This window comes from Salvelinus namaycush, chromosome 30 (genome assembly GCF_016432855.1).
Source record: "Salvelinus namaycush isolate Seneca chromosome 30, SaNama_1.0, whole genome shotgun sequence".
Classification (NCBI taxonomy): Eukaryota; Metazoa; Chordata; class Actinopteri; order Salmoniformes; family Salmonidae; genus Salvelinus; species Salvelinus namaycush.
The window spans coordinates 28,386,635-28,458,723 of NC_052336.1; the positions used below are offsets into that span (position 1 = coordinate 28,386,635).

Sequence of the window (72,089 nt, forward strand, 5' to 3'; positions counted from 1 at the left end):
AGAAGTTACTTTTGAAGTTTATCATTTATTTAGATTTGGATAGAATTCTGATTAATCACATGACAATGACTGAGATATGAAGACGTTATTAAAAATGAAATGAAACTGTTTGTCACGTCGGTATGAAGGATCAGGAGGCAGGCGCAAGAATGCGTAATAGTTTTATTTTAATTACCCAAATTTATCAAGGCACAAGGTGGGACCCAGATGCAGACACAGGAGGCAGATGGTTGGAGTCGTACAATGTTTATTAATCCAAAAAGGGGTAGGCAAGAGAATGGTCGTGTACAGGCAAAAGGTCAAAACAAGTTCAGAGTCCAATAGGTACCGACGGCCAGGCAGATTCAAGGTCAGGGCAGCCAGGATGATCAGGCAGGCAGGAAAGTAGTCCAGAGTCAGGCAGTGGTCAAAACCGGGAAGACAAGCAAAATAGAATAGAAAAGGAGTACGGGGAAAAACACTTGACTAAACATACAAGACGAACTGGCACAGAGAGACAGGAAACAGGTATAAATACACTGGGGAAAATAAGTGACACCTGGAGGGGGTGGGGATAAAACACAGGGTTGAAACCCAAACAAAAGGAGCGAGGAGTACCTCGAATAAATAACACAAGCGCACAATGATGCCACACGGGACGAGACGCGTAATCATCTGCACAATACAAGTGTCACGAAAGCCAAAACAACACAGCACAGGTACTCACACGACCAATAGACATTGGAACAATAATCGACAGCCCAATGGGGAAACAAAGGGCACATTTATGCAAATACAATCAGTGGGAATGAGGACCAGGTGTGCGTAATGACACAGTTCTGGAGGGATCCGTGACACTGTTCCATGAAAATATGCATATGAAAACCATAACTGGCATGCAGATCGGTAGAAATTGTCAAATAAATTGGTATTCCACATGAGAAAGGTTGCCGACTCCTCGTGTAGCCTATTACCAGCAACTTCAGGAGAGTAATGGCAGAATCTGCAAAAGCCAGCAGGAGCAGGAGGAGAATGGTTGGGTCAGGTTAAGTTTTTAAAAATTCTGGTTATCTACATCTCTGGCTCCCCCTTGAGTAATTTGTGTCTTATTTCATCAAAGAGTAACCTCAATGCACATCGTTGATTTTATTAAAAACACATAGGGTGTGTCTATATATGGAAAAATGCACATTTGAAAATTTCGATTGGTTAAAGGAACAGAGGACTTTATTTGAAATGGTATCTGCATTCTTTAAAGTAAGATGTGACAGATGCTTATGGTGCATTCTCAGAATGATCCACAAGCTGACAATGGAGGGTGGTCTATCTTGTGCATCTGGAAAGATGCCAAGATGAGACTGTGGAGAGTAAAATGAAAACATAGAGGGAAATATAAGAACATACAAACATGTTGATCACTTGGAAAGGCAAGCTAATCTTTGGGGGGGACAAGACCATACAACTACCTTTTTTATCCTTGTCTCATTGCGCATTAGCGACTCCTGTGGCGGGCGCAGTGCACGCTGACACAGGTCACCAGGTGTACGGTGTTTCCTCCGACACATTGGTGCGGCTGGCTTCCGGGTTGAATGGGCATTGTGCCAAGAAGCAGTGCGGCTTGGTTGGGTTGTGTTTCAGAGGATGCATGGCTCTCGACCTTCGCCTCTCCTGAGTCCGTACGGGAGTTGCAGCGATGAGACTGTAACTACTACCAATTGGGGAGAAAAAAGGGGTGAAAATACCCAAAAAATATATAGACATCTGTGGCATTGTGTTGTGTCACAAAACTGCATATTTTAGAGTGGCCTTTTATTGTCCCCAGCACAATGATCATGCTGTTTAATCAGTTTCTTGATATGCCACACCTGTCAAGTGGATGGATTATCTCGGCAAAGGAGAAATGCTCACTAACAGGGATGCAAACAAATTTGGCCATAAAAATACACTTTTTGTGCGTATGGAACATTTCTGGGATCTTTTCTTTCAGCTCATGAAACATGGGACCAACACTTTACATGTTGCGTTTATATTTTAGTTCAGTGTATATGTATTTATACTCTGGACTCCGACATTGCTCGTCCTAACATTTCTATATTTCTTATTTCCCTTTTTTTACTTTTAGATTTGTGCGTATTGTTAAATATTACTGCACTGTTGGAGCTAGGAACACAAGCATTTCGCTACACCCGCAATAACATCTGCTAAATATTTGTGTGCGAACAATAAAATGGGATAGTTGGTGCCAGTTGCACCAGTTTGAGTTTATCAAGAACTGCAACGCTGCTGGGTTTTTCAAGCTCAACTGTTTCTCGTGTATATCAAGAATGGTCAACCACCCAAAGGACATCCAGCCAACTTGACACAACTGTGGGAAGCATTATAGTCAACATGGGCCAGCATCCCTGTGGAATGCTTTCGACACCATGTAGAGTCCATGCCCCGACAAACTCAGGCTGTTCTGAGGGCAAAAGCGGGTGAGAAACTCAATATTAGGAAAATGTTCCTAATGTTATGTACACTCAGTGTATACCCATTGATTCTTGGAGAATGTAACTTATAAATACCTCATAAGCTTATTTCAACTGTCATACCCCATTAGAACCCAAAATAAACTTTTTTTACTCCATTGTTTGTAAATGAAATCAAACACTACAGTGTAATATGAGTAATTATAATAATATATATAATAATATATAATAATATAATATGTACAATTTGGTACAGTAAAGTAGAGTTCAGTACAGTATGGTTTAATACAGTACAATAGAATACAGTAAATGATACTGTACTCTACTTAAGTGTGTGCCACTGTACTAAGCTCTACAGTACAGAACTATATTGTACTGACTTATACTCTACTTTGTGTACTTCTGTGCTGTCCAAACTTCTGAAACAGACTTGGCCATGCGGTAACGGAGACCCATTTCCAAAAAAAGGCTTTTGAGGTAGGTTTTTCTCCCATTTGATGGGTGTGGCGACGTGTGGCCTGATTAATATGGGTGTGGTCATTCGAAATCGCAAAACATGTTCAGCACACCATACACAATCGCCCTGTGGTTGTTCAGTACAGTACAGTTTCCATTGAATTAAACTCTCTACACTATTCAGTTGTACTGAATGCACACCTGGTCTACTCAGAATTCACCCATCAAGAGTATTTCCTTGAATATCCCATGCCTTGCATTTGGCATACACCGATATATAGATGACCTCTCGGACACGACACATCCATCGTCTCTTGCCCGTCCATCGTCTCTCAGCCTGAAGACAAAATTGACAACCATTAGGAAATTCTGAAGTATCTGTGGATGTGTAGGGGTTCACGCTGTTGCAACATGGTAGATATGGGATCAAAACAGAGAAGTTTAGGTTAAATGGTTTCCAGATCTATGGACGGCCAGGTGAGGTATGTGTGCGCATACGCGCATCACCACATACCTTCAGAAACAGGTCTGGATGACCAACGGTTGGAGTCAGAGTGATGTTGGTCGCTTCTTGAAGGAATGGAGGGAAGAGAGAGAGAAACACATGAATACATATAGAAAAAAAATACTTATTGGAAGCAAGCATATATCCTGACAGAGGTTGAATGATTTTAGTTTCATGGAAAGCATGATATGATATAGAGGACACAGTGAAAGTCCATGGAGTGGCAGGCAGGGCTAGTTTTGAATACCCCTTCTGCACGTGCACTACTCCCACTTACATCAGAAGAATACATGAATAGAGGTTACATCCCAAATGATACCCTATTCCCTACATAGTAAACTACTTTAGACCAGCAACCTATGGGCCCTGGTCAAAAAGAGTCTACTATACGGATAATAGGGTAACAACATAATAAGGATCATCAGTAATGTTTCCCTTGTCGCACCGATGGATAACGTTGGTTGAGCAGCAGACTCGTCGTCTCATCTGCTTGGGGTTTCCCCCCAAACAAAAACATTTCGATCGATCTCGCCGGAACCTAATGTGGCTACTGTAAATTAGCTATTCAATGGAATGAACGATTACAAAATATGAGCTTGTCATACGGTCGGACCTGCATGGTGAGTAAAATTCAATAAGTAGCAATGAGTGAGTGTTCTCCAGTCCAAAGTTTTAGATAGCTACAGTAGCTAGCTAGCAACCGTCCTTAAATTAACGTTACAATTACAACGTAATTGCATTTTAATCTAATCTGTGCGATAGTTTTCTAGCTAGCTACCGTTAGCTAACGTTAAATTAATTTGCTGCTATAGCTAACGTTACTGTTAGCTATAGGCGACCGGCAGTATAGTAGCTAGCTAGTAGATGATATAACGTTTGCTATATTTTAACGTTAACGTTAGTTAGCATTTACAAACGTTTAGCTAGTTCAATTGTGACAATTAACTTAGATGTAATAATAAGATAGATAATTACTCAGTTTGACAGTTAACGTTAGCTTCTTCAGCTTCAACAAGTAAATACTGGCAAACCAACAGTCCCCAAAAATCTGAGCCTTGCTAGTGTGTGCGCTAGGTATAATTAAGATTTTGCTTGCATGCTATGACCCATGTCACGTCGCTAGTCTCTCGCACTAGTTTTGATCATGGCTGTACTGCTATTTTTCTCATAGTTTTCTATTTACCTGTAGATAACAACACTCAATTATTTCATTAATGTATTTTATTGGAATTATATGACTGGATAATTTGAAGTGGTGGCTGCATGCATGCTATACTGGGTCAGTTTGTAATTCAAGCCTATTTCGTAAAATTGCTTCATTAATCCTAGTCCAGATCTCCCCATTTATTGATTACATTCATTTCTTCGTCTATCAAATCCCCTCATGTAGGCCTATACCCTAATCACTTTATATATTATAGAGAACAACATAATATTTCATATCTGAATGTAGCCTACTCGTTTATCGATTTGTTCGATTTATTTTAAGCATTTTGGCATCACAGCATCTTTTAATAATGTTAAGATTTGCATGATTACTTTTTTTTAAATTTATGAGTAAAATGTGCAACTGGTGGATGTCAACTGTGGTCTCTCGCTTGAGAATCCAGTTTGAGAACCCCTGGACTTCACCAAAGTGTTAAGCATTGTTAGGAGACGCAATGTGGATGGATGATTCAGTGATTGCCAACTCATCTCTTTGGATTTCTCATCTTCTACACCGCGCAGAAGAGGTGGCCACTTGGGTTATGATTTGCCGAATTGACACCTGCGTTTTTATGCATATATTTATACATATTTTCTGATAAAACGATTGCCAACCATGACCCGAAAATGTTTGACTGTCCATGGGTAGGCTATGCCTAAAATATGGGAAACTTGTCCCCGCAGGTGAAGAATTATGCATTGAGAGGATGCAGCTATTAAAGCATTGTGACACTCTTCCCAATGTCGATGTCTACGCGATCTACGGCCGACTGTGATGCTGAGCGGCCGTGTGCCTGTGCAGCGCGCAATGCATTTCGATATACAGTACCACAATCACAGCCGCCCTCCTGCCGACGTTAAATGGAACACGATCTACCGCTGTCAGGCGGACGTCGGCGAGATGTATGTGTGCTGTGTGGGATGTAAATATAGCCCCTTTTTTTTGCTGGCGTTCTATAAGAACTCCCCTTGTTCTGCCGCCAATTTGCGCGCATCGCCCTTGTGCCGCAATGTTTGCAAACACAGAAAGGGGTCTATATTCCGATTTAATAAAATACAATTGTAGGCGGGACGTATACTGTGGCTCATATATACAGGAAATTGAGGCCGAAGGAAGTTCGCGAGCAAAATAAAACGTTTGCGTTGTCCTCTCTTCACATTTCTGTCTGTACAATGGATTGGAAGGGAGATACTGGCGTAAGTTGAACTTTACAGTGATTCTTGATTGAAGAGGAAGGGAATCATTGTTTTCTATTTAGAGCGGTGCTAAAATAGCCAGCATATGTAGCTACTGATAGTTAGCTGCTTCGTGAACTGGCAGCAAGTTTGGGGAAATGCCATTGACAAGAGACAGTAGACATGCACGCCAAGGCGAGCTAACGTTAGCTAACTAATAACGTTAAAATAACTAAACTGGCACTGATCAGTAGGTATGTAATGTCAGATTACCCACGACGTTTCAGACAACTGTCATCGTCTATGCATCTGGCGTTATTCAGTATAGCTAGCTAGGTTGGTTAGGTAGCTGTATCACAACCAGCCGTGATTGGGAGTCCCATAGGGCGGCGCACAATTGGCCCAGCGTCGTCCAGGTTTTACCGGTGAGGCCGTCATTGTATATACAAATGTGTTCTTAATTGACTTGCCAAGTTAATTATTTTATTTGTTTTAATATCTGGATATGTGTCGTAGAACTGGGAAACTGTATTAGGTAGCTAGTTAGCTAACTTCCTAACAAAACTGCAGTAACCAGTTTAGCTAGGTCTGATAACTGGTGGGATCAAGTCACTATTGTTCGAGTCACTAGGTCCGTGTCCCAGGAAGAACGGGTCGAGTCAAGGCCAAATCGTGTATTGTGAGAGTAGAGTCCAGTCACAAGTTTAAAAAAAATCTCAAATCAAGGAAAAAAAACGTATATATTTATTGAAACTACCACACAGCCCTTTTCATTATTTTGTCTACAACATATTTTGATTATGTAAGAATGATTTTTTTTTTACAAGAAATTTCAAATGCACGTTTCATAAGTAAATTATTTTAAAGAAATTACATACCGAAAGGCCATTAGGCCAATGCTAGTAATTATTGCTTGATGCCAGACAGAGTATGTGAGAGCCCAATTTGACTGGAGCGCAGAGCAAGTTTCCCTAAAGCTGGAGCGCTCACGTCACCATCCCCAGTGGCTCTGCAAACAGTGAGAGGGAATTCTCCGCTGCTGGCCTGCTCTCCAGGCACCTGAATCTACAGACTGGCCAAACTCATGTTTCTAAAAGTGAATTCAAAGGCACTGTTGACTGAGCCTAATAATTTTAAGTTTCATTTTTATGTAATTCTAACAAGTCAGTCTACATGCACAATTTATAGACCAATCATGATTTCATACAACAAAATGTTTAAATGCTGAGCGCTTAATGTTCCTGCCAGCCTAGTGTGTCGCACTCGCAAATGCTTCACAATGTATTTATTTGTAGGCTATAGCCTTGAAATAATATAGCCAAAATAATTCATATTCGTTCCTTCGCTGGCTACCTGTCTGGCTCCTGACCTATTTAGTGTTTATATGCTGTTTAATACTACATGTAGCCTATTTGAAATGATGAGTGCTTCTTAGTCACCTTTTCATGTTTATTAAAATACTTTTTATTAAAATCATATGGTTTGGTTTCAATACTTTAAAACCAAATGGTAGGTCCGGTTAGTCACAAAAATAGATGGGTGTTGGTTAAATGGTGATTTTTTAAAAATATATTTTTTTAATGAATGAAGCAGATGTTTTTAGCAGATTTGGAGTGAGTGGTTTTAAGACGAGCGGTTGGAATGGAGTTTTGAGTGGGATTTCCGACTGCTTAACTCTACTCACATACTCTGCTTGATCCCTCATTGCTGGTGAGTTTGCAAAGTAAACCGTTTATATTTAGATTTACCAAACCATTTTTGGAGCTGAATATTTAATTATGGTAATCCTCTCCCTACAATTTGACACCCAATCCAATAACTGTACAGCAAGTCATTGTTAGCATTCAATATCAAGTAGGGATACCATGTCACTTCTCTGGAGTCCAGAGCAAGCAGAGTCATACGGCCCATCTACTTGTATGCAGCGAGAAAGCATGGTCTGTCTGCACCACACTCTATCACTTTGGAAGGCTGCCTGCCTGTAGAATGCTCATTGCCAACTGGGGAGGTCTTTTCTTCCTCACAAATACTGTAATTAATATGCCAGATTATGTTGCTTCTTCATCCCATAATATTGAAGGCAGTGCAATGTTACAGCCAGTGGTTTAGTGGTGCCTGGAGAAGTGGGTATACTCAACATTTTCTATTATTATTATTATTATTAAAATAGATAAATGAGACTGAAATTCACAGGTTTCAGATTTTTCCAAAACATTTTCAGTCACACTTTTTTAATAGAACATTCCATTTTTTTTTTTTTTTTTTAAGTCCACAACAATGCATAAACCACATCAGGAGAACACTTTTGAGGTCTGGAAAAAATCTAAGAAATTCATTTTTGAGTGTAGTTAACCTTTAATTCAACTGCAGGCACCTAGCACTGTTTGGTTAAGTGTTTCTGTAGCACACATGAGAGAGAGTTTGCAAAACAAATGGCCACTGGATTGACGCAAATAATCATGATATCATTCTGCAAGGTGGGCATGGGCTACTTTTGTAGCTAAACCCAGCAAACAGACGGTAGGCAATTAAGGTCATAGTTAAGGAAACTAGTGACACTAAAGAGGCCTTTCTACTGATTCTGAAAAACACCAAAAGAAAGATTCCCAGGGTCCCTGCTCATCTGCATGAACGTGCCTTAGGCATGCTGCAAGGAGGCATGAGGACTGCAGATGTGGCCAGGGCAATAAATTGCAATATCTGTACTGTGAGACACCTAAGACAGCGCTACAGGGAGACAGGACAGACAGCTGATCATCCTCGCAGTGGCAGACCACGTGTAACACTTGCACAGGATTGGTACATCCGAACATCACACCTGCGGGACAGGTACAGGATGGCAACAACAACTGCCCGAGTTACACCAGGAACGCACAATCCCTCCATCAGTGCTCAGACTGTCCGCAATAGGCTGAGAGAGGCTGGACTGAGGGCTTGTAGGCCTGTTGTCTGGTGAGGACCTGCCTTACATCACCGGCAACAACGTCACCTATGGGCACAAACCCATCGTCGCTGGCACCAGACAGGGCTGGCAAAAAGTGCTCTTCACTGATGAGTCGCGGTTTTGTCTCACCAGGTGTGATGGTCGGATTCGCGTTTATTGTCGAAGGAATGAGCGTTACACCGAGGACTGTACTCTGGAGCGGGATTGATTTGGAGGTGAAGGGTCCATCATGGTCTGGGGCGGTGTGTCACAGCATCATCGGACTGAGCTTGTTGTCATTGCAGGCAATCTCAATGCTGTACGTTACAGGGAAGACATCCTCCTCCCTCATGTGGTACCCTTCCTGCAGGCTCATCCTGACATGACCCTCCAGCATGACAATGTCACCAGCCATACTGCTCGTTCTGTGCGTGATTTCCTGCAAGACAGGAATGTCAGTGTTCTGCCATGGCCAGCGAAGAGCCCGGATCTCAATCCCATTGAGCACGTCTGAGACCTGTTGGATCGGAGGGTGAGCCCTAGGGCCATTCCCCCCCAGAAATGTCCGGGAAGAGTGGGGTAACATCTCACAGCAAAAATTGGTGCAGTCGATGAGGGGGAGATGCACTGCAGTACTTAATGCAGCTGGTGGCCACACCAGATACTGACTGTTACTTTTGATTTTTACCCCCCCCCCCCTTTGTTCAGGGACACATTATTCAATTTCTGTTAGTCACATGTCTGTGGAACTTGTTCAGTTTGTCTCAGTTGTTGAATCTTGTTATGTTCATACAAATATTTACACATGTTTAAGTTTGCTGAAAATAAACGCAGTTGACAGATGACGTATCTTTTTTTTGTTGCTGAGTTTAGTTAACATTTAATTGAAGGGTTTTGGGATAGCCTTTCCATCTACCAGAAGACTGTTAGGCCTATCAATAGCATCGCTATATTTTTCCTGTTCCTTAATTGTTTTAAACCTGGATGTTTTTAATTCATATTATCAGTCATGTCTTACCGTGTGCACGTTCCTGCTCTTGCGAAGAAATAATACTTTCTCAACATTTTAAGCTACATATTCTGATATGTTCCATCAGCCTTATTAATTGATATGGTGTTTACTTCCGCTACACTAGCCTACTTAGATACGCATTGTGGGTATTAAGAAGTGAGTATACGCAATGCCTACCAAAAAAAGTGCGTCTACGGAGTATACCTGCGTATTAGTGCTTTCTGAGGTCGGTTCCGTTTCTGTTCGTTATTAAAAAATAATCACAGTTTTCGGTTTTCGATAATTTTTTGCCATTATGTGAGTTGAATGTATTAACGACACAGAATAATACATTTAGTAAGTCTCATGATGGTAGTGACGGTCTATTACTGCTTATCACTTATTCACATTACTTTAATAAAATATTTGTTTTAAAACATTTATTTCATTCCAAGTCATCTCATCTCTATAGAGCTGCTGTCTAACAAAATCACAATTTTAGTAGTTCTTTCCAAAGGTAATAAGGAATGCTTTTATGACTGCTGAATACCAACTATCAATCACTTAGATCATGTATTTTAAGGCTTGCGAAGCAACTGCTTTCTATTCCCCTCGATTTGCACATTCTCTTTGATTTTTTTTTTTTTTTTCTTAGGGGATAAAGCGTGATTCATCATTTCATAGAACACGTTTCCACTGCTCCAGAGTCCAATGGCGGCGAGCTTTACACCATTCCAGCCGACGCTTGGCATTGCACATGGTGATCTTAGGCTTGTGTTCGGCTGCTCGGCCATGGAAACCCATTTCATGAAGCTCCCGACCAAACAGTTTTGTGCTGACGTTGCTTCCAGAAGCAGTTTGGAACTCTGTAGTAGTGTTGAAACCAAGGACAATGATTTTTACGCGCTTCAGCACGCGGTGGTCCCGTTCTGTGAGCTTATGGCCTACCACTTCGCGGCTGAGCCGTTGTTGCTCCTAGACGTTTCCACTTCACAATAACAGCATTTACAGTTGACCGGGGCAGCTCTAGCAGGGCAGACATTTGACAAACTGACTTTTTGGAAAGGTGGCATCCTATGACGGTGCCACGTTGAAAGTCACTGAGCTCTTCAGTAAGACCTTTCTGCTGCCAATGTTTGTCTATGGCGATTGCATGGCTGTGTGCTCAATTTTATACACCTGTCAGCAACGGGTGTGGCTGAAATAGCCGAATCCACTAATTTGAAGGGGTGCCCACATACGTGTGTATGTATATAAAAATACAGATGGTAGGCTTTATGTAGCCTATTAAAATGTGTATTTTTTCCCCACTTGCGACTCCCCAAAACCTCCTCAATTTGAGAACCTCTGCGCTAGCTCACCCGACCTGAGCGTGTTTGCTGGTCCTATCAGAGAGCTGTATGAGTTTCACTAGCCAATCCATGGAGAGACTGTTAAAAAACTTGGCCAGATAATTTCAAGTCATCAGTGTCAAGTCGAGTCTTGAGGCTCCAAGTTCAAGTCGAGTCTCCAGTTATTTTATATCACGTCGACTCTCAAGTCAGCAAATTTGTGACTTGAGTCCAAGTCATCCGACTCGAGTCCACACTGCTGTTTGTGGTCCAACTCCGTACAGTAACTGAGGATATTTGTCTTTGTGCTTTATTTTATAGATATTGCACCAAAGTTTGGGGTAGTTTGTACAGTATTCCATTATGCCAAGAGGTCCAGTTAGAAACATGTCTCGAATGATGACCAATTCATCAGTGATGTTAGGTTCAAGCCCAGTTTGGTTTATAACCCATGTTAGTATATTGGCTTGGTATTGTAGCTACTAAGAGATCAGTAACCCTTGTTTTGGTGACTTGGAGGATGGTACATTGTGCATACCAGGGATTGACATTAAAGTCTGAAAGGCACTTGCCATCGGGCATGTCAGTATTTTTTGGGTTGCCCGAAGATTATCACTTGCCCGAAAATCTAAGTGAGCTATTTACACTCAGTGTCATAATGCCTGCCTTTCACCAGTTCACTCACACAGGGGAGGAATCAGAAAAATCACTAATGGAATTATTTTATTTTGGTTCTCAGTAAAAAAAAATCAAGCAAACTCAACTTGCCTGATTGCCATAAATTTTAATTTCCATGTAAAAGGACCCATGAGACCAACATGTGAAGTTCATAGTAGCATGTCCAATGAAAGCTAGGTCTATATGTTTGAGAAATTAAGGTATTTATACAAGTTTCTACCATTTTCCATCCTAAAAATGTGGAATAAGCTGGTCAAACAGTCAGAAAATGGGTCTTTTAGGAAACATCTACCAGAAAGTCTTAAGGTATTAGAAATACACCACAATAATGTTGAAGTAAAGACCCCTGGCAACTAATATCAACACTTATACACTGCTCAAAAAAATAAAGGGAACACTTAAACAACACAATGTAACTCCAAGTCAATCACACTTCTGTGAAATCAAACTGTCCACTTAGGAAGCAACACTGATTGACAATACATTTCACATGCTGTTGTGCAAATTGAATAGACAAAAGGTGGAAATTATAGGCAATTAGTAAGACACCCCCAAAAAAGGAATGGTTCTGCAGGTGGTGACCACACACCACTTCTCAGTTCCTATGCTTCCTGGCTGATGTTTTGGTCACTTTTGAATGCTGGCGGTGCTTTCACTCTAGTGGTAGCATGAGACGGAGTCTACAACCCACACAAGTGGCTCAGGTAGTGCAGTTCATCCAGGATGGCACATCAATGCGAGCTGTGGCAAAAAGGTTTGTTGTGTCTGTCAGCGTAGTGTCCAGAGCATGGAGGCGCTACCAGGAGACAGGCCAGTACATCAGGAGATGTGGAGGAGGCCGTAGGAGGGCAACAACCCAGCAGCAGGACCGCTACCTCCGCCTTTGTGCAAGGAGGTGCACTGCCAGAGCCCTGCAAAATGACCTCCAGCAGGCGACAAATGTGCATGTGTCAGCATATGGTCTCACAAGGGGTCTGAGGATCTCATCTCGGTACCTAATGGCAGTCAGGCTACCTCTGGCGAGCACATGGAGGGCTGTGCGGCCCCACAAAGAAATGCCACCCCACACCATGACTGACCCACCGCCAAACCGGTCATGCTGGAGGATGTTGCAGGCAGCAGAACGTTCTCCACGGCGTCTCCAGACTCTGTCACGTCTGTCACATGTGCTCATGTGCTCTGTGTGAACCTGCTTTCATCTGTGAAGAGCACAGGGCGCCAGTGGCGAATTTACCAATCTTGGTGTTCTCTGGCAAATGCCAAACGTCCTGCACGGTGTTGGGCTGTAAGCACAACCCCCACCTGTGGACGTCGGGCCCTCATACCACCCTCATGGAGTCTGTTTCTGACCGTTTGAGCAGACACATGCACATTTGTGGCCTGCTGGAGGTCATTTTGCAGGGCTCTGGCAGTGCACCTCCTTGCACAAAGGCGGAGGTAGCGGTCCTGCTGCTGGGTTGTTGCCCTCCTACGGCCTCCTCCACGTCTCCTGATGTACTGGCCTGTCTCCTGGTAGCGCCTCCATGCTCTGGACACTACGCTGACAGACACAGCAAACCTTTTTGCCACAGCTCGCATTGATGTGCCATCCTGGATGAGCTGCACTACCTGAGCCACTTGTGTGGGTTGTAGACTCCGTTTCATGCTACCACTAGAGTGAAAGCACCACCAGCATTCAAAAGTGACCAAAACATCAGCCAGGAAGCATAGGAACTGAGAAGTGGTGTGTGGTCACCACCTGCAGAATCACTCCTTTTTTGGGGGTGTCTTACTAATTGCCTATAATTTCCACCTTTTGTCTATTCCATTTGCACAACAGCATGTGAAATGTATTGTCAATCAGTGTTGCTTCCTAAGTGGACAGTTTGATTTCACAGAAGTGTGATTGACTTGGAGTTACATTGTGTTGTTTAAGTGTTCCCTTTATTTTTTTGAGCAGTGTATTTCGTTTTGATGAAATTATTTGCCTTCTGTACGTTTAAGAAACATTGCCTTGTGCCTTGAGATTCTATTAACCAAAAACCCACTTACTGTATCTTTAAGATAGTTCCTTATTTCTCTCCCTCATGAGGGAGGATAACGACATTTCGCAGAAGTAACAAAGTAGACCTATCAATTAGGGTTTTTACTGATATCAATTTTGTTTATGAATTAAGTGATTTTAAAACTAAATTCTTCTTACCAAATCGGTAACGGTATTTCTGCAATTTGAATTGGCCACAATGAGAAATCATAGTAGTCACAAACCACAGTTGGGTTCACAAGTTTGGACAGCACAGTAGAACATACAGTAAAGAAAAGTACAGTACACAGTAGAGCACATGAGTTGAGTAGATTCATGTACTGTACTGAACTCTGTACTATGTTGAGTTAAACTGTGTTATACTTTGATGTCCAAACTTGTGAAAAATAGATGTCTATTATTAGTTCAGATTTGTCCGGACCAACCTATTTTTGTCTTGTTTGGGGGCAAAGCTCATTAAAATAATTGCCATCATTTTAAATAAGAATTTGTTCTTAACTGACTTGCCTAGTTAAATAAATTAAAACATTTAATTGCTAGTGTGTAGAATAATACCCACGTATGCAAAGGAGGATATTGCATATTTCTACCTCTTTTTATGTACCTATTTAGGATACATTACCATGAAGAGAGTGACATAAGTAAGCATTTCTGTGGAGTACAGATCAGGGACCCATGATTAAATTCCGTTACCGCAATTCCGTTACTGGGTGTAAATCCACTTCACTTACTGTAGTTAAATAACCAAAATAGATTTATTTTCAAAGTTTAATGTGTCATGTCACAGCTGACGCCCCATTTCACTCTGCAAACATCGCTGAATCTTAATTCGGAGTGTATTCTGAGATTTCAATGTTTGTTTGGCAGACATGTTTTGAGTCTCCCCGCAATTCCGTTACCATGGAATTGCCTTAATGCCATAAATTGTCTGTCTTTCACTTAAACAATGGGGAGGAACCCGAAAGATCAGGCTACTGGAATTCTTTGCAGTTTGGATGTTTTCACGATTTTGTTATTTTATCACCTGCCCAATGGGTCAACCTCGGAGCAGGCTCAACTTACGTGACTGCTCACTTCAATTCCCCACGGCAGTAGGCCAACCCATACCATCTATTTGCAAGTCAGGCAAACTCACCAGAATTGAGAATTGCCATCCATAGTTGATAATGTGCCCATTCTCTCTCTCTTTTTTGTGTGTGTGTGTATTTTACAGGGTCACAACCATGACAGTTGCCATGGCCACGGGGGTCACTCGCATGTGCCTGCGGTGCATGGATTCGGGGATCACGGCAGTAGGATGGCGCACGGGTTCATGCCTGCTTTTCATGGCCAGTTTGGCCCAAGAGCTGACCAGATAGATCCCACTCAGCAGCCCAAGAAACGGTCGCATATGGATGACAGCAGCAGCTGGGACATTGTCAAGGCAACACAGTAAGATTCACCTCTGTTGTCTCATACGAAGCCCTATTAATGGCCACACAGTACAATTGTTCTGCTCCATAGCTCAGAATTAGTGCACTATATGGATAATAGGATTTCATTTGAAATCCCCCCCTGGAGATCCATAAAGCAGTAGGGATCAGATTGTTGTGCTTACTACTTTGCATTCAGGCTAAATGGCAATTCTGAGGACTGAATAGCTTTCAGGGATGTGAACACGTCACTCTTCCCGGCGATATTCATCCACGTGAATCGTGTAGATCCGTAAAAACTTTGGGGGGTGGCACGCACGAACAGATCTTCTCCCTGTGTGATCACCTTCTCTGGTGGCTGTGTCATCACGCACTCCACACAACAAACTCGTTTCCTTACTGGGAATTTTGGAATGTATTCGAAATGATGCTGTGAATATAGTTGATAGACGCAAATTATAGTTGTGTATGTTTCAATAGCGCAAATTACACACGGAAGATATTAACGTTAGCTACCTGACATTAGCTACATAGCTGACTTTAGCTAGCTAACTACGTTAGCGTTTAAGTTGGCAAACTAACATTACCACCCGCTTGCCTCAGCTAACTTAATTTTTCTTCAGTCTACTTCACATCTGTGTAATAACCCACAGAACAGTTATATGCATTGGAGGAAGCGCGGGATTAACTATGGGGTAAATCCATTTTTAATTCAATCACTTTTTGACAGCATACTTTAAAAAAAAAAATTTAAACAAAACTTACCATACATGTTTGCCCATGGAAGAAGTGGTCAGAAAGTGACTTTTTGGACCTGAATGCCAGAACATTCAGGAGATAAAGGTTCTCAAAGTTGACCCATTTTGCATATCCCACCATACCATGAGACATCCATGTCTTCATCACTGGAAAATGTAGTTTGATTATAGTTTAAAAGCCTACAAACAGGGCTGTCATTGTTTTTAAATAAATTACCAAAAAAATTAACAATTGTGCCATTAACCTTAAGATAACATGTTTACGCATTTTTATATAATTTGACGCTTAGACCCTACTTGACATCATCTGAGGTTTGTGTTGTGCCCGCCATCGGTTGAGACACATGCTCTTGAATACAGGGTGGGTGTCATTTCAATCATTAGCGGTTTCCATTAACTATTTAACTATTTTTTATTTTGACATTTAGAAAGCTCGCGTAGATGTGATAAATTGAAACGCACCCTAGCAGGAAATGAACTGTCTTGTGTTGATTAAAACAGTTGACCGTAATGACTTCACACCTACAAAAAAAAAACTATTTTGCAAAAACCTACAATGTCGGATAAAAATGTAGTGGTTGAAGTGTTTCCATTACTCATTTAGGCAAATTACGCGTTAATAAATTGGCGACAGCCTGTATGCCCTCCCATCTACAATGCCTTCAGAAAGTATTAATAACCCTTGACTTTTTTTCAATTTTGGGGGGTTAGCCTGAATCTAAAATTAATTACGTTGAGATTTTTTTGTCACTGGGCTACACACAATACCCCATAATGTCAGTGGAATTGTCTTTTTAGAATTGTGTACAAATTAATAACAAATGAAAAGCTGAAAGTATTGATTCAGTAAGTATTCAACCCCTTTTGTTATGGCAAGCCTAAATAAGCGCAGGAGTAAAAATTTGCTTAAATATGTTTTGTCACATGCGCCAAATACAACGGGTGTAGACTTTACTGTGAAATGCTTACTTACAAGCCCTTAAACAAAAATGTAGTTGTAAGAAAAATAAGAGTTAAGAAAATATTTAATAAACTAAAGTAATAATAAAAAAAAAGAATAATAACATTAATGAGGCTATATACAGGGGGTACCGGTACAGAGCCAATGTGCGGGGGTCAATGCAAATAGTCTGGGTAGCCATTTAACGAACTGTTCAGCTGTCTTATGGCTTGGGGGTAGAAGCTGTTAAGGAGCATTTTGGACCTAGACTTGGCGCTCTGGTACCGTTTGCCATGCGGTAGCAGAGCGAACAGTCTGTCTAGGGTGGCTGGAGTATTTGACAATTTTTAGGTTCTTCCTCTGACGCTGCCTAGTATAGAGGTCCTGGATGGCAGGAAGCTTGGCCCCAGTGACGTAATGGGCTGTACGCACTACCCTCTGTAGCGCCTTGCAGTCGGATGCCGAGTAGTTGCTATACCAGGCGGTGATGCAACCAGTCAGCATGCTCTTGATGGTCTAGCTGTGGATTTTTTTGAGGATCTGAGGACCCATGCCAAATCTTTTCAGTCTCCTGAGAGGTAATAGTTGTTGTCGTGTCCTCTTTACTACTATTTGTGTGTTTGGACCATGATCATTTTTTTGGTGATGTGGACACCAAGGAACTTGAAGCTCTCGACCTGCTCCACTACAGCCCTGTCGATGTTAATGGGGGCGTGCTCGGCCCTCCTTTTCCTGTAGTTCATGATCAGCTCCTTTGTCTTGATCACGTTGAGATAGAGGTTGTTGACCTGGTACCACACTTCCAGGTCTCTGACCTCCCTATAGGCTGTCTCATCATTGTCGGTGATCATGCCTACCACTGTTGTCGTCGGCAAACTTAATGATGGTGTTGGAATTGTGCTTGGCCACGCAGTTGTGGGTGAACAGGGAGTACAGGAGGAGACTAAGCACGCACCCCTGAGGGGCCCCCGTGTTAAGGATCAGCGTGGCGGATGTGTTGTTGCTTACCCTTAGGCCACCCCCAGGTGGTATCAGGAAGTCCAGGATCCAGTTGGGAGGCAATTAATCCCAGGTTCCTTAGTTTAGCGATGACTTTTGAGAGCACTATGGTGTTAAACTGAGTTGTAGTCATTGAACAGGACTCATAAGTTGCATGGGCTCACTCTGTGTGCAATAATAGGGTTTAAGGTGAATGACTACCTCATCTCTGTACCCCACACATACAATTATCTGTAAGGTCCATCAGTCGAGCAGTGAAATTGAAACACTGATTCAACCATAAAGACCAGTGAGGTTTTCCAATGCCTCACAAAGAAGAGCACCTATTGGTAGATGGGTAAAAATAAAAAGCAGACGTTGAATATCCCTTTGCGCATGTTGAAGTTATTAATTACACTTTGGATGGTGTATCAATACACCAAGTCACTACAAAGATACAGGCGTCCTTCCTAACTCAGTTGACGGAGAGGAAGGACACCGCTCAGGGATTTCACCATGAGGCCAATGGTGACTTTAAATTAGTTACAGAGTTTAATGGCTGTGATAGGAGAAAACGGAGGATGGATCAACAAGATTGTTGTTACTCCACAATACTAACATAATTGACAGAGTAAAAAGAAGGAAGCCTGTACAGAATACAAAATATTACAAAACATGCAACAAGGCACTAAAGTAGTACTGCAAAACATGTAGCAAAGCAATTCACTTTTTGTCCTAAATAAAATAAATGTTTGGGCCAAATCCAATACAACACATTACTGAGTACCACTCTCCATATTTTCAAGTATAGTGGTGGCTGCATCATATTAAGGGTATGCTTGTAATAGTTAAGGACTGAAGTTTTTCAGGATGAAATGGTATGGAGCTAAGCACAGGCAAAATCCTAGAGGAAAACCTGGTTCAGTCTGCTTTCCACCAGACACTGGTAGATGAATTCACCTTTCAGCAGGACAATAACCTAAAACACAAGGCCAAATCTACACTGCAGTTGCTTACATATGTTGTGTCTTTGGCTATGCCGGATTAAGTGATATGACATGCTATTCTATAAAATCCTTTCTCCGTAATTAATATTACCTGATTGAGGTAATCATGTAAATGTAATTAACTAGAGAGTCGGGGCACCACAAAATAATATTTATAGAGCTGTTATCTTCCGAATAAACTCTTAAAGACCTAGTAATATTTTACATCAATAGCAGTCAATATTAATTGTCACCTTATTTCAGTCTCAACCAAGAATTTACAACTTTCAGATATCTTCACGAACCCTGGCTAACAAGTTGAATCGGCAATACAAAATTGGGTTTAATTATTTATTTACTAAATACCTAACTAATCACACAGAATTACATATACACAGAATGAATCATACCTTGATTACAAAATAAGTCATAAAGGAAAACGTCCCTAGCGGACGGAACAGATATGACAGCTGGTTACACAAAAGAAAAGGGGCTGGGTTTGAGTGAAAGAGCGGGAAGACTTGAGGAACAAAGGTACCAGTCATGCTATCGTAAATACAGTATCTTATGCATTCTAAATTACCGCCCATTTGGAAAAGGAAAATGCAATAAATATTTACTCTGAGCTGCGCTTCGGTAGGTTGGTGGTAGATGGAAGGCCGTGCTGCCCAACCGAGTCCTTTGTCCTTTGAAGAATGTTTCTGCTGGTAAATTGGATACGTTGTAGTAACGTCGTTGTGTGGTAGACGGGATACTCTGTCTGTTTTTTCCTAGCCCACGTTTGCAGCTGCTGTTGCTAACTCAACGGCTAGGAGGTATCACTTCTGTAGTGAATAAGAGTTCAAAGTTCATACCATTCGCAACCAAAGCTCACGCTGAGGTTGGCTTAGTTCTGTAGTTGACATGTCTCTTCACAGGGGGCGGGCCACTGATTGACCAGAGCCCTAACCTTCTGAAAACCCAAATCTCTAATTTGGAAGCTAAAATTACATTTAATCTCTTCACCAATCATTTATATTCAAACATTTAAATTGAACAACAATTCCATGTGAATCTGATAACTACAATGTGCAGACTTTCCACTGTAGAGTTTATGTACTCCTATTATTGATGGGAATGTCTCAGATGACAACCGAACTGACATCATATTCATTAAGTACCACCGCATATGTTCAATTGGTCGGATTACCAGAATATAGTTCATTTCCCCCCACCTTCTGATGTTCCCAGAATCTCTATGTTAACCAAAGGATTTTCAAATGTCACATCAGTAGGGTAGAGAGAGGAAAAAGGGGGGGGGGGGGGGGTATTTATAACTGTCATAAACCTACCCCCAGGCCAACGTCATGACACTTACCAAGAAGACAGTGAATGTTCCTGAGTGACCGAGTTATGGTTTTGATTTGAAAATCTATGTCAAGACCTGAAAATGGTTGTCTAGCAATGATCAACAACCAATTTGACAGAATTTTGAAACGAATATAGGGCAAATGTTGCACAATCCAGGTGAGGAAAGCTCTTAGACTTACCCAGAAATACTCAGCTGTAATCGCTGCTAAATGGGTTTCTACAAAGTATTGAGTCAGGGTTGAATAAAAACATGTTTGCACTTTGTCATTGTGGGGTATTGTGTGTAGATGGTGTGTGTAGATGGGTGAATGAAAGAAAAAAAAAAATACATCAATTTTGAATTCAGGCTGCTTCGGGTTGCTTTTTTGGTTGTCTGGGAAGGTTCACCATCCAATTATTTCAGAGTGCAAAGTTTCACCATGGCATGGACCAGATGGCATGGACCATTGTGATACATTAGCAGATGAGAATTAGAATGTCAAATATTAGTCAATTATTGCATTTTATCAATGATGGCTTTTTGCGAGCTAACGGAGACATGAAACAGACAGTGCCTTCAGAAAGTATTCAGACCCCTTGACTTTTTCCAAGTTTTGTTACGTTTACAATTTAATCAATTTTAGAATAAGGCAATTTTTTTCCCCATCAATCTACACACAATACCCCATAATGACAAAACAAAAACTGTTTTTTAGAAATGTTAGTTTTTTATTTTTATAAATTAGCTATCACATTAACATAAGTATTCAGACCCTTTACTCAGTACTTTGAAGCACCTTTTTGCAGCGATTAAAGCCTCAAGTGTCCCAGTCCCTGACACTGAAAAACTTCCCCACAGCATGATGCTGCCACCACCGTACTTCAACATTGGGATGGTGCCATGTTTCCTCCAGACGTGACACTTGGCATTCAGGCCAAAGAGTTCAATCTGGGTTTCATCAGACCAGAGAATCTCGTTTCTCATGGTCTGAGAGTCCTTTAGGTGCCTCTTGGCAAACTCCAAGCGGGCTGTCATGTGCATTTTACTGAGGAGTGGCTTCTGTCTGGACACTCTACCATAAAGGCCTGATTGGTGGAGTGCTGCAGAGATGGTTGTCCTTCTGGAAGTTTCTCCCATTTCCACAGCGGAACTCTGGAGCTTTGTCAGAGTGACCATCGAGTTCTTGGTCACCTCCCTGACCAAGGCCCTTCTCCCCTGATTGCTCAGGTTTGGCTGGGCATCCAGCTCTACGAAAAGTCTTGGTGGTTACAAACTTCCATTTCAAGAATGGAGGCCACTGTGTTCTTGGGGACCTTCAATGCTGCAGAAATGTTTTGGTACCCTTCCCCAGATCTGTGCCTCGACACAATCCTGTCTCGGAGCTCAACGGACAATTCCTTTGACCTCATGGCTTGGTTTTTGCTCTGTGGGACATTTTTATATAGACAGGTGTGTGTGCCTTTTCCAAATCATGTCCAATCAATTGAATTTACCACAGGTGGACTCCAATCAAGTTGTAGAAACATCTCAAGGATGATCAATGGAAACAGGATGCACCTGAGCTCAGTTTCGAGTCTCATAGCGAAGGGTCTGAATACTTATGTAAATACGTATTTAAAAAAAAAAAAAAAAAAATTGCTAAACTTTCTAAACCTGTTTTTGCTTAGTCATTATGGGGTATTGTGTTAGATTGCTGAGGATTTTATTTAATCCATTTTGGAATAAGGCTGTAATGTGGAAAAAGTCATAGGGTCTGAATACGTTTCAAATGCATTGTGTAGTCTATATCTGCCGTTTACATTACACATGTCGCGATGATTTTCTTTGCCATGTTGCTTTTGTCGAATAAACCTGTGTCAATGGAAACCTGCCTATTTAAATAGAATTGACCAGAGCACTGAAATTTAGCTGGTACACTATTGACATTTTTTAAAATTTTATTGACAATTTAACTTCTAACTACTACCACAATTACGATCCAACCACCGTTGAATGTCAACTTTAAATAGTCACATCTATTCTTTTTTTCTATATTTCAATATCTTTCCTAAGGAAGATGGACAGTATAATTTAAAACAGATATTTCCATTCAAGGCAACATTCTCTGACGTCGACCTCCAAGAATGGTGACACCATTTGAAAGTCGAAATGTCAATTGTATCAGCCAAAACATGACACCCATCCTGTATTAAAGAGCATGATGTCTCAACCGATTGCGGGCACAACACACAAAACCTCAAATGATGTAAAATAGGGTCTAAGCTATGCGAATAAAGTTGACACATTTTTGGATACTGCAACTGACATTTTAAGGTAAATGTATAATTTAAGAAATTGTAAAATAGTTTGACAATCTTGTTTTGTAAGCTTTTTAAATTATATAAATCTCAACTGTTTTATTATTTCCAGTTATGAATACATGGATGTCTCATGGTATGGTGGGATATACAAAATGGGTCAACTTAGAGTACCAGTATCTCTTGAAAGTTTTGGCATTCGGGTCCAAAAAGTCACTTCTACAATTGGCAAATATCTATGGAAGGTTTCATTCAAATCAGAAGGGGTGCTGTCAGAAAGTGAATGAATTCAAATGGATTTACCCTTTCTAAATGTGGTTGCTTTATTACTAAACTTAGAATTGTAGCACAGGCATGTGCAGTTCACGAACGATTTTGTTAACTACTCTTTTTACAGACTCGAGTCATGATTCATTTTTTTGAGTGACTTGTTCATTTGATTTGGTTGTTTTCCCTGCTAGTGCTGGCCACAATGAGTCCTATAGCAGGATTAATACACCCTCAGCGGCTCCAGAGACTTGCTCCGACCACCAACTGTCTGTCATATCTATGCCTGACCAAAAATACATGTTAGGGAAGAGTAGTGGTCAGTGCCACTTAAGATGAGTGATGACGATTTTTTTTAAATTTATCAGTATGGCCTTATTTATATTGGACTGTTTCTGCGCCTGAAACACGGGACCAACACTTGTTGCGTTTTATCTTTTTGTTTAGTGTAGTTTTTATTGGGAAGACAGATGGTGTTTTATCAAAAGCAATCACTTTTGCATTGTGAAAACACAGAATCCTAGTGCTTAACCTACATCACTTTTGTTTTAACTTCTAGTTCCTCCCAAACCCGGATCCGGGAGCACCCCCATCAGTAAAAAAGCTGACTAGCATAGCCTAGCATAGCGTCACAAGTAAATACTAGCATCTAAATATCATTAAATCACAAGTCCAAGACACCAGATGAAAGATACACATCTTGTGAATCCAGCCATCATTTCTGATTTTTAAAATGTTTTACAGGGAAGACACAATATGTAAATCTATTAGCTAACCACGTTAGCAAAAGACACTACTTTTTTTACTCCACCATTTTTTTACTGCATCAGTAGCTATCACAAATTCGACCAAATAAAGATATAAATAGCCACTAACCAAGAAACAACTTCATCAGATGACAGTCTGATAACATATTTATTGTATAGCATATGTTTTGTTAGAAAAATGTGCATATTTCAGGTATAAATCATAGTTTACCATTGCAGCCACCATCACAACTCTCACCAAAGCAACTAGAATAACTACAGAGACCATCGTGTATTACCTAATTACTCATCATAAAACATTTCTTAAAAATACACAGCGTACAGCAAATGAAAGACACAGATCTTGTGAATCCAGCCAATATTTCAGATTTTCTAAGTGTTTTACAGCGAAAACACAATATAGCATTATATTAGCTTACCACAATAGCCAGAAACACAACACCATTTACCAGCAGCAAAGGTTAGCGATCGTAACAAACAGGCAAAAGATATATAATTTTTGACTAACCTTGATATTCTTCATCAGATGACAGTCCTGTAACATCATATTACACAATGCATATAGGGTTTGTTCGAAAATGTGCATATTTAGCGGCACAAATCGTGGTTATACAATGTGATTAGTGGCCAAAACTTCAAGCAATCTGTCCGGCGCCATCTTGGAGAGGCACCTATTCTAATCGATAAGTAATCATAAACTTGACAAAAAAAATACAGGTTGGACAGCAAATGAAAGATACATTAGTTCTTAATGCAACCGCTGTGTTAGATTTTTAAAATTAACGTTACTGCGCAATACAGCGTGCGCTAAAGCGAGACGTACCGAAATTCATGGCGGAATTATTATTTGACATTTGTCAACATAAATACGAATTAACAGCATAAAGACTGCTTACTATTTGCTGAGCTTCCATCAGAATCTTGGGCAAGGTGTCCTTTCTCCAGAACAATCGTCTTTTGGTTGAAAGATGTCCTCTTCTCCTGTAGAAATAGCAGCTAACGATAGCCATCCACTGGAGAGGTGTCCAACTCGTGATAGCGCGTCACAAAGAAATCCCAGAAAATCGCAATAAACTGCTATAAGTCGGTTTAAATTAACTACCTTATGATGTCTTTAACACCTATAACGAATAAAAACATGACCGGAGATATAGAACTGCTAAAACGAAAGCTTTTCAGGACGCCATTGTGATGTCCCTCTTGCGCCAGGCGCCCCGTTGAAAAGAACGGTACTTCCGTTCCATGAGCTTTTATAGTGCCCCAGATGGTGCAATCCACTCCATTCAAATTCTCACCGCTTACTGACATCTAGAGGAAGGCGTATGCAGTGCATGTAGCCCCATAGCTTACATGGGGACTTATAAACTGACCCTAGAACAGGGACCTCGATTTCAGAAATCTCACTTCCTGACAGGAAATGTGCTGCAGAATGAGTTCTGTTTCACTCAGAGAAATAATTCAAACGGTTTTAGAAACTAGAGAGTGTTTTCTATCCAATTGTAATAATAATATGCATATTGTACGAGCAAGAATTGAGTACGAGGCAGTTTAATTTGGGAACGAAATTATTACAAAGTGCAAATAGCACCCCCTATTGACAAAAGGTTTTAAGCCGACTTTGCCATCAAACAGGGCACCCGGCTCATGGCAGGTAGCCCAGTTCCAAAACAAATACAATCACTTTTCACTTGGTGCGAACTATGCCTGCCCGGGCCGGCTTAATCGAATCCCCTTGATACCAACAAATTATGGTGTGTTTCTCATATCAAAATTGAATGACCTGAGCACAGAATGCAACCCTATGCGTCCTACAAATACACTGCTCAAAAAAATAAAGGGAACACTTAAACAACACAATGTAACTCCAAGTCAATCACACTTCTGTGAAATCAAACTGTCCACTTAGGAAGCAACACTGATTGACAATAAATTTCACATGCTGTTGTGCAAATGGAATAGACTAAAGGTGGAAATTAAAGGCAATTAGCAAGACACCCCCAATAAAGGAGTGATTCTGCAGGTGGTGACCACAGACCACTTCTCAGTTCCTATGCTTCCTGGCTGATGTTTTGGTCACTTTTGAATGCTGGCGGTGCTCTCACTCTAGTGGTAGCATGAGACGCAGTCTACAACCCACACAAGTGGCTCAGGTAGTGCATCTCATCCAGGATGGCACATCAATGCGAGCTGTGGCAAGAAGGTTTGCTGTGTCTGTCAGCGTAGTGTCCAGAGCATGGAGGCGCTACCAGGAGACAGGCCAGTACATCAGGAGACGTGGAGGAGGCCGTAGGAGGGCAACAACCCAGCAGCAGGACCGCTACCTCCACCTTTGAGCAGGAGGAGCACTGCCAGAGCCCTGCAAAATGACCTCCAGCAGGCCACAAATGTGCATGTGTCAGCATATGGTCTCACGAGGGCTCTGAGGATCTCATCTCGGTACCTAATGGCAGTCAGGCTACCTCTGGCGAGCACATGGAGGGCTGTGCGGCCCCACAAAGAAATGCCACCCCACACCATGACTGACCCACCGCCAAACCGGTCATGCTGGAGGATGTTGCAGGCAGCAGAACGTTCTCCACGGCGTCTCCAGACTCTGTCACGTCTGCCACATGTGCTCATGTGCTCAGTGTGAACCTGCTTTCATCTGTGAAGAGCACAGGGCGCCAGTGGCGAATTTGCCAATATTGGTGTTCTCTGGCAAATGCCAAACGTCCTGCACGGTGTTGGGCTGTAAGCACAACCCCCACCTGTGGACGTCGGGCCCTCATACCACCCTCATTGAGTCTGTTTCTGACCGTTTGAGCAGACACATGCACATTTGTAACCTGCTGGAGGTCATTTTGCAGGGCTCTGGCAGTGCTCCTCCTGCTCAAAGGTGGAGGTAGCGGTCCTGCTGCTGGGTTGTTGCCCTCCTACGGCCTCCTCCACGTCTCCTGATGTACTGGCCTGTCTCCTGGTAGCGCCTCCATGCTCTGGACACTACGCTGACAGACACAGCAAACCTTCTTGCCACAGCTCGCATTGATGTGCCATCCTGGATGAGATGCACTACCTGAGCCACTTGTGTGGGTTGTAGACTGCGTCTCATGCTACCACTAGAGTGAGAGCACCGCCAGCATTCAAAAGTGACCAAAACATCAGCCAGGAAGCATAGGAACTGAGAAGTGGTCTGTGGTCACCACCTGCAGAATCACTCCTTTATTGGGGGTGTCTTGCTAATTGCCTTTAATTTCCACCTTTAGTCTATTCCATTTGCACAACAGCATGTGAAATTTATTGTCAATCAGTGTTGCTTCCTAAGTGGACAGTTTGATTTCACAGAAGTGTGATTGACTTGGAGTTACATTGTGTTGTTTAAGTGTTCCCTTTATTTTTTTGAGCAGTGTAGAATATCAAACCGAGTTCAGAGCGAGTTCTCCATCATATATCACGTGTGACAGCTGTGAGCAAGCCAGCTTCATCCCTAACCACATCGGCTACTTCTCTCCGTCCGTTGTTTCTGCGCATCTCTATCAGTTTTAAAATGTTATTTAGCCATGATGACAAGCTGGGGTGTGCAGAGTGATGGGGTTTCTGTTACATTTGTTTAATTATTGGAGCGGTTGTGCGAAGTGAATACTTATCGTTTTATTTTTCCTGTAAGAACAAACAGGCCAGTCGGACTTCGCTGTCACACAGTCTCTAAGTTCCACTGCCAAATAGGAAAAATGGAGCACCGTGATAGTCAGGCTTGCGCTTTTACATAACTTAAAACAGATTTTTTTTTCCTAGCCCAAACCACTCAAACGCGATGCTCTATATTACTGGAGCTACTGTACCATCTTCCCTTTCTACGCGAATTGGCGCACATTTTATATCATTTTACAAGCCATGTTGCGGGCCGTTGTAAACTACTAGCGAGTTTCTGGTTTGATAACAAACAACCTTTAGAATCGTTACCAGGCCAGCTAGCTAATAACATGGTACCTTGGCTATGCACAAATTTGGATGGCACAGGAAAAAGGGATTATCAATGTAATTCTAAGCTAACCCACCATAATGTCATATAGAAAGAGGAGTTATACAGACATTATGTTTACATCTTAGTCATTTAGCAGACGCTTTTAACCAGAAGGACTTACAGTAGTGAGTGCATACATGTTCATACTGGTCCCCCATGGGAATCGAACCCACAACCCTGGCGTTGCGAGCGCCATGCTGTACCAACTGAGGAACACAGGACCACGTGTTCTGTTTTGTTCCTCTGAAAATCCTGCATCCCTCCTGCCACTTCTCTCTCAAACTCAACTTCTCTGTTCTCAACCCAGACCATGTAAATGTAATTGTAGTCATGCATGATAATAACTAGCATAACTTTTCTGACCAAATGCAGAAAAGCCATGGCATCAATTTATGAGCAGGACTAAATACTGACCCCTAGTGTCAGTACATGGATATGATATGACAATGTTGAAGCTTAGTGTCAAGTTGGAAAAATGGTAACCTTGTTTATTGTACCAGGTTCTCCTTTTTTGATTCATGTGTATATTCCAGTACACCTTCCAGAGGTGGATAGAAATATGTATTCTATGTGCGAGTGAATCGATTTTCAATATCTTCTCCCCCCGTGATTTGGATTTTAGGTTTGGTATCCTGGACCGATGTAAGGAACTGGTGGAGGCTGGTTACAATGTGAGGCAGCCTGACAAGGAGAATGTCTCCCTCCTACACTGGGCAGCCATCAACAACCACCCAGAGGTGGTCAAGTAAGGGTTCGACATCAAACACATGTCTGGTTGTGCAGCACGGCTTCTATCTCAAGGCCATCCGACTGTTAAATATCCACAGAGAGGCTGCTGCCTACATGCATACAGACTTGAAATCATTGGTCGCTTTAATAAATGGAACGCTAGTCACTTTAATAATGTTTACATATCTTGCATTACTCATCTAATATGTATATACTGTATTCTGTCTGCTGTATGTGACCAATACAATTTTATTTGGTTAGGACTGTAGTTTTAGATTTTGAATGTTTACTTTTTTCTCACAAACAACAATCCTACGTCATTCCCAAAGAGGAGCCCATGCTAAGCGGAATATTCCTGTGCAAAGACATTGGTAGGTGTGTTTTTAAGATTCAATACTCTTTCATAGGTATTATATATCCAAAGGGGCCGTCATAGACCAACTAGGTGGCGACCTGAACTCCACACCCCTGCATTGGGCCATAAGGTAATTGCTTTGTTGTTAGGCAAGGTCACCTCTCTCTCCCTCTCTATCCACCCTTACAGTTTCGGTCAAATATATTGGCACCCTTACGTGATTTACTACTTCTTCTCGGATAAGTTTAAATAGAAAACTTGCGATGTTCACAAGTCTATTTGTTTGATTTACAACTGCATACGACCAAGAAAATAAACTGAAATTATGATTTTTTTTCACTTCAGTCAAAAATGGCCTGGACTAAATTTATTCAAATGAATTTGCTTGGAGGCAAGTTCTCATTTACTGTGTAATAGAGCCAAACAGGGAAATGGTTCCAATTGTTTTTCCACGGTTCATTTTCCCCATAGGGGATTTTAGAAGCGCCTAATATAAGGGCTGTGTTTCGTGTAGGCTTACCCTGGCGTGACGTTTTGATAACCACATTAGTAGCTAATTAGCATTTCATTTTTGGGGGGGTAAATGCAGGCGAATATATCGATAGGTCACCTCGTCCTAGAGAGATTTGCACGGTTATCAAAACGTTACGCCAGGGTAAGCCTACACGAGACGCGGCCCTTATTTTAAGTGTTTCTAAAAATCCCCTATGGGAAGAATGCCTGGTGAACTGCAAGGTTTTATGGGTATTGTGACTCGTACTGTGGTGCTCTTTATCTCATTGTGGTAAGTTGTAGGTGCGTACAGGGTTAAAATAGTAATTCAACCACTTTTGAAGATAAACAGAACATTTGGCTCCATTGGAAAAAGTAAGGGTGCCAATATTTGGTTTGGTGACTTATGGATGGTTGTCTGTGGACAGGCAAGGCCACCTCTCCATGGTGATCCAGCTGCTGCGGTACGGAGCCGACCCATCTGTGACCGACGGGGAGGGCTACCGCAGCCTGCATCTGGCAATCCTCTTCCAACACATGCCCATAGCAGCCTACCTCCTGGCCAAGGGACAGGTGAGACTCTTTCTCTCTCAGCCACAAACTCCTTCTCTTTTATTATTGTGCTTTCTCATCCTTTCTCTTTTATTCACCCTCTTCAGTCTAACAGGGCCCTTTTTATTTTGCTGTTATAGGAAGTTGACCTTCCAGACTCAAGTGGGCAAACACCCCTGATGTTGGCAGCACAGAAAATCATTGGGTACGTTTCCCTGCAACCCAATGATTATTTGTTTCTTTTCTATGTATGCTTACAATAACATCTGTCCTCAATAACTGGCCTATTAGGCTGTTTTGGTCATGTACTACTAAGAAAGGTCATGGTTAAGGTGGGGAGATCTGGGAGTCAATAAACCAATCATTGAATGCAGGCCCGAGCCCACTAACTTCCTGATGAAGTGCAATGCGTCGGTGAGTGCGGTGGACAAAGTGAACAGGAACTCTCCGCTGCACTGTGCCGTGCTGGCGGGAAACGTGGACGCCGCCCACATCCTGCTGGAGGCCGGGGCTAGCGTGGATGCCGAGAACGCCAACGTGAGATCTCTCTCTCTCACACACACACACACACACTAATTAATCCTATCATAAATGTGAGCTCCTGTGGGGGATTATAAAAGCATAGACTAAATCGATACTCAGGATGTTACTAACATAAGTCTCTGAGATGCATGTGTTGGCGTATTAGAAAGATGAACATATTTATTTGCTATAGTGAATATAATGGACTATATAATGTGTGAGGTTAACTAAGGATTGTGAGTGTGATGATGGGACTGTGTTGTGTGTCTCCTCAGGGTCACAGTCCCATAGACCTGGCCCACCAGGTGCACAGCCCCCTGCTCGTCCACATGCTCAACCACGTCAAGCAGGAGAGAATACGCTCCAAATCCCGCTGCCTGCGCCTAGTTAACCGGTACAGGGTATGGATGCCACGCACACACTTTTCCTCTGCCTACGTTACGTCAACACACACAGGGTGTGGGCCACGACACTTTCATATGCTCAACAAATGCCTATGAGAGATGTTGACCCATATTTCCAGTATCGTGTGTGTGTGTGTGACAGCATGAGGGAGAACAATAATTAACCTTGGCTTAAAACAGATGCCAACGCTGCAGTTTCCCTCATATTGTGGTTGGAATTAATATTTAGTATTTCTCTTCAGTCAAGATTATTTAAGTGATTATTTCTCTCTTTCTCTCTCTCTGCTCTTGTCTTTCTCCAGGTGTGTCTTCAGTTTATGTTCTGCGTTGCTGTGCTGGGCAGTGTGGGAGCGATAGCCGACTTGAGCTCAGAATCCTGGCTGCTGAAAGGGGTTCTGCTGGCCTGTGTGATGGCTGTGGTCAACCTGGCTCAACGGTGAGAACACACATTGGCCGCCCGTGGTCAATCCGGTAGACGAGACCACACGGCATCACAGTGGTTAGGGTTGATCAACTGTTATGAGTGTTCTTCAACTGCTAGTTAACTGCGATGCATTGAGAGATCCGCAGTGCACCCCTTGTCTAGAGCTCTGTTGGTATTACATGGGACCTCCGCAAGATGGCGCTCACGTACTGACTCTAGTAGCCTGCTTTTATTCATACTGTCCGTGCTTGGTTCTGTCAAATCTCCCTGGGCAGTTGTTTGCTGACATTAAGTAGATGTACTCTCTAGGAGCACTTATGGGGCAACTCATTTTCAAACAAGACTGATATTTTTTTAAATTTACATTTTAAATGTAACCTTTTATTTAAGTAGGCAAGTCAGTTAAGAACAAATTCTTATTTGGCCTAACCCGGACAACACTGGGCCAATTGTGCGCCGCCCTATGGGACTCATCACGGCCGGATGTGATACAGCCTGGATTCGAACCAGGGACTGTAGTGACACCTCTTGCACTGAGATGCAGTGCCTTAGACCGCTGCGCCACTCGGGCGAACAGTTGAAACAATATTATAACATGTACAATAATAAGTGTGGGTGTGTGTGTACACTTACAGGCAGTTGGTGAGCCCGGCCCTGCAGTCGCTGGTTCCTGCTACAGCTCTCATGGCATCAATCTTCTGGATGCTGGTCACCTGGTGCCTGTGCTTCCTGCCTGATATCCTTTAACACAGGGCCTCTACTGTCACTCACACTCCAACCCAGCGCAGCACTCTACGTTCTGTACTTACCCAGCATGTAACACTGTACTGAATCAACACTAAAAAGCCCCCTGTCATTGACTTTCCTAGTCCATCTCAATCTCGTCTAGTTCAGTCCAGACCATTCTAGTCCAGCCTAACCAAGTCCATTTAAAAAAAATAAAAAAAATTTTTTTTAAAGGAGAACCGGAGCTCCTTCCTCCTTGCGTATTTTATCAGATGGCGGGGTACAGAGTAGACAGTGCGAAAGTATAGGGTTCGGGTGGTATTTTCTACCCATGCCGCTATGTGCTTGAGAGGCTGCAGCACTCCCGCCGCGCTCTCGTACCAAGTCCATCTCAGTCCAGTATCATGGTTTAGGTGCTAAAGTAGTTAACGTTTCACACCCATAAAATTCTAATCTGGACCGCAGTCATTTTATTTGTGTTTTTTTCATTCTTCCCCTCTAATCAGGGGCCTATTTAGTCCTGGGACACTAGGTGGGTGCGATTGAATTATCAGGTAGAACGTGACTTCCAGGGTAGGTTGGAATACACCTACTGTATGTGGTGCGATGTTATGTCCTTAACCCGTCTCCCTACATGGTCCCAGTGCCACGGTACAGGTGTTGTTCACTTTCAACGCCACGGCTCTGCTCTACTACTACCTCCGCTCCTGTAGGACTGACCCCGGCATCGTCAAGGCAACTGAGGAAGAGAAAAAGCTGGTAAGGAGCAGGACATCGGGAGAGGCGTTGTTCTATCACTGTTGTTTTTGTTTTTAAAGACTGGGAGAGAAACATTATGGACGGGTCAACGTTTACTCTGGTCTGGCTGGAGGGGTAGTTGGCATGTGACATGGCTGCCAATCTACTTCAATGACATGGACGTGATGGATCTTGTTGGTCTTCTGTGTCGCCTACAGAATATGGTGTTGCTGGCAGAGGCGGGCTGCTTGGACCCCAGGATCTTCTGCACTTCCTGTATGGTAAGCCACAAGGACCAAAGTAGACCAGTTCCATTCCAACACGTTTACTCAACCGTAGCTATTAGCGAGATAGAGGGATACTCATGACCTCCAAATGAAAAAATATGTTTGCTCGTGCTTTCACATGTTAGGAAATGTGGTGATATGTTGAAATGCTGATTGGTTGATTTGTTTCGGTCATGCAGATGAAGAAGCCTATGAGGGCCAGTCACTGCTTCTCCTGTGACGCCTGCGTGGCAAAACAGGATCATCACTCCGTCTGGATCAATGGCTGCATAGGTGACTAAAAATGTACCCTGAATTATAGATACAGTTTGTAGGATAATCTACACTAAACCTCAATACGCGCTAATAGGGTTGTGTAGTGGAATGCAATCGTTGTAGTGGCAGTCAGCTAGTATTTGAACAGTTGGAAACGCAGTATTCTTTTAAGATTAGCTGACACAAATGCACAGCCATCATTTGCCACTTTCTCTTTCTCCCACCCGTTCTTACTTTCTTCAGGTGCCAGGAATCACCACTTCTTTGTTCTCTTCCTGCTCTATCTCTGCCTGATGGGAGCGTGGATGTTCTACGGATGTCTCGTGTGTGAGTGACAGTCTCAATTGGTCACATAGACAATAGTACTTTATTTGTGTACATTCTTAACGCATGTACTTGTCTTCCTGCCTGACATTCTCGTGTGTGTGTGTTGCCAGACTGGTCAAAGCACTGCCCGCTGCACTACCAGGAGGAGGGTGTGTGGGGTGCCATCTCTGCCCTGGTGGGCTGTTCTTCCTGGGTACTGGGTGTCTTCTGTCTAGCTTTCTTCCATACCACTTGGGCTTCCATACTCCTGGTCATACAGCTCTACCAGGTAATTGTGTGTTTGTGTGGTAGCTATATGATGCTACAATGCTACCTCCACTTCTACAGCTGTAGGCATGTTGTATTTGGATAACTTCTTGAAACGCTGTGAAAGAAAACTACCGCGTTACTATGTGCACTCGAGCTACACGCTGTGCGTGTCTTTTTGATTTGCTCAGAATCAAACGCTGGTTGTATTATTCATGATTGATGTGTTGTCTTCTGTGTTGACGCCGTCTTGCTGCAGTGTCTTCCCCGGGGCGGTCCCCCATGCTGCTCACTGCCTTAATGATGCCGGGCTGGGCGGAGAGCTGCTATTTCTGTTGTCTTTTTGAGGAAATAGTCAACGGATGCATTATTTATCGTTGTTTTATCATAATTTTTTTAACAACAGGGACTTGTAAAGCCAATGTGACGATTTGGAGGCGTAGTGGAATTTCTATATCAGTTAGAATGTGTGTGTCTGAACAGATTGCGTTCTACGGCCTGACAAACGCAGAGATGGCGAACCTGGTGCTTCGTCAGAGGAAACTCCCACAATCCATCTCTCTCAGACAGAACCCTTACAAGTAAGTGGTCTTCTTTGGTTTATTAATTTGACCATTTAAAAAAAAAAAAAAAAACACACGTAAAACTTGAAAAAGCCATACGTGCACATGAGTAAAATCATCGAGGATAACACACAGTCTGGGACTTATTTCCATTGTGGACCTTCTTGAGACAAGATGGCTAGACAAGATAGGCTAACCTTCATCAGGCTAGCCTGCCGGTTCCGTTTTACTTGGTGACTGAAAGCGATAAACCGTATTCCCTCACTATTTAGTATTGTAGGCCAGTGCTTCTCTCTTTCTCCATTACTCTCATTTCTCTCTCTCCCTCCATAGTTTGGGTGTGGTGCGGAACCTTGTGTCGTTCTTCCAGCTGCGTTGCTGTGGGCTGTCCAAGCCCGCCACGGTCGACTGGACCCAGCAGTACCCACTCGGCCGAGACCACATGTTCGGCCAGCCCGACATCGTCTGACCCCACAGGGGGGCAGCTAGGACCTGGGTCCACTATCGTTCTGGACCAAACAGATGAAGCTTGTTTATTTTTAAAAATCTTTAATATATTTTGGACTGCCTGTGAAGAAACACCACTATAAAAGGAAATGGCATGGAGGAAGTTGTTCTAACTTTATTTTATGCGTTTTCTTTTGCTACAGACTGCTGCTGCCTTAAACTGGTATATATTAATGAGGGGGGAAAATGGAAATCTGAAATGTATCATTTGTGCCAAGTCGAATTAGCCTTTATGGCTTAAATTGTATATTAAGTTAGTCATTGTTAAAAAAAAAAAAAACTATAAATAGTTATATTTAGATATTTTTTTTTTTTATAAAGAATGTTTTTTAAAAAGTGTCTGTTTTTACAGTGTTCACAAGCGGCTGTAAGTGAGTGTTTTTTAGATTGAAGGACCAACGCTGTAGACAGTTTAAGCAAAGCCTCACAGTGGTTTGTCAGTCACTGAACTGTTCTTATTGGCGTGTACAGTGCATTCTCTAGAGCAGTTTGTTCTAATACTGGTCTTGTAGAGCTGTACCTCTAAATATGCTGGTTTTCTATCCAGCCGCTCTCTTGACAGTGGACACGCACCCAAGTCCATAGCTGTTTCCGATTCCTTCTCCTATAAGTGTGCGCTCGTTCACTCCCCCTCGTGGATTTAGAAGGAATGGACAGGTGGACGAAATGTGGTGGACTGTTGGCAGTTGTTACACAAATTGAGTGTTTTTACACCCATTAAGGGTGAACTAGTGCTCACTATTGGGAGAAGGCAAGGAATCGGGGCTCATATCTCCCATAACTCAACAATCCACTATCCTATCCACTATGCTCTTCTCCTTCAGCCTTTAAAGCAACAGTCTGAGATTTCCAGTCATTTCGATTAATGACCAACTGTCTTATGTTATCGTAATCCAAACCAAATGCCTATTCCTCCATTTAGTTATGTTTTTGTTATTTTAGGAGAACTTTGTAAACTAATGTATAGCTTCAAGTCATGCTGAGACAAGTTGTGTTCTCATGGAATAGCATTCCTACAGCTAGAAATCAAGTGAGATTTTCTTGTGAGAATGTCATGGTATGCATTTGATTCATTGTTTACATTTGTGTTGAAGACACGCTGATGGTATGCGCATCTTACAGGGTGTGACTTTAATGACAATGGACAGTTTTTTAAAAATATATTATTATGTTTGACCTGCAATGACATTAGCATCCAAGCTATGTTGCTTTTTGTTTCGTTTTCTGCATTACCACATGAAGTAATGCGCCATTGTAACTCACTGCACTGGATGTTCGAACAAAGCCATGCAAGTTTTTTTATTTTTTACTATGGTGTCAGAAAGCCTTTTGAGTTAGATACTCTTATGTGAGCTTTGATTTATGTACCCATGACTGTTTATGGAGAGCTTGGCATCTTCATGTTCCAATCGATCCTGCATAGCTCAGTGAAGACATGGTCAAACTAATGATCCTCTTTTTATAATTGATATGTCGGTATTCATATTGGGGTTATCCTGTACTAAATCAGGCTCCCAATTTACTTTGTTATCCACACCACTGGAGACATTTTAATGAAACAAATGATGCATACCAAGACCTTCTTTTTAATTGTAGCCAAAGAAAGACACCATTCAAGATATCATTCCTTTATTGTGTATAAGAGGTCATACAAGAAGTTTTGTAGTGATTCATATGCTGTTGATTTAAAGAATATTTGCTGGTCTGTGGTGTGTAATGAGGAGCAACCAGACGCTGCACTTGACACATTTATGAAATTAATTATTCCAGTTACTAGTACGCACGCACCCATTAAGAAAATGACTGTTACAACACTGTTAAATCCCCTTGGACTGATGAGGAATTGTATGGTTGAGAGGGATGAGGAAAAAGGTATGGCAATTAAGTCTTTCAGCCCAACTGATTGGCAAAATTACTGCAAATTAAGAAATTATGTGACTAAGCTAAATAAACTATACTATATTATGAAACAAAGATACGTGATATAAAGAATGATAGTAAAATGCTTTGGAGCGCCTTAAATGAAATGTTGGGTAAAAAAAAAACAACTCGGCTCCATCACTCATTGAATCAGATGGCAATATCAGTGAGCCAACTACTTGAATTCTTTTTTTTTAATTGGCAAGATAAGCACATTTAGGGATGACATGCCAGCAACAAACGCTGACGCTACACATCCAAGTATATCAGACCAAATTATGACAGATAAGAATTGTACTTTTGAATTATTTAAAGTCAGTGTGGAGGAGGTGAAACAATTGTTGTCCATCACCAATGACAAGCCACCGGGGTCTGACCATCCGGATGGAAGATTATTGGGTATAATAGCGGACGATATTGCCACTGCTATTTGCAAAATCTTTAATTTAAACCTACTAGAGAGCGTGTGCCCTCAGGCCGGGAGGGAAGATAAAGTCATTCCACTACCCAAGAATAGTAAAGCCCCCTTTACTGCTTAAAAAGCTGACCAATCAGTCTGTTACCAACCCTTAGTACACTTCTGGAAAAGAATTGCTTTTGACCAGATACAATGCTATTTTACAGTAAACAAATTGACAGCAGACTTTCAGCACGCTAATAGGGAAGAAGGACATTCAACAAGCATAGCACTTACACAAATGACTGATGATTGGCTGAGAGAAATTGATGATAAAATGACTGTGGGGGCTGTCTTGTTAGACTTCAGTGCAGCTTTTGACGTTATCGATCATAGTCTGCTGCTGGACAAACGTGTGTGTTATGGCTTTGCACCCCCTGTTATATTGTGGATGAAGATGTACCTGTCTAACAGAACACAGAGGGTGTTCTTTAATGGAATCCTCTCAAACATAATCCAGGCAGAAGCAGGAATTCCCTATGGCAGCTGTTTAAAACCCTTGCTTTTTTTCAATCTTTACTAACGACATGCCACTGGCTTTGAGTAAGGCCAGTATGTCTATATATGAGGATGACTCAACACTACACACGTGAACTACTACAGTGACCGAAATTACTACAACACTTAACAAAGAGCTGCAGTTAGTTTTGGAATGGGTAGCAAGGAATAAATTAGTACTAAATATTTCCAAAACGAAAAGCATTGTATTTGGGACAAATCAATCACTAAACCCTAAACCACAGTTGAAGTCAGAAGTGTACATGCACTTAAGTTGGAGTAATTAAAACTTGTTTTTAACCACTCCACAAATTTCTTGTTAACAAACTATAGTTTTGGCATGACACAAGTCATTTTTCCAACAATTGTTGATGTCACTTATAATTGACTGTATCACAATTCCAGTGGGTCAGAAGTTTACATACACTAAGTTGACTGCCTTTAAACAGCTTGGAAAATTCCAGAAAATGATGTCATGACTTTAGAAGCTTCTGATAGGCTAATTGACATCATTTGAGTCAATTGGAGGTGTACCTGTAGATGTATTTCAAGGCCTACCTTCAAACTCAGTGCCTCTTTTCTTGACATCATGGGAAAATTTTGTAGACCTCCACAAGTCTGGTTCATCCTTTGGAGCAATTTCCAAACGCCTGAAGGTACCACGTTCATCTGTACAAACAATAATGCGCAAGTATAAACACCATGGGACCACGCAGCTGTCATACCGCTCAGGAAGGAGACGCGTTCTGTCTCCTAGAGATGAACGTACTTTGGTGCGAAAAGTGCTAATCAATCCCAGAACAACAGCTAAGGACCTCGTGAAGATGCTGAAGGTAACAGTTACAAAAGTATCTATATCCACAGTAAAACGAGTCCTATATCGACATAAGCTGAAAGGCTGCTCAGCAAGGAAGAAGCTACTGCTCCAAAACCGCCATAAAAAAGCCAGACTACGGTTTAGAACTGCACATGGGGCCAGAGATCATACTTTTTGGAGAAATGTCCTCTGGTCTGATGAAACAAATATATAACTGTTTGGCCATAATGACCATCGTTATGTTTGGAGGAAATAGGGGGAGACTTGCAAGCTGAAGAACACCATCCCAACCGTGAAGCATGGGGGTGGCAGCATCATGTTGTGGGGGTGCTTTGCTGCAGGAGGGACTGGTGCACTTCACAAAATAAATGGCATCATGAGGAATTGAAAATTATGTGGATATATTGAAGCAACATCTCAAGACATCAGTCAGGAAGTTAAAGCTTGGTCGCAAATGGGTCTTCCAAATGGACAATGACCCCAAGCATACTTCCAAAGTTGTGGCAAAATGGCTTAAGGACAACAAAGTCAAGGCACTGGAGTGGCCATCACAAAGCCCTTACCTCAATCCTATAGAAAATTTGTGGGCAGAACTGAAAAAGCATGTGTGAGCAAAGAGGCCTACAAACCTGACTCAGTTACACCAGCTCTGTCAGGAGGAATGGGCCAAAATTCACCCAACTTATTGTGGGAAGCTTGTGGAAGGCTACCTGAAACTTTTGACTGAAGTTAAACAATTTAAAGGCAATGCTACCAAATACTAACTGAGTGTATGTACACTTCTGACCCGCTGGGAATGTAATGAAAGAAATAAAAGCTGAATTAAGTAATTATCTCTGCTATTATTCTGACATTTCACATTCTTAACATAAAGTGGTGATCCTAACTGACCTAAGGTGGAATTTTTACTCGGATTAAATGTCAGGAATTGTGAAAAACTGAGTTTAAATGTATTTGGCTAAGGTGTATGTAAACTTCCGACTTCAACTGTACATCTCGTAATGAATAATGTGGAAATTGAGCAAGTTGAGGTGACGAAACTGTTTGGAGTAACGCTGGACTGTAAACTGTCATGGTCAAAACATATTGAAACAACAGTAGCTAAGATGGAGAGAAGTCTGTCCATAATAAAGCGCTACTCTGCCTTCTTAACAACACTATCAACAAGGCAGGTCCTACAGGCCCTGGTTTTGTCGCACCTGGGCTACTGTTCAGTCGTGTGGTCAAGTGCCACAAAGAGGGACTTGGGAAAATTGCAGTTGGCTCAGAACAGGGCAGCACAGCTGGTCCTTAAAAGTACACGGAGAGCTAACATTAATGACATGCATGTCAATCTCTCATGGCAGAGAGATTGACTTCATCATTACTTGTTTTTGTAAGCGGTGTTGACATGCTGAAGGTACCGAGCTGTCTGTTTTAAAATACTAGCACACAGCTCGGACACCTTGCATACCCAACAAGACATGCCACCAGAAGTCTCTTCACAGTCTCCAAGTCCAGAACAGACTATGGGAGGCGCACAGTACTACATAGAGCCATAACTACATGGAACTCTATTCCACATCAGGTAACTGATGCAAGCACTAGAATCAGATTTAAAAAGCAGGTAAAAATACACCTTATGGAACAGCGGGGACTGTGAAGAGACACACACAAAGGCACAGACACATGCATACACACACATGATAACATACACGAAATACACATGCATACACATACACATGATAACATACGCTCTATACACACAAATACACATGGATTTCTGTGTTGTAGATATGTGGTAGTGGTGTGTGGGCCTGAGGGCACACACTTAGTGTGTTGGGACTTCTGTAATGATTGTTATGTTTTTAAAATTGTATAACTGCCTTCATTTTGCCCGGACCCCAGGAAGAGAACTGTAGAGTAGCTAATGGAGATCCATAATAAACACAACAACAAAAATACACCACACTCATTACAGGTAAACATTTTTACAAATTAATTTACACACACCCTCATCAGCTTCCTGCAGCTTATGTACTTTTAATTACAAAAAGCTTGTGCTTGGGCACCAAGACATAATAGTTTGGATAGATTAACGCAAATGCGTTTGGTAATTAGCGTTGCCTTGTTAATTTAAATGACACGTGCGTATTTATGAGCGCAGATGAAATCCTATTAATAATGAATTAAAAACAGCTGGAGGCATGTTGGTGTAGCTGACTTTACCAGGCAGCACATTAACACGGAACAGAAGTATGACTTAATTATGTTTCCTTCCCTCTTTTGTTTTCGTTTTCATGCTCATTTGTTTTTAATGTGGAGCGATAATATTAGCTAAATCGTTTGTTGGCTTTTGTTTGACGCTTAATGTTTTTGCCTCAAAGCTTCCTATTTCATTTGAGGTGTGCTTATATTCTATTGTGTTTCAGTTTCAATATATTTTGAAGAGCATCTGGTTATAATTGATTCATGTCATTTGAGGTCTACCCATCCTATACACCGTCCATAGGTCGACCGTCTGTATTGTACCCAGGTCTGTGTGGTGGTTCCAGGTTATTTGGCGGACAGCTCACTTTGATATGATGACACTTAGATCAACAATGTCCTTTTTATGCAAATGAAGCAGTGCTGTTTCCCCCATTGCCTTGAACACAAGAAAGGGATGTGCAGTTGATACAAGCTAGACATCACTTCTCTCTCTCAATCGTTTAATGTGTTGATAAATGCTGTGATGGAGTTACTATTGTCAAGTGTTTTTACATAATTGTAAGGCAAGAGAAAGAGGTTTTAAGAAATGTAGTATACAAGCTAATGGTATTTTTTTAAATTAACACACATTTTCACTAAGTGCTCAAAATGCTCTGTATTTGAAGAAAAGAAAACGAACACACACACAAACTATTACAAGGAATTCATTCTCCGTCTTCCACCATTCCCATGTTCCCCAGCCCTTTTCCTTTCGGCCCGAAGTTCTTGGCGTAGCAAACTGCAAAGACAGAGGGAAGAAACCAACTAAGAAATAATGAAACACCGAAAGATACAGTACTGATTTCCTGGTGACTGAGAGTCATTGAGTTTCTAGCAATGGAGGCTCCTCGGAGTAGGAAGGGGAGGACCATCATCCTCAGTGAATTTCATAAAAATTAAGATAGTGAAACGTTTAAAAAGTTATCATTTTTAGATAAAACTAAATATATACACACCACTAAATAATTTATTAAAACACATTGTTTTGCAATGAAGGTCTGCAGTAGCCTCAACAACACTCTGTAGGGTAGCGCCATGGTGTAGCCGGAGGACAGCTAGTTTCCGTCCTCCTCTGGGTACATTGACTTTAATACAAAACCTAGGAAGCTCATGGTTCTCATCCCCTTCTATGGACTTACACAGTGATTATGACAACTTCCGGAGGACGTCCTCGAACCTATCTTCCAGCATAAACTGACTTTTTGTCCACCCAGTCAAAGGATCAGAGAATGAATCTAGTACTGAAAGCATAAGCTACAGCTAGCTAGCACTGCAGTGCATAAAATGTGAGTAGTTGATTCAAAGAGAGAAAAAGTGCACTGTAGTGTATGATTATAGCGGGTTTATTAACGTATTAGTTCTAGTAGATATGTTGACTATGACATTAATATGGTGACAACGATGTTGACTGTGTGTAGTGATTAGCGGTTATCATATGGAGAAAGTTTTTTTTGCCTGTTCACTGATGTGTTGTGCACTAAAGTCCATAAGCGAAGGGAAAAGGTGAGAGGAGGAGAGCTCGTAGATATGAGAAGGAATTACAACGAGCAAAGTGATCATGCTGTTTGTATGTGGCTGCTATGAAAGTGAACTGTGTTTGCGTTAGATCAGGGGTGTATTCATTCCACCGATTCTGTAAGCATACCTGAATTTGTCCAAAAGAAACTTGTTTGCAACTGTTGGTCTAATGATTACACCTTAGATCAGCTAGATGCAGGCAAGAGTGTGCAAGGCGGTATTGAATGTGTCAATGTCTGCCACCTTGATTACTCAAATTTCTCTTGACCTGTGCACCTACGTTGTAAACATTTTCATTCATAGGCTAGGTTTTAGCAACCGTATGATGGGTATAAGGAAAATGTGAGCATCATGTAGTAGCCTGAACATATCGATGTTACATTGAGCTGGGTGAATGGAATATGAAGGACAGTCATCCAACATGCTGTAATAGAAATAAGGCCATGCTCATTAAAATAAATAAGGCCATGCTCTCGCTCCCTCATCTTAGCCACTAGATTCTACTGAAGCCTGACTGTATCAGTGATCAAATGGAGCTCTGTATGGCAGGCTAGCTGTGTGGTCTTTACAGCACGTAAATGGTGGGAGCTTGTTTGGTCCTGTGTGTATGTACCTTTACAGTAGAGTTCCCCATCCTTGTCTGTCACTGTGGTAGACTCCAGGCTCTTTCCACACAGCAAACAGCGGAAGCAGGTTTTATGCCAAGGCTGCAACAAGAAACACATACACCCCATCTATCAGAGTTAGGTGATCGTTGTATTGTTGTGGTCGAAAGGGTGCAAGCAATGCTTATATAGAGGAATTTTACCTTTCCTGCCCCCATGATCTTCTCTGCTGCGTAGACAGCCTTCGAACATCTTTGGCAGCGATCTGAATTTCCAAACCTATGCGCAAACTTACTGGAGTTGGAGTTTGTGGATGTTGGGCGAGGCTTTGAGCTTCATAAAGAGGAAAGAATAAATGACAATAAATATCCAAAGAGACACAAACGAACATCCCTATTTACAATTAAAATGTTTCCTTGGTAACATTTAAAAGTCTGGGAAGCTTTTTATGAAAGCTGTGTTCGTGTGTCTCTTTTGATACTGAAAATATGACTGATGTATGTTTTCATTGATGTTTAACTGCAGCAGTGTCTTGACACCTCTGTGTTTTTAATTAAGTCGCCTATTCAACGTTAGTTATGTCAAGTCCTTAAATTGGTTGTTCAGATGTGAAAGAGAGAGGGTTAGAGGTGGGGGGTGGGGGAGTCAGAGAGAATAACGAGAGGGACTTACTCTTGAGATTGCAGGTCCAGGTTCTGTCCAGGGGGGTCTGAGCTTAGGGCTCCAGCTCCCTGGCCGTACCCGTAGCCTTTTGGCCCATACTTCTTGCCGTAGCAGGACTTGCAGTAGATCTCTGACTCATGCGCTGCGACTGTTGTACTGTCCAGTCCTTTCCTGCAGGCCACTGGGGTGAAGAGCAAACCAAACCAACACATTGACTCACTGTCCATACTTAACCACAGTTTACAGGAGAAAGAATGTTGTGGCCGTGACAGCTATGGATGAACTTTTGTCAGTTTGTCAGGTTGCACAGCAAAAACACTTAAGTATTCTGTTCCTTTATTTTAATACCAAAATATATTTTTTCATGCCCGGACACCTATTAAGCGACTGTATCAGGCTGTGGATAATGGCGTTATTCATATTACTAGGCCGCAGAAGCCTGTACCTGGGGTCTAGCAGTGGTCCCACCCAAGTCAATTAACACACCCCTTTCAGCTGTCCCTGGTCAGGGTCTGTTTCTGAAGACTACAGTCTGGAGGGGTTGTGTAGGACCAGTGGTGCAAAGTACTTAAGTAAAAAATACTTTAAAGTACTACTTGAGTCGTTTTTAGGAGGATCTTTACTTTACTATTTATAATTTTGACAACTTTTACTTTTACTGTACTACATTCCTAAATGTAGTTTTTACTTCATACATTTTCCTTGACACCCACAAGTACTCGTTACATTTGAATGCTTAGCAGGACAGGAAAATGGTCCAATTCACACACATCAATAGAACATCCCTGGTCTTCCCTACTGCCTCTGATCTGGCGTACTCACTAAACACACATGATTAATTCGCAAATGATGTTGCAATGTTTGAGTGTGCCTCTAGCTATTATTATATTTTTATTAAATAAAAAAAATAAAAAATGTTGCTGTCTGGTTTGCTTAATACAAGGAATTTGAAAGGATTTATAATTTTAGTAATGACATTTACTTTTGATACTTAAGTATATTTTAAACCAAATACTTTTAGACTTTTACTCAGGTAGAATTTTACTGGGTGACTTTTACTTGAGTCATTTTCTATTACGGTATCTTTACTTTTACTCAAGTATGACAATTGGGTACTTTTTCCACCACTGTGTAGGGCAGAGGCTTGTAGTGGACAAACAGACTCTCCCATTTGCCAGCCCCAGCAGATGGAGAAGCAGATCCCTCCTCAATTGCAGATAATTACAAAGGCCTTTTAGTGCTCCCAGTGGTGCTATCTACCTATTGGCAGCCCCCAGTTCAAAGCCCAGCCCCAGCCATTCATGGGTAATTAGGTGAGATTGAAACGCGTTACTTGAGATGGGCATTTTAGGTCGTCCATTTTGTGTTCCCTGATAGGCTCTCCACCTCTCCACTCTCTTTGCTGCTACCGTGATCGCTAAGATACAACCTGCATAAACTAAGAGGCTCTCTGTGTAAGAGGCATCCGGATTCAGTGCTCAAATCGTAGGATAAAAAGTCATCTTAAATACACCACAACACTGATAGACTGGCTGGCTATAATTACTGTTGCCCGCGGAGTGAAGGGTTTGCTGGTTGTTTGGTTGACCAGGCAGAATTAAACAGACGACCTCAAAGCCAAACAAAAGAAGAGGATTGTTGTTTGTGCTAATGAAGGGTGGGACAGGGCTAGTCTTCTGAACTGGAATACGATGCTTTTCTTCAATGGCCACTGTAGAACTGTAAACAGAAGCCAGCTTGTCCAAATCTTCTCAACTTATTTGTGTTCCTGTGTTTGCTATCAATTAAAATTGCCAATTTGGGTGCAATCAATTAGCTTAATTTCTCTGAGATAAAATACAATTTCAACATAACGTTTCAGGGATGCCAATATTTCCTGTTTCTAACTACAGAAGCAATTTTAGAACAATGTGAGATGGTAGGTGTCATGGGTTGCTGAAATGACATGGAACGACTCTTTAAGCAGATCCTGGTTTTATGAATGAGTAATGAGAGTTTATTACCGGTCTTGGTGTCATCAGTTTGTCTTCTCTGTCAGTCTAGGCCTACATGGCGTGTGACTGAGGATAACTCACTGCAGATGAAGCAGGTCTTGTGGAAGCTCCTCCCGTTGCATTGGATCTCCTCAGCGTGGTACACAGTCTTTTCACAGGCCGCACACTTGGCCCCGCCGCCCCAGTTTGGCATCCTTGTCTCGGGGTGAGAGTCTGCATCGAGAGGGGTGTTAGATGGAGGAATAGACGGTTGCAGATTGAATCTACTCTGGGGTGGCCTCAAGACCATCAGTGTATTTCTGACTTATCATGACATAGTGGTCAATAAATAAACATGTGGGAAGATGTTGAGGGGTGGACGTGCTGTCAATCTACTCAGGACTAGTAAAGCCATAAAGCACTAATTTGGTGGAAAAAAATTTTTCTCCCAAAATATATACATTTTTTAATATTATTTTAATACTGATTTATCAGGGGGTGCTGCAGCACCCTCAGCAGCCCTAATTCCCGCGGTTATGCATTCATTGCAATAGGTTCAGACTACATTATATATATATTTTAAAAAACATAACATGTCTACATTTGGATTCTCTTTGATGATACCCATCATAGTATAGTGACAGCGATGTTGTCAAGCCTGTTCTTCTAGCAGAGATAAGGTATCTCAGCCAGTCCCGACTCTCCTCTATTGTCACCCATTCATTTCAGAGGTAGTCCGTCACCTCATTGGGCTGGTATGTGGTGATAAGACTCCAGGAATAGAGCCCATTAGGATCATGGAAGAACATATTTCAGTATCCACCCTGGACCGCTTGAAGCAGCTGGGTCACCAACACTTACCTCACATGGAAATTTCCAACATCCAGTGAGTCGTGATGGATGAATTCAAATCATGTTTATGCAATTCAACTTAATTAGAGATAGCTTGATCAAGTTCAACATCAGTCTGATCCATGGACCCTCGGACCAAATATTCTAAAAGTATGGCACTGATTGGACACTGGCCAGTGTATGATATCGGTTTTACTGTAAATACAGCCGGTCCCAGTCAATTAACTTTCTATTCCACGTTGGATCAAAGTAATTTCATTGAAATGAGTGAGCGGTTACATTTATCAATATCAAACATATCACTCACAAATCATAAATATTTGACTACTATACCTGCACAAGTCTGGATGTATCTGTGTCAATCTCTTCCACCCCAGTTCAGTCTCAAATCTGAGTGCGACCGCCCCAACACCACCGAGGGGAGTCCTTAAATACAGCCCATCTCACGCTCATCACCCAGTTTAATGGTGACGCTCAAATGAAAACATCCTCCTAAAATAACTTTGGACAAACACTCGAGACCTACAGTAGCCCCCCACCCCACCTCTAACACAGGCCAAAGAGACCCCTGGCCCTAAGCTGGGCCCTGGAGATTTCACCATTTGTCCTGGTCTTACACAAGCATGATTGATAGAGATTTCCCGAAACTTCTGGGTGACAGTAGCCAAGCGGAATGAATTATGTGTCTGGCTGATGGTAACTGGAATGGCACATGATTTTAGAGGGGTGTCTACACAGAACGAAATAGATCTATACGGGTTTGTGTTTTTAATTGGTTGGAATTGAAAGCATGTACTGTATTTACCGTTGGATATGAAACCACCTTTGTCATATTCATACTCTACTCTAGACTAATGCTATAGGACACCAACATATCGCTGACCATGTATTCATCAACCGAGGGAGACAGTAAAGAATACATGAACAGAACAGAGATCGGTTTAAAAATATTATGTTTATTTACCATTTTATATACAAGGACATCTGAGCTGAATTTAATGCTTAAAGTCCATTTCTTATACATTAAGATCCAATTTCAATCACGTGATTTGCCTAAGGTAGGAAGCCATCGCATACATTCACCCCTTACAGTTGAATCACATACAATTCAGCTTTTTAAAGGCTAACAGTTAACATGTACAACGTGCAAAATTGTAATCTTACCAATTTTACACATACAAAAACAGTTATTCTACAATAGTTTTCAAAAAGAAAATTCTCTTTCAGTCATTAAAGTCCTGCTGTCACATATTAATGTCATCCCGGTGAACTGAGGTTAAGTTGTTCTTCTTTATGGCACGTTGATGATGTAATGGGACTTCAATACAACTTCTCTTTGAGAAATGTTGAAATACTCAGCCAGCATATTAGATTTTTGGCAAACAACCCTTCAAAAACCTAAATAAGACAGACTGTTTCACTATTTTGTATTTAGACACAGAATACACCCCTCACCAGTTTAATACCTACTGGTGATCCCTAATCATAAATCCATACATAAACCAGTATCAAAAGTATGCTGTAGTATTATAGTATTACACAGTAATATCCAGCATATTGTGTCTCAAAGCCCCAGGGTTAAGAGTATTTACCATGGCTGGTCTCTCCATCAGAGTTATATTTGGAGCTAGCTGTGCTGACGGTGACACGCAGCTGTTTCTGTATGGAGTTTCCACATACTTTGTCTTTCCCCCTGTAGAAATGGAATAAACCAGGGCTTCCGAAACTCGCTCCCCCAAATGGTGCACGTTTTGCTTTTTGCCCTAGCACTACACAGCTGATTCAAATAATCAACTAATCATCAAGCTTTGATAATTGGAATCAGCTGTGTAGTGCAAAAACCAAAACGCGCACCCTTTGGGGTCCCGTGGACCGAGTTTGGGAAACGCTGGAATAACCCACGGACTAGTTTTGGATTAAATCATTTGGAGACATCACATACCCTAAAACATAAAAATCACTCAACCTACAGTACGCCTTAAACATATGACAGTCAGACCATAGAAAACCATGCAGACATGCACAGACACACACATTGAAGGGCTGGTGCACACACACACACACACAGGTTGTGTAGCAGCATAGTCTTTAGGTGTCCTCAGTGGTGACTTCCAGCTTCCTCTGAGGGATGTAAACGGTTTTAGCGCCCGCCGGCGCCGTGTGTCCGTGGCTGGTGGTTACCACGGTAGCCAACGGGGAGAGGGAGACAGGGGTGTGGAAGAAACTGTGCTGGGTGAGGGCTGTCCCTTTGGGCGTGGTCACCTGAAGAGGAGAGATAGACAACGACAGAAGTTAGCAGAGAAGTTAGTTAGCAATCAACATCACACCTCATTTATATAATCAGTGAGGCTACTTACACAAGCACTGAACCAGCAGCACACCATTATCAATTAGGGAGGGGTTTGACTGACTGTTTGTATGTATGTGTGTTAAGCTTATTGGGGTTTGAGGCTGTGTGTGTATGTATGTATGCTGTATGTGTGACCCAGCGTTTGTGTTGATGTATGTATGCAAGTATGCATCTCACCTGCTGTAGGCTGATTAGCGTGAGTGGTTGCCCGCCTGGGCCGGTCATCTGGTGTTGGACTGACACGGGGGACATGGGCTTAACGAACACCATGCCGCCCCTCTGATGCAGGCCCAGGTGGGGAGGCAGGGGCACGGAGCTGAGGTGCTCTGGGGTTTGGGCAGTGCCAGGGCTGCAAGCGGGTACAGAGCCAGGCCCAGGGATGAGGCCCAGGTTCTGCAGGGTAAAGTTGAGGATGGCAGGGCTGGGGCTGTGGAAGCGGTGCCCCGGGGTAGAGAAGGGCGAGGCGGGGGGAGGCCTGTGGAGGGAGAGGCTGGTGGGGGTGAACTCCTGGATCGGGGGTGGTCTAGAGCCTGGGAAGGAGAGAGGGGAAGACATGTTAATTACAGTCATAAGATACAGATTTCCAATTTAAGTCATCTGATACAGTATGCTTTACTCAAAGACGTAGTTCAAATTTGCGTTAGCGTGTGTACTGACTACAAATAAATGTTAAAAGGTGTGTATACCTGCAGTGGGTGTGTGGTAGATGTTGTAGGTGGGTGTGGTGGCTTTGCTGCTCTCGGTGTTGTGGATGTCTTTGTAGCTGAAGAGGGACTGCTGGGAGATAGGGATCAGGTAGCCAGTGGGGATCAGAGTCTGGAACACACACAGAGAGAGACATTAATACAGCATTATGGATGTAACGATTCTCTGATATGCACCGGTCCCAGATTCAAATGCTTAAGAATAAAAGTGCGTCGGTACGCAGACCGATCCCAATGTAGCATGCATTGGTCGGAAAAATCGAATCAAACGTTACGAATCACTGGTTCATCATTTTTGGGGGTTCTTTCTACCTTCTGAAAATCTCTCTTCTCTTTTGTGTTGAACTGCATGTGACAGTCATTGATCGACAAGTCGTTTTGCATGCCGAACAACTCCAGGCAATATCTGTAGCCTAGTCAAATGTGCTTCACGTGCTGGGTCACTTGCAAATCTGTGTGGCACCTTCGGCATTGAAATACTAAAATGGCTTGCGGCACAGCCAGAAGAGGACTGGCCACCCCTCATAGCCTGGTTCCTCTCTAGGTTTCTTCCTAGGTTTTGGCCTTTCTAGGGAGTTTTTCCTAGCCACCGTGCTTCTACACCTGCATTGCTTGCTGTTTGGGGTTTTAGGCTGGGTTTCTGTACAGCACTTCGAGATATTAGCTGATGTACGAAGGGCTATATAAAATAAACTTGATTGATTGATTGCGTGATATTAAGATTGTGACAACCTATGTGATTTGCTAGGTTATTGTTATCTGTGCACTGTTGAAAATAGTGTTTTACTGGAATTAAAGTAACCTACCAGAGACAACTCTCAACTGGCTATACCTGCTGAAAGGGGCTTACAATAGATTTAAATTAGGATTATTCAGGTTCACCATCAGCAATAGTTTTGGTAGATTTGCTTTTAACAATCAGTATGCCAAACATTAGGAATACCTTCCAAATAGAGAGTTGCACCTCCCCCATTTTGTCCTCATAACAGCCTCAATTCGTCAGGGCATGGACTTTCAACAATGTGTCGAAAGCGTTCCACAGGGATGCTGGCCCATGTTGACTCCAATGCATTCTTGATACACACGGGAAACTGTTGAGCTTGAAAAACCCAGCAGCGTTGCAGTTCTTGACACAAATCGGTGCGCCTGGCACCTACTACCATACCCCGTTCAAGGGCCCTTAAATCTTTTGTCTTTCTCATTCACCCTCTGAGTGGCACACATACACAATCCATGTCTCAAGTATTAAAAATCCTTCTTTAACCCGTCTCCTCCCGTTCATCTACAGTGATTGAAGTGGATTTAACAAGTGACATAATTAAGGGATCATAGCTTGCACCTGATCAGTCTGTCATGGAAAGAGCAGGTGTCCTTATTGTTTCACATACTATGGGCATTTTGTTTTTTATATATACACAGGGTAAGATTGCTAATTTCAGAAAGAGGACAGCAATCACATTTTTTTTTTTTTTTTTTTTTTTTTTTTTTTAAACCTTAAGTAAAGCATATGGTATCAGATGACTTAAACTCAATTAAAAATCTGTATCTTATGACTGTAATTAACATGTCTTCCCTCTCTCCTTCCCAGGCTCTAGACCTCCCCTGATCCAGGAGCTCACCCCCACCAGCCTCTCCCTCCACAGGCCTCCCCCTTCTCTGCCCAGGGGCACCGCTTCCACAGTCCTGCCCAAAGCGAGAGAAGATCCCCCCCGTAAAAAATGTCCAAACCATTCGATTTTGAGATGGGGGTGAAATACATTCCAAAGTTGTGAAATATATTCAATATATTCCCAACCGTGAAGAACAGGGGTGGCAGCATCATGTTGTGGGGTTGCTTTGCTGAAGGAGGGACTGGTGCACTTCACAAAATAGATGGCATCATGAGGGGAAATTATGTGGATATATTGAAGCAACATCTCAAGACATCAGTCAGGAAGTTAAAGCTTGGTCACAAATGGGTCTTCCAAATGGACAATGACCCCAAGCATACTTCCAAAGTTGTGGCAAAATGGCTTAAGGACAACAATGTCAAAGTATTGGAGTGGCCATCACAAAGCCCTGACCTCAATCCTAGGGCTGGGCGATATGGCAAATAAATTATCACGATATCTATATATTTTTTTCATTTGATAACGATAATTATCATGATATTAAATCAAATAATGTTTAAAAGGTGCATATCTGCTTCAAACTCAAGAATGCCTGAACAAACCGTGGTTAGAGCGTTGGGCCAGTAACCGAAAGGTTGCTAGATCGAATCCCTGAGCTGACAAGGTAAAAATCTGTCGTTCTGCTCCTGAACAAGGCAGTTAACCCACTGTTCCCCGATAGGCCGTCATTGTAAATAAGAATTTGTTCTTAACTGACTTGCCTAGTTAAATAAAGGTTAATTTCCCCCCCCCTTTTTTTTTTATTTTTATTTTTATAAAATGTGAGCTAAACAAAATATACTTGAAGGAAAATTGTTCCATGTTTGCGGCCAGGGAGCACGTACCTGGGGTCAATGAAATTGATAAGCCTCTTGAAACCTTCCATTTTGACTGTGCTAATTCGTAGCATGTCCTTAGCACTGCATAATAGCATTTGTGATGTCTATCTTTTCGATGTTTGCTTGTAGGGCATAAACGCTGTCAGTGTTGACTGCTTCGGGCAAACATCCCTAGATTGGCTGGTGCTTGAGGGGCGTTCATCAATACCGTGGCGCAAACTCAAACTTCCTGCATGTTCCAAAGAGTGATTTTGCCTCAGATGTTGAAAAAGGTTTGTCGTATTACCAGACTTCGTAGCCACCTGTCTACGGCACAATTTGCACCGAACATTGCTCTGCTCTTTGTCAAACTTCAAAAATCCATACCACCTCCGAATTACTGAAACAGTTCAACCCTTTTTATCAATAATGTCTTCGTTGTAAGCTGCTCCTTCTCCATGGCTATCACTGCCACTGTTTTCGCCTACATCACTCATTTTTCGTGGTTAATAGTGGCTACTCCATCACTTGAGGTGCTAAGTGGTTTTTAGTGGGCGTCTACCTCTCCACGTGCATATTGTCACTTCTCCGCACGCTCCTGCTGCGTCACAGAGATGAAATGGACTGCTGTACCTAATTCTTCTATATCGACATTATTGAAAATGAATCTAAACGTTTTATATCGTTATTGAGGGAAGTAATTACCTCGATAGTTATTGATATTGATTTATCGCCCAGCCCTACTCAATCCCATAGAAAATGTGTGGGCGCAACTGAAAAAGCGTGTGCGAGCAAGGAGGCCTACAAACCTGACTCAGTTACACCAGCTCTGTCAGGAGGAATGAGCCAAAATTCACCCAACCTATTGTGGGAAGCTTGTGGAAGGCTACCCGAAACATTTGACCCAAGTTAAACAATTTAAAGGCAATGCTACCAAATACTAATTGAGTGTATGTAAACTTCTGACCCACTGGGAATGTGATGAAATAAATAATTCTCTCTATTATTCTGACATTTCACATTCTTAAAATAAAGTGGTGATCCTAACTGACCTAAGACAGGGAATTCTTACTAGGATTGAATGTCAGGAATTGTGAAAAACTGAGTTTAAATGTATTTGGCCAAGGTGTATGTAAACTTCCGACTTCAACTGTATCCATCTCAATTACCTTGTACCCCTGCACATTGATCTGGTACCGGTACCCTCTGTATAGCGCCATTCTTGTGTATTTTATTTCTCGTTTTAAACTTTGCATCGTTGGGAAGGGCTCGTAAGCAAGCATTTCACGGTAAAGTCCACACTTGTTGTATTCGGCGCAGGTGACACGTTTTATATTAATGTGTTTATGCAACAAATGGTTGTGAATCGATTCGTTCTCTAATCAAACCGAATTGCACAGAATCGTTTCAAACTAAAATGTATCGTTCCTGCGTCGTTTTGGAGCCCATGTATCTGGATACCCATCGAATCTTCTTGAAAGGGAAAGATGCACATCCTTACACATCATCCAAAGATACTATACACACACAGCATCTAAAGCCAAGTGTTTTCTGTTAATACCAGTATCGGTCTTTTAGCTATGTGTGTGTGTGTGTTGTTTTACTTTGTGTATATGTCTTGTGTGTTTACCTCTGTGTGTAGGTGTTGGGGGGTCAGTGGAACAGCTCTGACCGGCGTGAGCCCTGCCTCGCTGTCTGAGGTCGCGACCTTCTCCTCCTTCTCCAGGAAGGTCTCCAGGTTCTGCTCCAGTGTCTGATTGGCTGCGGCGGCCACTGAGCTCCCAGGTGTGTTGACAAACTCGGGGTCCAAGTGGAGGGCTCGGGGCGAGGGACGGTTGGAGAGGAGTCCCCCGCGACGCGCCTTCAGACGAGCCTGGAGGATCTCACACAGCTTAGGAGACGTGTCCTGGAGGAGAGGAAGAAAGAGAGGTGGGTTAGCTTCGTATGACCGTTGCTATTACTATTTAACAGGCTTCTTTATTTGTATGACATTGCCAAAGTTCTCTGCTAGTGACATGTCACCTCACATTCTGGTCAAAGTAGGTACAACTGAGCTGCGTAGAGACAGATGTAGCGCGTAAAGAACAGGTCTTACCCTGGTGCTGGGGTCAATCCTCTTGGCCTTGGAGGGGCTTTCCTCGGAGGGTCTCGCTGAACACACACGTTTTAGTGCTGAGGGGCTGCTGGTTGGCAGGTTGTTCGTAGCAGGCGAGTGGCCGTGCATTGTGACATCACTCGGGCTCTGCCCCGTCTTATCCTCGAAGGTCATGGAGCGCACAGCGAGGCTAGTTGGCTGAGGCCTAGTTAGGGGGTGTGGCCTGAAGGAGGAGTGGTGCATGTAGATGGCGTAGGGTCCGCCTCCCTGGAGTTGGGGCAGCAGCACAGGGATGAGAGGTGAACACTGGGCAGGGTGGAAGGACATTGCCCCAGTAGGTTGGGGGGTGAACTGTGCCTGTGGGGTGAGGTGGACAGTGCTGGCACGGGGTTCTGTGGGTGTTAATACTGGCGGCTGGGGAGCTCCTGGCTTTTTAGCAGCTTTCTGTTCATGATCTGGCACTGCCTCACTCACAGTAACTGCAGGCTTAGGTGTCCTGTCAACAACCCTGGAACGAGACAAGACTCATTGTAACATCTGACGGTCTGAGTTGATGTTAACAAGGAAATGTAGAACATTTCTGGTTTACTTAGAAGACTAAAGGATACGATACAGCAATGAGAATCAGCTAGCACTTACTCGTTTGATTGCTGGTCAAGCTGGATTTTACAGATTGCCGCTAGTTGAGCCATTTTGGTGGGAAAGAACTCGCTGCTCGAGGAATCATCTGAAAAGAAAAACAGAAGCTAATCTAGACACCCAACTCTCACTTAAAAACATATGAATACTACATCTCCCAGACTCTAATGTCTAGATATCTCCCAGGACTTACTCTTGACAGGGCTGGTGGGGGCTGAGTTGATCTTGCGCCGGTCTTCCTGGATGCTCTTGGCCAGTTTGATGAGGGAGGGGTGACGGGTGAAGCTGCGTTTGCTCCCCGGAGAGGAGAAGAGATTTTTGGCACAGTTGTCTACGGAGGTACGAGACTCAAGTGTCCTCTTGGCAGTGGCTGTAGTGGCAGTGGTCTCTATGTTTGAATTGAAACACAAGAAGACAAGATTTAGTCTGGTGAACTGGGAAAGGCAGGTTGGACAGCATTACAGGTTAAATGGTAACATAGGTTCGGACTTAAAGCTCATATAAACCACTAAGTTGAATAGCAAAGGTTCAGCATAGCTTCAATGGCACAAGCCTTGTGATAGTGTTATTATGTATGGTAACCCCTTCAAGTGAAGTATTATTGGGAAGACGGTGTGTTCTGATAAGTACTTACCCTTCACACTGGGGAAGTCCTCAGGGCCGGTCCATTCAAAGGCTGGCTTCCTCCCTCTTTCCTCTGTCACATGGACCTTCTCTATCAGCTTCAGGCTCCGCAGCACGTTGGCTATGTCATACAGCCTACGGACCTTAGCTGCAGACACACACATTCAAACATTAGACTCATTATCACCAGATAATGACCGTACGGTCTTAACACACTTGGTTGGAGCATTTCGGTGTGCAGAATCGTACTTATTGCGCCAACTACACACTCAACTTTTACGACAAAGCTTGTGTATCCTAGCTAGAAATGTGCTGAAAGAACACAGGATGTGCCAGAGGCGTGAAGGACTGCTTTGCCCATATGGACTCAACACTCACTCTTGAACTTGCTCTTGTCCTGATCAGCCACCTGGTCCTCTCCAATGAGGATCCTGGCAGCCACCTCCAAACTGACCACCCGAGGCGTGGACACCAGGAACAACATGACAAACTTCTGGCTCATCACCCTCAGAGACTTGTCCTTCCTGCTGTTCACCGAGGCTGGAGAGAACACAGGGGAATAATAGCGTAGTTATTACATAGCCAAGACCATGGTCACTCAGTTCAGCCCACTAAAATAAGAAATATCTTATTTTCTAAGCCTTGCAGTACAGGATCAATCAATTGCATGCTACATATTACGAACGATTGTATTAATAGCTCTTAATCAAAGGAGGTTCATCCTGGCCTCTGACCTGCTTTAAACTCCACCCCAGGAAGCTCCACGAAGAACATCTCCTTCTGGCCCTGTTCTCCTCCCTCCACTTCCCCCACCTCCTCGTTCTCCTTCTCGTCGCCGTCCGAGTCAAACTCCTTTTCCAGGCTGCGCTGGCGGATCTGCTGCATCTGTTGCCCGTAGCGGTGCTCCTCGCCCACCTGCCGCAACTTGGCCAGGGTCTGTGGCAGGTTAGCGCGCCCGTGCCATGTGTAGCGATTCTTCGCTAGCCGGCTGACAATGTGCAGGCTCTCCAGCACATTCATGATGTCATAGATGCGCCTGCGCTCCACATCTGTTCGGACAGAGAAGAGAAAATGCGAGTTGAATAAACAGGAGTAAAGTGGTCTTGTTTGTATACGGCCTGTCTATAGTTTGTAACTGCTTATTTACAGCATATAGGCCTAAGCTTAGGGGAATACATGCTGTATTTATTGCATTCTTCAAAAAACTAAATTTGAAAATGTAAGGGTAATATTGCCGGACTATTCTGAGAAAAAATGAAACGGGAATAAAGACAGTGGAGAGAGAGAAGTAAAACAGGACGTACTAAGCTCTGTGGCAACATCATCCAGACTGATGTCGTTGTTGAGTGCAGGGTTGGGGTAATCGGGGTAGCGGGCAAGGAACTTGTGACAGAGCAAACCCAGACTCTTCTCTTTTCTGCTGATCTGTTTCTCCCCTTCCTCTCCAAGCTCCGGGTCCTATGGGTGAAAAGGAAATAGATCAAACAGGCAATCAATACATTTCTAAGGTCTTAGCTGCAGGCTCATTTGTGTGTGTGTGTGTGTGTGTGTGTGTAAGTGGGTATGTATTATTTTACCATGGCATCCCTTCCCTCGGGGTCCATACACAGCTCTTTCTCTCTGTTCCTGATCTCAGGGCTGGCAGCACTGATCAGCATTTTCAAATTGGAGGTTGGAGTCCAAGGCTCACCAGCCCCAGTTTCCTTTCCTTTAGTTGGGGTCAAAAGGGGTCCCATGTTGGATTGAATCTCTGTTAGCACAGTGCCTTGGGTAGATACTTCCCTTGGTGTTGTTGTCAGTGCTTGTGGCTCTGCAAAGACATTACCCTGTTGGACAAAGTAATTAAATAGCAGATTATTTAAGGATGACTGGATGTCATGGTTAGAGTTAGTTATGTAACAGTTAGTCAAATGCCCTTGAACATACCTTAAACAGAATCTGCTATACAGCATATGAACTACTATATAAACACTAAGATAGTAAACTGGATTTTAAAAAACAACAGAAACATGCAAGTTAGCTAGAAATTACTAACCTTGTGGTTAAAGGTGGTGGTTTGTGTTTTATGGTTCAGATTCTGTGACTCGGGTAAAGTGCTCGACATTTTCCACCTAAATTTCAATCAAAACACAGGATGTAAGACTGATATTCGCTAACAAAAAAAGCAGTGTCTAACTAGTTAAGCCAATAACAGTTAACATTAGGAAGCTGATCAATGTATTTGATTCACTTAAATGTAAGTTTCACAAAATGTTCTAGGTTTAGTTCCCGTTTCTTAACGGCATTATATTCATTCGGCGTTAACATACTAATGATATAGCTAGCAGCTACGCCTCTAATTCAATCACATTTACCAAATAATACCGTGCCTCTTGGTTGATAACCTATATGAATCTTAAAAATCGAATCGAAATATCACAGTTAATGCTTGGCGGTAAATGACATACACTCTATCGAATGAGCAAGCGAAACGGCTTCAACGACACGCCTATTTGCGGCAAGCAACCAGTTAGAATGAAGCGGGAGATGACCTCAAGGAAATTTGGACCGTCCCGCGCAGGTAAATGTTTTTTAAAATCTTGGCGCGGAAGGTCCAGACACATTCCAATGACACAACCCGGAACATTGAAATGTGAAACGCATGGATAACTTGTGATATTTGACATAACTTATAGTGCACGAAAGCAAGTCCGCATGAATAAATGAGTGTCATTTTTTTTGTTAGAAGTTAATAAAGGCTGGCAGAACAAAATTGTATCGCTTTCCAACTAGTTTGTTAGCCAGCTAATAAGTTATTGCGCGCGCGGGTTAATGTCACCGCCGCCCCGGTTTCTAATCAGCTGGCTCGCTAGTTATAGCTACGTCTTCCAAAAACAACCACTTTTTGCTAGCTACCAGTCACAAATACGCGCCTTAATACTTCACATGAGGTGTATTAAATATGATAGAAGCTACAAATGCACATTCATTTACATGAGATCCCATGCAATGTGGATAGCAATAGCTAGCTGACCAGCACGCCACGTACAGTAAGGCGCGGGTTAACTCGATCACTAGACTCCCAACAAATGGTGTAAAGTACAGTAGCTAGCTAGCTAAAGGTTGTGAATAAGATCTGACTGACAATCAGTCCCATAAAGAGAAATGAAGACCACAAATATGTAGTTACTTACCCTATAGCACAGGTTACATTTGTGCACCTCTCAAATTCTTGTTTGCATCCCCTTGAAAAGTCAAGCAGCTAAAGGCGATAAGTGTGCTGGCTGACAAAACAATCCTAATATCTGGAAACATTTAGAAATGTTGTAAATGTCCCCATGCAATGTCGGAACCAGGCGGTAAGCTAATTCACACTAAAGGTATAAAACGAGACAAAATGACTTTTGTCCTGTAGTTATACCCAAGTGAGTAAAATACGTTTATTTCTGGACCATTTCATTTGTCCCGCCTAGTTTCACGCATACAGCACACTCAGCACTTTCGCCACCGGATAGAGCCAACTACCTCCGTGTGCAACTACTCACAGGCGGAGTGCCTGATCCCACGAGTTTACATAAACGCTACATGGATATCTTTGCAGAAAAAAACTCAATTACATTTTGTGCAATATTTTGCAAACATTAAATGTGGCTACGTTATTTTCCTCTAATTTCGGCGAAGAAGAAAAAACGAATATACAGCAGAGGTGGCTGTTGGGAGGAGCTATTGCAGGACAGGCTCATTATAATAGCTGGACATATTCTAGAACGGAGTCAAACACCTCAGACATATGGAAACCATATGTTTGACTCCGTTCAATGGTTTCCATTCCAGACATTATAATGAGTCCGTCCTTCTATGGCTGCTGCCACCAACCTCCTCTGATATAAAGTACCCACAGTAAACTTAAATAAAAGTACCACAGTTTCTAGTAACATATTGGTGTAGCCATTCTGTAAAATCTTACCATATCATGCAAACATGAAATACATGCATACTAGCAGACGGTAACATGCTGTTTCAATTTGTTGGAGATACAAATGAATGAAATACAAGTAAAAGTATATCATACATATATCTCCATAAAATACTAAAACTTATTTCAACAATAATTGAACGATTAATTGGGATTGGTGTTTTATTTTGTGCGTTGACTCAGAGAATTTGCACAGATTTGCTTTAGGCATGAGACATTCGATACAATGTCGCTAGATGGCACCAACATCATTCTTTCTGTAAGTATCCATGGAAACAGATGGCGCAGGGGAGCTGGTGGAGAAAACGCTGGGCACGTTGGGCGCACTAGTCAGTGACGTGATGTTATCGATTGAGGAGAGAGTGGGACCTTGCTGAGGAAAGCGAAGCATGCACTGGCTGTTCAAGAAGGAAAGGGAAAGAAGGGAAGGTAACGTTCGCGAGCGATGTGCTGTAGGGAGCATTTCGTCCTTGAAGGGAAACATTACATTCGTTGCTGCTGCTGCTGGTGTGTTGGGTGAGTAGCTACTTCCCACCCTTTACTTAAATTCACTCTATTTTTTTATGATTTTAAGTTAGGTTACGTCTATTTCAAAAGCTTTCCATAGTTTATTTTCCACCTTTAATTTTGGTGAGCGACCCCATATCAGAGCAAAGGGAATGCAGCACCTGCCTTAGCGGAATATCTGCAGGGTGATATACCATCATCCATATTGCCTCTTGCATGTTTATTATTTGGAAATGTATATGCAGAAATTGTTGAGGGCTTCCTTTGCATAACTGATTTAGCTACAATCGTTAGTTTAATACACTATGTAACTATTGCATGCGGCTCATGCTACGCCCAATGCACCTGCCTAATACAACTCTCGCTGTTGGTTTTCATGAAGCTCCAGCCCGAGAACCTGCCATTTCATCCTGAAATTCTGAAAACTCATGCATTATGTTTATTTTTCTATAACATTCTCAGGTAGCCAGCCTACACCTCAAGTTAGTAGCCTACTAGCCTTATTTGAGTTCTTGTCAGCAATTTATGCAGTTACATTCAATGTAGTATACTATATATTCATATCATTGACACTTTATTGTCTGAGATTATTGTGTATTCTTTAAAGCCAATTACAACTTTAAGCAATAATTTATTGCATGTAGCCTATACATTTGCAAGTAACATAAGATGGAAAACTTTGATGGGGCGAGGGCCACAAAAACATCTGAACTAATCACAAGTGTCCACAGTGGCTCGCAGGTCTGTGTACCCACATCCATACCTACACACGCAGAGAGAAAAAACGTTTTTGTGAATTTCCTGCAATTCTACACATTTTACAATGGGGTGTAGAGAAAATGTTTCCGTTTTAAAGCAAGCTTTCTGCAATTCTACACATTTTGCCATGGGGCTGAGAGAACATTTAGCAATTTTACAACTCATTTCATACAATTCTACTAATCTTGCCAATTCAACCATGATTACTACACATTTACATAGCTGGCTACACTAATTTACCAATCCATTTTTTTTGCTGACATGCTAATTGAGTGACTGTTAGTGATGGACATAAAAATAACCATATTTTGAAATGGTACATTGTGTATTCTACTATTCTGAGACCCTGACTGAGTTCCTAAATATTGTTGCATGCTGTTGTCTAATTGGTAGCTTGGTTAAACATATTTTTTTTTACCCATCCAGTTGTGCAAAGGGAATAGTTTGGTGACTATCACAGGTTAATCCAGCAGACTTTACAGGGCTCTTGATTTTACAATGGAGGAATGTTGGCCCTGTGGGAATAGGGAGCCATGATCATATCCAGGGAGAAGATTAGAGGTTTTCACTCTGGGTGAAAGCTTGAGGAGAGAGGGCCACCATGGTTGTGGAGCTCCGGATCTCAGGACCCCTGCCTATCCCCTGATGCCCAGTCTGGGTCAGCCTCAGTGGGCTAAAAACTGCAGCTGAGAGCCATGGAGTGACAACATAACTCACTGAGCTAGCTCCACCCAGGACATACCCCCATGAGATAGCTTGTTGGGTGTGTTTTTTTTCTCCCACAAAGATTTTGGACCAATAGTGATTTTGGATGAAAGAGTGGGGGGTTTGAATGACTTTGGAATAAGCAATTTTCTTTGTTTCTTGGAGAGGATATTTGATTGGATATTTTGTAACAAAGAAGGGACTGTTGGATATTGTAGAAGGGAGAGAAAATGGAATCAGGAGCAGAGGCATCCCCGCAGCAGCACCAGAGGAGGAAACCTGTGATGCACGGCCTTGAAGACCAGAAAAGGGTGAGTGACCAAACCTCTCTTTCCTCCCAATCTCCCATTCAGATCTCTGCTAATTGTCTATACCTTTGACTTGAGCTCAGAGGAAGTCATGAGAAAATCTCTGAGAAGAAATACAAAAAAATCAGTAGGTGCATTGTTAGGTAGAAACCATGAAGAAATTGTGATTTTGAGTCTGAACATGCACATGTCAATCTTATGAAAGTTTTGATGTTTGTATTGTATCCTGATCCTGCAAAGGAAAAATGATACAGCATCCAATGCTAGTGATGGGGGAAAAATCATTACAGTTACATATATCGATATTATTTTTGACGATATAGTATCGTATCGTTTTGACTATCGTATTTTTCCTGAATAACTTGTTCTCCAATTTGTTTTCAGCACTTTTATTTCCATTACTGATCGTTATCTCAAGGCTCTCATTTCTGCAGCAGACATATGGTGAGCAATATGTTTGGACCATGGAATAGCAATAAAATCACAGTATTGAATCGGAATACTACAGTGCCTTCGGAAAGTATTCATACCCCTTGACTTTTTGAATTTAAAATTGAATTTAAAATGATTAAATTTAAAAAAATAAATGTGTCAATGGCCTACACACAATACCCCATAATGTCAATGTGGAATTGTGTTTTCAGAATTTCTTACAAATTAATAACAAAATGAAAAGCTGAAATGTCAGTATTCAACCCCTTTATTACAGCCAGCCTAAATAAGTTCAGGAGTAAAAATGTGCTTAACAAGTCACATAATAAATTGCATGGTCTGTGTGCAATAATAGTGTTTAAATTGAAATGTCTATGACTACAGTACCAGTCCAAAGTTTGGACACACCTACTCATTTCAGGGTTTTTCTTTATTTTTACTATTTTCTACATTGTAGAATAATAGTGAAGACATCAAAACTATGAAATAACACATATGGAATCATGTAGTAACCAAAAAAGTGTTAAACAAATCAAAATATATTTTATATTTGAGATTCTTCAAAGTAGCCACCCTTTGTCTTGATTACAGCTTTGCACACTTTTGGCACTTTTGATGGAGGGCTGCATCAGATGACCTGGCCTCTACAATCATCTGACCTCAACCCAATTAAGATGGTTTGGGATGAGTTGGACCGCAGAGTGAAGGAAAAGCAGCTAACAAGTGCTCAGCATATGTGGGATTCCTTCAAGACTGTTGGAAAAGCATTCCATGTGAAGCTGGTTGAGAGAATGCCAAGAGTGTGCAAAGCTGTCATCAAGGCAAAGGGTAGCTACTTTGAAGAATCTCAAATATAAAATATATTTTGATTTGTTTAACACTTTTTTGGTTACTACATATTCCATATGTGTTATTTCATAGTTTTGATGTCTTCATGATTATTCCACAATGTAGAAAATGGTAAAAATAAAGAAAAACCCTTGAATGAGTAGGTGTGTCCAAACTTTGGACTGGTACTGTACGTCATCTCTGTACATACACTTATCTGTAAGGTCCCTCAGTCGAGCAGTGAATTTCAAACACAGATTCACTGCTCGACTAAGGGACACTATACATAAGTTTTATGTTTGGGGCTAATCCAATACAACATCACTTTCCATATTTTCACGCATAGTGGTGGCTGCATCATGTTATGGGTATGCTTGTAATTGTTAAGAACTGGGGAGTTTTTCAGGATAAAAAACAAACTAAATGTAGCTAAGCACAGGCAGAATTCTAGAGGAAAACCTGGTTCAGTCTGCTTTTCACCAGACACTGGGAGATGAATTCACCTTTCAGCAGGACCATAACCTACAACACAAGGCCAAATATACTCTGGAGTTGCTTATCAAGGAGACAGTGAATGTTCCTGAGTGGCCAAGTTACAGTTTTGACTTAAATCTCCTTGAAAATGTATGGCAAGACCTGAAAATGGTTGTCTAGCAATGATCAACAATCAATTTGACAGAGCTTGAAGAATTTTGAAAAGAATATTGGGCAAATGTTGCACAATCCAGGTGTGGAAAGCTCTAAGAGACTTACCCAGAAAGACTCACAGTTGTAATCGCTTCCAATGGTGATTCTAACATGTATTGACTCAGGGGGTTGAATACTTTTCTAATTACGATGTATTAGTGTTTTTATTTGATTAATTCTTTACAAATGTTAGATTTTTCTTCCACTTTGAGTATTTTTACAAATCAATTTTAATCCCACTTTGTAACACAACAAAATGTGGAAAAAGTCAAGGGGTCTGAATACTTTCTGAAGGCACTGTATGTATGATGATCATATCATATCGTGAGGTCCCTGGCAATTCCCAGCCCTATCTAATGACATATCAATCTGAGATTTATCTTACGTGACTATACTTAGACAAGGTTAGAGTCTTTCCGGCGGCACCCCCACCCCTAAGTGCTGTGATTTATGATTGGCTGTCGCAGCGGATGTCCCATACCATCTGGGCCAATGGTGGCATCAGCTGTAGCTGGGGCTTAATTGACTTGTGTATTGATGCGTGTGTGCCTTTTATGGCTTCTTGGAAATGCATGTGGGCACCACCAACATCAGAAAAAAATTACATTAGACATTAGTGGCTTTATAACTGCCCCCCATGTTTAATAAGAGTAACTTGTATTGTGATAGCTACGGTGATATTAGTATGCATGCATGTGTGAGTGCGTGCGTGCGTGTGTTTTGTGTGCATTTTGAGGTAGAAGTGGAGAGGGAGGGATGCATATCCTCCATCTGTTTGGTCCTCTGACAGAGGGTGATGGTGATGGGGGGTAGGACTCACTGGGGTATGGAGCTGGTAAGAATCTCCATCTACCATGTAGTTGAGAGTGGGACCTGGACAAATGGGTCAATGCTTTGCAAGTCGATCCAACCCCCCTCCTGTCACGTTAAGTATGGAATACTCCTAAGACCCAGTATTTCTCTCAGTAATACTGATGGAATACTCCCACCACCCCTTGCTACAGCCCCCGTCAGTCTCTCACCACCAGCTCCAGTGATGTATGCATGCACCAACGCCTTCTAATGACTCCTGGAAGGGTGGTTGGGAGGCACCAAACACTGATCCTGTGTGGGCACAATAAATCTCTGTGTTGACTCAGATTGCATTCCTCTTCATCTGGATGTGGAGTCGGATTGAATTACCTACCCCCACCCTCAGACACTCAGGCTCTGGCATGCTGAACTAATGGTCTTGAGGCTTTGAGACCCTCTTCCGTGTTTGTCTTTCTCAGTTTTCAACAGGAACTCATTTGGGGGAACCCTTTTCCATTTCTCATTTGATTAAGGCTGGTTTCCTAAATGTGTGGCACATATTCGGAGCAGCTGTGGAGACTGGAGAGGATGGCTGCCCTAGGGAGGATACTGCATGCAAGAGTTCCACCACAGGCAAATTTGGTTCTTTGCCAAAAATAGGGATGCAAGAGATCTTGACGCTCTCATATTTGAGGAATTGCAGCACTCTCTCCAGCAGTCTGAGGACTGGCTAGGTTAAAATGAATGCCTATTCTTGCATTTTCTTCTTTATTCTCTTTCTCTCTGCCCACTAAATTATTGATTTGATCAGGTGTTTTAAATTCATCACCTCAGATTTTCTAGAGCATGAATATTAATTGACGGGACAGGAATCCCAGCTGCTGTTTTCCAATTTTACAGACGGCTGCATCTTTCAGATGCTAAGTGCCACAATGAGTACCACAAGAGTAAAAAAACAGAGCTGATGGACTGTGGATTAGTGCGTTTAAAACCAGTGCCCTGGACAAGGTACTAATTTGGTCTATTTTAGAAAACGAGGCCTTGATTTCTGTGTTGTTGCTATGGCAATTCCTTGTGATTCTGCTCATAATGGGTGTTTTTGTCCCCTGAGTGCCTGATGAGGTATCGACGTGTGTCACATCCTGTCTGTAAAACCAATACTTCCTCTCAGCCTGCCTCAGCCATCAACCTGGCGACATCATCAATGTGAGACGAGACGACCATGAGACGAGACACTTTGGTATCTCCGGGGAGGCTAGGTAGTCTGGGAGCCTGTTAGATAGAGCCAGATGGTTAATGGACATCAGCGGTCTTGAATACATTTTAAAGCACAGAGGTAGTGATGTGAGCGGTGGGATCCCATTGTCGAGGAATTACTTCAGGTTCCTGTGTTAGCACGCCTCAGTGTGCCCCCAATAACCTGGGCTGTGTGAGCTCCACACCCACAACCAGATACTTACCCCCTGGTTGAGGTAATTGGATTCTGTTCACTTTGTAGATTCTGCCTCGGTGTATGTGTCTCACCCCTCCGAACATTAATGTTCATTGAGTGTCAATCATTGGATACACGGCAAAGCGGAGTATTACATGAGAAAGGACTGGGAGTGCATTCATCTAACCCACTGAAGCAATGCTCAAAGAGAGATCCTGTGGGGTGATCGTAGGGAATGTGATGCATTAGCATTCATTGAATTAGGGGGGAGTCCGTGGGATATAGTAATGAGAAACAAAGATGTCGTCTAGATATAGGGCAGACTTTTTTTTTACTAGACTGTGGTAAAATGTGCGGTGTGAGTGTGTGTTTGGGTGTCCATGGACGTCCGTGTGGGTTTTGTGTTTGTGTGTGGTCCTCGACATGGCAAGAGTTTGATTAAATGTAATATTTAGGTTGTGCTTGGCCTTAAAAGGTTATGGGACTTAAGGAACTCCAAGCACACAGTTTGTTTGCTTAGCCCTCTTTGACTTCTAAAACGCTTCAGAGAAGCGTGGATGGTGCCAGTCTGCCTTTCCTGCTATACTCAGCTACTGCAGTGAGCTAAACCCTGTCGAGCTGCGTCATCACAGATTCAACTTCAGTGTCATCCACCCTGGTCTTTTCACTGTGCTTTTAGCCCCTGTGAGTTGAGTCTGAATCAGAGTGATTTCAGGTCTGAAAAGCAGGTTCAAACGCCTGTGAGAGCTCAGTGTTTGAACAAGGCACTCGGCTGGCGGATTTATTGGAGAACCGTCAGAGCAGTTGAAGGAACTGTTTGCCGATCTTTAACTAACGAGGTTCGAAGTTTACGTTTGCATTTTCTCACATGTCTGCCTCTGTGCCTCACATGGAGTTCTCGGGAGAGCTCTACAACACCTGTTTCTTCAAGGTTATTAAGAAACGTCTCTCTTGGTTTACATTCTGACCTCACGCTGGGTTGCTGTGGAAACGGTTTGATTTACAGGATCAGTGTTATACCAAGGCAAAAAGCACAGATGGTGTTGACTTTGGTTCACCTATAGTGCAAACGGAGACACAGTATAATGGTTTCATATTGGTGGCACTTTAGAGTGAAACGTTTTGATGGAGGAGCATGGAAAGTCAAACACCTCCATGAAATAAATCCAGGTGTCAAAGTAATAAAATATAACTTTGCTCATACTGTAAAGTGTCAACGATCTTGCTCTACAAGGGTGTGTTTCTGTTGCTTTATTCACATCACAGAGGGAAGCTAAATAATATATTAGCTTTGAGAGTTTGTTCAGCTGATGTTTATAGGCTGGCTTTCCCGATCGCAGCCCTGACTTCTAAGAGCAGAATACAGGCCAGCTTCTTTTTAAATTTTTCACCCCTTTTTTCTCCCCAATTTCGTGGTATCCAATTGGTAGTAGTTACAGTCTTGTCTCATCGCTGCAACTCCTGTACGGACTCGGGAGAGGCGAAGGTCGAGAGCCGTGCGTCCTCCAAAACACAACCCAACCAAGCTGCGTCTTGACACAATGCCCATCCAACCCGGGAGCCAGCCGCACCAATGTGTCGGAGGAAACACCGTACACCTGGCTACCGTGTCAACGTGCACTGCGCCCGGCCCGCCACAGGAGTCGCTGGTGCGCGATGAGACAAGGATATCCCTGCCGGCCAAACCCTCCCTAACCCAGACGATGCTGGGCCAATTGTGCGCCGCTCCATGGGCCTCCCGGTCGCGGCCGGCTGCGACAGAGCCTGGGCTCGAACCCAGAATCTCTAGTGGCACAGCTAGCACTGCGCCACTCGGGAGGCCCACAGGTCAACTTCGTGAATGAACACACAAAGTCCAGACAAGGTTTCTAAGCCTAACTTTCTATTTTTGCTCACAAAAAAGCCTACTATTTAGAACGCAAGTATGGGTATTTGGACACAGCCTGATTGCCCAATCAAACCCTTTGGTGTGTTTGCTAAGGCTTCTGGTCTGCTCTGTAGGCTAGATTGTACTGCTCATTAAACGTGTTTGAGACGGGTTTAGTGTGTGTTCTCTTCCAGGACAGCGAGACATGTTTGTTGCTGATCATATGTGCCTCTGTATTCTCTAACGTGAAGGGTAATAGCAGCCTAATGAGCTAAGAGGTGGGAGGGTGGGAGGGATGGAACGAGGTGGGAGGGGACGCCTACATCGTTACATGTTTGTGTTTGTTCTCCTATGAGATGGTCTTTTAAAGAGCCTCTTGGGCTCTTCATGTTGAGATAAATTTTGAGAGCACACAGGAATGTATATGAACAACGATAGTTAGGCATGTTTCCCAATTACCTTGCGTATCTCTAACAGTGCTTTAGAGTCGGGTAAGTGATCCTGTGAGAAATAAGCGGGCCCCGTATGTTACAATGGACACAAGGCGGTAAGATCCACTCTTTGGATAGGATCTTTGAAAAGGATCTACCTTTGCTTTACCAGTGTGTAGTATGCTATTGTAAGCTATAGGCTCACACGCGGTAAGAGATACCGTCAGTAAGGATAGCATCACTTAATATCGCATGACTGTATATTCTCAGGGCGGAACCAGTGGTCCGTTCTGGACATATGGCTGAGGTCACTGGGGTCACATCCTCCCCGGGTTCGCCAACCTGTTCATACAACCTCCAACATCTGTGCTAACGACCACTCTGATCGCTGCAAGACAGCCAACGCTGCTTTTTATCATTTCCGTACTGTAACCAACAGCAGTTAGCGAACAGCCTCTCTGTCATTCAGCACCCAGGTGAGGTATCGCCGCCAGTGAAATATGCTTCATCTCTTAGGCCATATTCCCCTCAGTGAGAATTTGCGGCGTGCATATGATCAGATTTGAATGATGAGCCGTCTCTCTCGACTCGGAGGAAACTGATGAAATGTTCCTTTGACGCTGCGTTTCGACCCACGGGTTGAGAAATCCATTAGACCGAGTAATCACTTCCTTGATTGGTCCCCTTCGCCTTCCTGTACAGCACACTACTACATAGCTGTAATGTTGGTTTTGTAGCCCAGATATGGCATGTCGAATTGATAGGGCCGCCAATTGTCGCTTACGAGCTTTGATTGACCGCGAGTGTCAACAGCGCTCGGCTGCTCCTATCTGAAACTAATTGAACGTTAATATCAGGGAGGCATGATGACAAATGGCCAGCCTTGTGTGATTATTTAGAGCCGACTGTAGCCATTATCCACCCATTCATTATCTACCCATCCCCCTGTGCAGATCCTGCAGTGCAAATAAGTGAGGAGATAGCATAGTTGGGTTGGATATCGTCAGTAGGCTTTCTCTCTTAGCTGAAGTGTCCTCCATCGGGGGAAATGGTCATTGACGTTTCACTCCGCACAGATCCAGATCTTTTGAGAATAGGCTATTCCTCTTCTCGTGACCATTGCAGGAACAGCTACTGTATAGCCCCAAAAACCTTTCCCACCTGAGTATTTCATTACAAAGAGAGCGTGGGTCATTGGACCGACCAGCCTTTGCGACAGTGGCATAGAAATCCTTTATCCATTTCTATGCGCAGAGGTCCTTTCATGTTTGCTAGCACAAAGCTAGCGACATTTGCTAACAGACCAGGCAGCTGCTGATGCACCGAGCAAAGAGGAAAGGATACAGGGGAGCAATTTTGGGGAGGGACTGTGTTTGACCAGCCAGGCGGCACTGACGAACTCTGGGGCTGAGGGGTTTGGGTAGGGGAGGATGGTGGAGTTTGGTTCGGGACTGGAGCTGGGGCTTGATGATAGGGGAAGCACCAGTCAGGACTGTGGTGCTGGTTGGCCCCTCAGCACCATCTGTCAGGCCCCCTCTCCACAGCCCTGAAGGTGGGTGAAGGACCGGTGGCAGGGGCTGATGGGATGCTCTGGGTACTGGACCAGGGGATTGGCTGGTTGGCCTCAACCTATCCCCTCTCCTCACACATCCATGTGGGCATGCTCTGTCACAGAAAGGACAGCTTAGATGACCTTTCTTCACTTGCTGAGTTCCTGTGACGTTTCAATGGTCCCTTCCAGAAGACCAGTGTGTGTTTGTTCACTATACCCAGTCTTTGTCAACCACTCTCTTACACAATGCAGTAAAGCTTAGTAGCGATCAGTCAATGATTCAGTAGTGGTCAAATGACATGTGTGATTCAAATACGGCATAATAGTAATTGGTCATCTCCATGTAAAAGGACTCATGAGCAACAACCTGAAGTTCATAGGAGCATGTCAAATTGAGTGTCAAATGAAAGCTAAGAGTTTATATTTGAGAAATTAAGGCATATATTCAGTACCAGTCAAAAGTTTGGACACACCTACTCATTCAAGGGTTTTTCTTTATGTTTTACTATTTTCTACATTGTATAATAATAGTGAAGACATCAAAACTATGAAATAACACATATGGAATCATGTAGTAACCAAAAAAGTGTTAAAACAAAGCAAAATACATTTTATATTTTAGATTCTTCAAAGTAGCCACCCTTTGCCTTGATGACAGCTTGGCATTCTCTCAACCAGCTTCATGAGGTATTCACTTGGAATGCTTTTCCAACAGTCTTGATCGAGTTGTGGGAAATGTATAAAAAATAAAAACAGAGAAATACCTTAATCAAATAAAATGTTATTGGTCACATACACATATTTAGCAGATGTTATTGCGGGTGAAGTGAAATGCTTGTTTACATAAGTATTCAGACTCAGCTCTGTCAGAGCTGAGCAATCGGGGGAGTAGGGTCTTGGTCAGGGAAGTGACCAAGAACCCGATGGTCACTCTGACAGAGCTCCAGAGTTCCTCTGTGGAGATGGGAGAACCTTCCAGAAGGACAACCATCTCTGCAGCAATACACTAATCAGGCCTTAATGGTAGAGTGGCCAGACAGAAGCCACTCCTCATTAAAAGGCACATGACAGCCCACTTGGAGTACTCTAGAAATTGTCTTCGTGGTTCCAAACTTTTTTCCATTTAAGAATGATGAAGGCCACTGTGTTCTTGTGGACCTTCAATGCTGCAGACATTTTTTGGTACCCTTACCTAGATCTCTGCCTGGACACAATCCTGTCTCGGAGCTCAATGGACAATTCCTTCGACCTCATGGCTTGGTTTTTGCTCTGACATGCACTGTCAACTGTGGGACCTTATATAGACAGGTGTGTGTGCCTTTCCAAATCATGTCAATTCAACTGCATTTACCACAGGTGGACTCCAATCAAGTTGTAGAAACATCTCAAGGATGATTAATGGAACCAGGATGCACCTGAGCTCAATTTAGAGTCTGAGCAATCGGGGGAGTAGGGTCTTGGTCAGGGAAGTGACCAAGAACCCGATGGTCACTCTGACAGAGCTCCAGAGTTCCTCTGTGGAGATGGGAGAACCTTCCAGAAGGACAACCATCTCTGCAGCAATACACTAATCAGGCCTTAATGGTAGAGTGGCCAGACAGAAGCCACTCCTCATTAAAAGGCACATGACAGCCCACTTGGAGTTTGCCAAATGGCACCTAAAGGACTCTCAGACCATGAGAAACAAGATTCTCTGGTCTGATGAAACCAAGATTGAACTCTTTGGCCTGAATGCCAAGCGTCACGTCTGGAGGAAACCAGGCACCATCCCTACGGCGAAGCATGGGGGTGGCAGCATCAAGTTGTGGGGAAGTTTTTCAGCGGCAGGGACTGTGAGACTAGTCAGGATCGAGGGAAAGATGAATGGAGCAAAGTACAGAGAGATCATTGATTAAAAACCTGCTCCAGAGCACTCAGGACCTCAGACTAGGGCAAAGGTTCACCTAACAACAGGACAACGACCCTAAGCACACTGCCAAGACAATGCAGGATTGGCTTCGGGACAAGTCTCTGAATGTCCTTGAGTGGCCCAGCCAGAGCCCGGACTTGAACCTGATTGAACATCTCTGGAGAGACCTGAAAAAAGCTGTGCAGCGACGCTCCCCATCCAACTTGACAGAGCTTGCGAGGATCTGCAGAGAAGAATGGGAGAAACTCCCCAAATGTAGCATCATACCCAATAAGACTTGAGGCTGTAATCGCTGCCAAAGGTGCTTCAACAAAGTACTGAATAAAGGATCTGAATACTTATGTAAATGTGATATTTCATATTTTTTTTATACATTTGCAAAGATTTCTAAACATGTTTTTGCTTTGTCATTATGGGGTATTGTGTGTAGATTGAGTTTAGAATAAAGCTGTAAAGTAACAAAATGTGGAAAAAGTCAAGGAGTTTGAATACCTTCCAAATGCGCTGTATTTTAGGTGATTCCGTTACTGAAATTGCGTTACCTCGGAATTGCCCAATTGTTAATATGGTGGAGTAGTATATTTTAGTTGTGGCTTTTCTACTAACCAACCAAAGCACCACAGACCATCTTTCCAACCATTTCCACTGCTAGCCTAGATAGGTGTATGAGGGATGTGTGAGGACCAGGCTGTTTGACTCACACCAGGTCCTTATCCCTGTCTGGGGGTGAGGGTTCAGGATCTGGTTCAGTCCGGATCCGAGGAGGTGGTCTGGGGATGAACAGGTGCTGTAGCCTTGTTCTGTTGTAAAGGGATGGCATTTCCTCACCAACCTATGTTGTCGTGTCCTAATACACTGTCTACAGACACATGCATGTATGGACGCACACAAACACATTCTTTCTCTCTCTCGCCCT

General features: G+C 42.6%; 3 protein-coding genes across 3 annotated transcripts; 1 reads left to right on the forward strand and 2 right to left on the reverse strand.

Moving 5' to 3' along the window:
* The first annotated feature begins 5,732 nt into the window (after nucleotides 1-5,732).
* Nucleotides 5,733-36,446, forward strand: LOC120025138 (putative palmitoyltransferase ZDHHC13). Its single transcript, XM_038969582.1, has 17 exons — nucleotides 5,733-5,811; nucleotides 14,950-15,167; nucleotides 28,094-28,216; nucleotides 28,608-28,685; nucleotides 29,476-29,620; nucleotides 29,740-29,804; nucleotides 29,974-30,136; nucleotides 30,397-30,522; nucleotides 30,828-30,961; nucleotides 31,585-31,685; nucleotides 32,310-32,434; nucleotides 32,632-32,694; nucleotides 32,880-32,973; nucleotides 33,199-33,282; nucleotides 33,393-33,550; nucleotides 34,012-34,109; nucleotides 34,425-36,446. The coding sequence occupies exons 1-17, from the start codon at nucleotides 5,788-5,790 to the stop codon at nucleotides 34,558-34,560; spliced, it is 1,935 nt and encodes a 644-aa protein (XP_038825510.1). The 5' UTR covers nucleotides 5,733-5,787; the 3' UTR covers nucleotides 34,561-36,446.
* Nucleotides 36,447-40,967: 4,521 nt separating this feature from the next.
* Nucleotides 40,968-46,557, reverse strand: csrp3 (cysteine and glycine-rich protein 3 (cardiac LIM protein)). Its single transcript, XM_038969795.1, has 6 exons — nucleotides 46,464-46,557; nucleotides 45,381-45,512; nucleotides 43,315-43,486; nucleotides 42,846-42,975; nucleotides 42,651-42,744; nucleotides 40,968-41,258 (listed from the first exon to the last, which is right to left on the reverse strand). The coding sequence occupies exons 2-6, from the start codon at nucleotides 45,490-45,492 to the stop codon at nucleotides 41,185-41,187; spliced, it is 582 nt and encodes a 193-aa protein (XP_038825723.1). The 5' UTR covers nucleotides 45,493-45,512; nucleotides 46,464-46,557; the 3' UTR covers nucleotides 40,968-41,184.
* Nucleotides 46,558-47,073: 516 nt separating this feature from the next.
* Nucleotides 47,074-58,488, reverse strand: LOC120025338 (transcription factor E2F8-like). The gene is made up of 14 exons (XM_038969860.1): nucleotides 58,183-58,488; nucleotides 57,045-57,120; nucleotides 56,587-56,835; nucleotides 56,314-56,467; nucleotides 55,744-56,058; nucleotides 55,388-55,549; nucleotides 55,020-55,157; nucleotides 54,579-54,773; nucleotides 54,386-54,473; nucleotides 53,747-54,254; nucleotides 53,282-53,557; nucleotides 49,167-49,296; nucleotides 48,658-49,010; nucleotides 47,074-48,392 (listed from the first exon to the last, which is right to left on the reverse strand). The coding sequence occupies exons 2-14, from the start codon at nucleotides 57,111-57,113 to the stop codon at nucleotides 48,219-48,221; spliced, it is 2,811 nt and encodes a 936-aa protein (XP_038825788.1). The 5' UTR covers nucleotides 57,114-57,120; nucleotides 58,183-58,488; the 3' UTR covers nucleotides 47,074-48,218.
* Nucleotides 58,489-72,089: the final 13,601 nt, after the last annotated feature.

Bases quoted from the DNA above. Each gene is read 5' to 3' on its own strand.
- csrp3 (XM_038969795.1), bottom strand. From the start codon at position 45,492: ATGCCAAACTGGGGCGGCGGGGCCAAGTGTGCGGCCTGTGAAAAGACT. The intron at 42,976-43,314 runs GTAAGTCCCTCT...CTCTTTATGAAG, and splicing joins CTGGACCTGCAATCTCAAGA to CTCAAAGCCTCGCCCAACAT. The intron at 41,259-42,650 runs GTACATACACAC...CTGTCTTTGCAG, and splicing joins TGGGGAACTCTACTGTAAAG to TTTGCTACGCCAAGAACTTC.
- LOC120025338 (XM_038969860.1), bottom strand. From the start codon at position 57,113: ATGTCGAGCACTTTACCCGAGTCACAGAATCTGAACCATAAAACACAA. The intron at 55,158-55,387 runs GTGAGTGTTGAG...GTGTGTCTGCAG, and splicing joins GGACAAGAGCAAGTTCAAGA to CTAAGGTCCGTAGGCTGTAT. The intron at 48,393-48,657 runs GTGAGATGCATA...TCTCCTCTTCAG, and splicing joins CGCTAATCAGCCTACAGCAG to GTGACCACGCCCAAAGGGAC.
- LOC120025138 (XM_038969582.1), top strand. From the start codon at position 5,788: ATGGATTGGAAGGGAGATACTGGC. The intron at 31,686-32,309 runs ATATCCTTTAAC...CCGTCTCCCTAC, and splicing joins GTGCCTGTGCTTCCTGCCTG to ATGGTCCCAGTGCCACGGTA. The intron at 32,695-32,879 runs GTAAGCCACAAG...TCGGTCATGCAG, and splicing joins TCTTCTGCACTTCCTGTATG to ATGAAGAAGCCTATGAGGGC.